At 44.3% G+C, this 71,082-nt stretch overlaps 2 protein-coding genes across 6 annotated transcripts in view; both read left to right on the top strand.

The window, feature by feature from the left end:
* The window catches only part of LRRC8B (leucine rich repeat containing 8 VRAC subunit B), a 22,200-nt gene extending 9,244 nt beyond the window's left edge, over window positions 1-12,956 (top strand). The window contains exons 1-5 of one of the 2 annotated variants that reach the window (XM_074599505.1): window positions 1-85; window positions 6,119-6,170; window positions 7,540-7,639; window positions 8,323-10,481; window positions 11,525-12,956. The exon at window positions 1-85 is cut by the window's left edge and continues 34 nt beyond it. In XM_074599505.1, coding sequence (XP_074455606.1) covers window positions 8,349-10,481; window positions 11,525-11,797 — 2,406 coding nt within the window. In that variant the 5' untranslated portion in view covers window positions 1-85; window positions 6,119-6,170; window positions 7,540-7,639; window positions 8,323-8,348 and the 3' untranslated portion in view covers window positions 11,798-12,956. The remainder of the gene's footprint in view (window positions 86-6,118; window positions 6,171-7,539; window positions 7,640-8,322; window positions 10,482-11,524) is intronic. The other variant, XM_074599503.1, reaches the window with a different exon arrangement.
* A 15,977-nt stretch (window positions 12,957-28,933) lies between these two features.
* On the top strand, window positions 28,934-55,850 carry LRRC8C (leucine rich repeat containing 8 VRAC subunit C). 4 transcript variants are annotated; one of them, XM_074599502.1, is made up of 5 exons: window positions 28,936-29,176; window positions 30,831-32,657; window positions 35,876-36,163; window positions 45,937-46,078; window positions 48,246-55,850. In XM_074599502.1, the coding sequence occupies exons 4-5, from the start codon at window positions 45,941-45,943 to the stop codon at window positions 50,514-50,516; spliced, it is 2,409 nt and encodes an 802-aa protein (XP_074455603.1). In that variant the 5' UTR covers window positions 28,936-29,176; window positions 30,831-32,657; window positions 35,876-36,163; window positions 45,937-45,940; the 3' UTR covers window positions 50,517-55,850. The 4 variants fall into 4 exon arrangements, with proteins under 4 accessions (XP_074455602.1, XP_074455603.1, XP_074455601.1 ...); XM_074599501.1 differs by lacking the exon at window positions 35,876-36,163 and having other exon boundaries at window positions 28,934-29,064; XM_074599500.1 differs by lacking the exon at window positions 35,876-36,163 and having other exon boundaries at window positions 28,937-29,106.
* Window positions 55,851-71,082: the final 15,232 nt, after the last annotated feature.

Below are 71,082 nucleotides of genomic sequence, written 5' to 3'. Positions count from 1 at the left end.
ATAGCAGAAGCAACCTTCTGGAAGACTGTATCGTTTGTGGTTTGCACCAAGAGGTGCTAGTCCATGATGATCTCAGTAAAAAAAGGTACTCGAACTCTGTACAGTATCATTTAAAATGCTTTTTATTGGATTTGATGCTATATAAAGAAAGAGAATAGTATAGGTAATCTTGCATCCCTTTAGAAGCTGGAAACACGAGTTGTGTGTGCAGCACCAAATGAGCCTTCAATCCTTGTGCAGCACACCACGCAGACCCTGCCTGTAGAACGGGTTACCTCATTTTGATCATTTGAGCTAATATAAAATTTTCTTATAAGAAAACAACTCTCTGCATCACTTCTGCTGTCAACCAGGAAGGATGTTCACAGGAGAACTGCTTGCTGTGCTTCTTGATAAAGACAAGGACGTGCAGGTGGTTTAATCGCTGGTACCAAGTGGGAGCTGCCTGCAGACTCCTCTGCTGTGAGCTGCCTGAGTTTATCTTGTGGCCAAGAGATCTGCACTGCACAAGCCTGGGCTTGTTAACTAGCCAGAGGGGATCACCAACACCTCAATGTGCCACTACAGTTTTACACTCTTATTTTTTTTAAAAGTCTTATGGAACTCTCTAGTTTTTTTTTTTTACTCTGTTAATGGGTTTTGCTATATTTCCTTAGGAATTGCCAAGCAGACTCGTGATAGCAGAGCAGTTTTTTAGTGGGTAATACCAATGTGGAGTTTTGGCAGCCTTTTTCTGTTAATATTTTCCTTTTTAAGGAGGAATATGTGAGATGTACAACCGTTTGAAGAAACGTAAATTAATGTACCAAATAAAAAATCTGTCTAAAAAGAGTGCTAGAGTCTCTGTTGAGAATACAAATTAAATAAGTTCAATTATTAGTTAAATATTAGAGTGAAACAAAAAATTTCTCTAAGTGAACTTACTCTTTGGATTCTTTGTATAACCAATACAAAGTACTCTCTTCTAAACATATGCTTGTTTTGATATTTATTGTAATCAGTATTTTAGATGCTAATACTGCTCTTAAGTTTATATTTGTAGTTAAAAAGAATTAAAGGGATGAAGGCACAAGGTGAAAATATATCTATGGTCTGCCAAAGTTACTACAGCTTGGCTGTAGTTTTATCTTAATGTGTCCTCAAGGAAAGAGGAGACCATAGCACTGGAATACTTGTCTGTGTAGTTAAAGTCCTTCTTCTGTCATACTTCTGTCTTCACCTGATATAACCTTAACTTCTTTTTTTCTTTTTTTTTTTAAATGCATCTCTGAGTTTGAAAATAGTGCTAGGACACTAAAGCTGTACAAACTATTGCTTACTAGAAATGTTCAGGTTTGATTCAGAGTCTGGATTCTGCTTGGTTTGGTAGGGGTCTTAGAAAGCCCCTTGACTATGAATGAAGTGGTATTTGCTCAGAATGTAGACAGCTTTCTTTCAAAGAGCTCAGTTGCGTTGATGCAATTATATGCAAAACAAATCTGGTCTACCTTTCATTTTACTTTAGTTTCTTTACCATTAGATTGCTTGCCTGTTTAACTCAGAAACATGCTTGTTCAGAAACCTAGGTTTCCTAAGTTTCCTAGGTACCTACTTATCAGGTTTTTTTCTTTTGTTTTGCAGTGGGGGTTTTTTTGTGTAAACTCCTTGTCTCACCTACTGTCTGTTTGGTCTTAAACTTGGGTTTAAACTGAGTATTTGTCTTGCTAGTACAGGCCTTTCTAGGAGCATAGGTTGTGACCTGTTATAGCTAGAATACAGTCTTTAGCACCTTGAACTTGAGGAGAGGGCTGGGGAAGGGGCTTTTACCAGTCAAAGTATGTATATCTGAATATGAATTTGTATTTAAAATAGCTCTCCAGGCTGGACTAGTATTAAACAAAAAGCACATTTAACAACCTTTTAAATTCATATCTTGTAATACAACTTCATTACAGACTTCAACCCTCAAAATAATTGACTTGGTTTCTCCCTCTCATCCACTATTGAGAGTTAGGCTCAAGTAACTTCATGGACTTTTGCAGACCTTGCTGATGTGATTTGTTATCCTGTGGCCTACAGGTATGTAATTCTAACTACCTGTGGAATCACAATGTCTGAAGATGATCCATCTCCTCCCTAGTGAGTGTTTGACCAGTGACATATTTTTCTATCAAAGATTAATTCTTTACTGGTCATCTTGAATAGAGAAAAGACTTAATACTTGCATATTGATGGCATTTAATGAGAAGTTAACTTTAATATATCTCAAGGAAGGCAATGGTCTCTTCTGGAGTGCTGCAGGCATAGGTTGGAAATGCATAATGTAGTGTATCTAATTCTGCACAGCCAGATTTGAAGAGTAAGTCTTGTGCTTGTAAAGCAAATCAAATTGGAGTAAAGCTTATTTTCCATTTAGATTAGACTGCAAGATAAAGTATTCTTCTTGCATTAAAGAGAAAGGAAGTAACAGAATAAAGACAGATATTCTGAGTTTAGGGGAAGCTGCCTTTAAGGTGTTTCTTTTTCAGGTGCTTTAAGGCCTTTTGTGTTCAACCTTGGAATGCCGAAGCTTTTGGGTAGCTGAGGAAACGATTTAAAATACACTCGCTATGTTGTACTCTCTTTCTCAGCTTGCTGAAGGTATGGTAGTGGTAGAGCTGGGTAGTAGTTGCTTAATTTTGCAAGACTTTTTCAGCTTATGTGCTATGCAGTTAACACTGAAGCAGTAGTAGAGGAAAAGTAACCCATGTAAAGTGAAAATGTCAGTGCAGCCTAACTTACTAAATTTTAAACTAAAAACATGTTTACAGTAGTCCACACACACACACCGGAAACTATTGGGCTACATAGTTTTATGTAAACAGCCTTCTCCAGAGAGCAAGGATTGCTTCTTAAACAGCCTAAGACTTTGCTATTGCTGTTCCACGTCTTATGTTCAGCAGTATTGTGTTGAGAGCAGGAGTATTTAAGAAAGGCAAGGCATCTAGTTAATCCAGATGCAGATGGTGAGATTGTCTGTAGTTTTAATTACAGTCTTTGATTGTTTGAAAGGTTCATATGGAAAACTTGAACAATGTTAGTGTAGTCTTGAACATCCTGTGCTTGAGGAATATGCTGGTTATTGTAGAATGTGGGAATGTCTTCGGGTTTATTTTAAACACAAAAGGATAATCACTTATACGTGTTTAATTATCACCTGTGACCTTCTTCAGAAGGAACTGGAAAGAAGCTTTCTCTAATCTTGTTTGCATGTTGTTCTGCATTCAGTGGAACAGATCCAAAAATACAAACCCCACTGAAAAGATTCTGTAACTGAATCCGCTGCGTGTGCACACAAGTGGTCAAAGTACAGATTCGGAAAGACCACACATCAAATGTAGTGCTTGAATTGAGTAGTCTATTACTTATTAACAGGAGGCTTAAAAAAGGCAGAGGTGGTCATCTGAATACATCTGTTAAGAGTATGTATGGCAGTATCATTCTTTATGAAGTCGGGCTTCCCTGGGAACTCTTGCAGTACCCAGTTTTTTGTTGTTTAGGGAACACTTGGAAAAGGAAATAGTAGTATGCTAATAGCAGGGGAAGTTTTAGCCAGGAAGGATGTGTTTCAGGTGAGAGAGAAAAAGTGATACACTAGCTAGAAGCTAAGTTGGTACTGTAGTTCAGGAATCACTTTTGATAGAAAATTGGTAAAACAGACACATTTACTTTGTATGTCAGCATCTCCCTATCTCAGTTAAGAAGCGCATCGTGTTGTTGGGATAACATCATGACCCTAAAAAGATTGGCTGAAAACTTGATGGCTGCATTTCTCTGAGGCAGAGGGGAAAAAGGCAAGATAGAGGGGCCACTGGAATACCTGTCAGGTGTGCTTTAGCTGTATAAATCTATTTTGATTAACTTAGTGTGTCAGAAACACTAGGTGAATACTTAATCAACAAAAACAGTGCAGCCTTAAAAATAAAACAAAGCCTCCTGTCAGGTACGGGCTTTTTGTAGCCCATTATCCTTTGGGGAGGACAATCGGGCACTTATCTTGCTGCAGAGCCATCCCCTACTAAATGTGCCTAAAATTATGTGAGCAGTGACCAAATGACGCGGTAATACAATGTTAAGTAACCTTTTGGCAGCAGGGGAGGGTGAGGCAGGATATCTGGTGCTTATAGATAATATTTTTCAAAATGATAGGCTTTTATTCGTATTCTGGATATGTTTCTATTGATCAGATTTATAAGTCTTGAAGTAACTAAAAATTGCCTAGATGTTAGTGATCTTTATTACTTTATTTTTCTGGCCTGCGTCCCAGTACTGCTCTGGGGTAACTCTCCTGAAGTCATCATTTAGCCTGGGGCTAAACTTCTGTCTCATCTTCTAAGAAAGATTGCCAATTAAATTAGGCCACTTTGAAAAGCTTTTATGGCTTTGATATGGGTTGAAAGCTGCTGGAGATGAAATTTATCAAACCCATTACAGTTCAGCATTATTCCATTTGATTAGTCACTCTTGGCGTACAGATAGGATTTGAAAGAAAACTGTCTTTAGCAAAATGATCATTAATAATTCACATGTTTATATTACACTTGTATGTACTGTGTACTTCTCTAATAGGAAACTTTATTTCATATACATAGAATTGTAATAAATATGCATACTTCATTGGCAGGTTTCAAAAAGTAGTCATTAGCAAGACCAGAGTTCAAGTATTTAAATACTTAATATTGCGACGCTCACTTTCTGCTAGAAAGTGTTCTAAAACCGGAGCAAGAATGTAGCCTTTTTTTCCTGAAATATGTAGTAGCAACTAACAACTTTCCACTTCAAGGCAGCGAGGTGAGAAAGCGTTTTATAGAAACAGACCTTACAAGATTACATGGGTCAGTCTCACTTTGAGTTCTCAACCTGTATAATGTTTGAGCATTGTGGCATTGCTTGAAGAAGGTGTATTCGGTTATGCATATTCTCAAGTGTACCGATATTTTTTTAATAGAATTGGCTTGCGTTCCATTTTCTGTTTTTCTTTAAGTGACTTAGAGAAAATACTTTATCAAACACTGTTAACTGTTTTATTGTACTCTGAATTCTGTCCCTTATACCCAACAAGAGCCTTGCTTATTCCCCCAAATAGGTCTGTTACCCGCCGAGTGGTGTTCTTTATATAAAAGTGCAAAGTACGTATGTGCGTTATTAAATTATGTTACTTGTAACTTTCTCTAATAAGCATTTAGTTATATAAAGCATCTTCTTAAAATGTTAATATCTGCCTAACTCCCTGATGATGTTTGTCATAAAAGGATTTCTTCCATCCTCATGCTAATTGGCCTTTTCACACTATTTTAAACTCTCAGCCAGTTCAGTGATCGTTTTGACTTTTCAAATGTTTTTCTTTGTTAAAAATATATTATTTTTACCTTTTGGTCTTACTTTGTTGAATCATTCAACATATTTATCTCTTAGCAAGTTCTTTACAACTTTAACCAGGATCTCAAGTCTTTCATTTCTGTAACAAAGTTCAAGTAAGAAGAATTGACTGGGTTTAATTCTAGATCAGAAATGAAAAGAATACTTTTGATTTTTCTGTCTATGTTCAAACCAAGCATGTTTGGCTTGAGTCGAGACACGATCCAGATATTCTTTGCAGAATGAAAGCTTTAGTTTGAATGGATTTAGTACCCTTTTGTACTTTACTTTTATATTCACACCTCAAAGAATTAAACCAAAAGAACTCATTTTAAAGGTATTTACAGATGTGTTTTTTGCAAGTTGAGCCGGAAGGATTGAAGAAATTGCTATTTCTTAGCTGTGGTTAGAGCATCTCAGCTGCAGGACTAGTAATTTTACTTAAATGCAAAAGCTGTTGAGCTTAAATGGCTTTCAGTGCTTGGAGAGGGGACAATAATAAGGGTCATTACCTTATCTCTACTTTAGGAAAAGCAACTTTTAGATGGTGACCAAGTAAATAATTTGATGGGAGTGGCATCTTAAATTATTCTAACTAGATCTCTAGTTAGATCTTTTTCTCATTAAATGTTGAACCTTTAAAACACTGCTGCAGAAAGAGTAATGAGCTGTTGTTCTTATACTCACAGTTATTGGAGTTCAAATATTTCATGATCTGATGGATAATTTATTTTCTCTCCAGGAGTGTTTTGTAACCATCCTGTCCTACAGCTGCTTTCCCTTGAGTGGGCCTGGTAAGTTTATACATTCTATTAAAAGTAGCCTTGTCAATGCAAGAAAGGTTAACTTATTTTCAGCCATTCTTCCTTCAAATGTGAATGTGGAGTAAGAATAAGGTTTTGCCTTAGTTCAGCTGTTCTTTGTCTCTTTGTAACACCTTGTCAGCTCTGCTTGGAATTGAAACGTCCAGTACCAATATATTATAAATATGAGCCAGCAGTGGGCCCAGGTGGCCAAGAAGGCCAGTAGCATCCTGGCTTGTATCAGAAATAGTGTGGCTAGCAGGACTAGGGAATTGATTGTCCCCCTGTACTCAGCACCGGTAAGGCCCCGCCTTGAATATTGTGTTCAGTTTTGGACCCCTCACTACAGGAAAGACATTGAGATTCTGGAGCGAGTCCGGAGAAGGGCAACAAAGCTGGTGAGGGGTCTAGAACACAAATCTTGTGAGGAGCAGCTGAGGGAACTGGGGTTGTTTAGCCTGGAGAAAAGGAGCCTGAGGGGAGACCTTACCACTCTCTTAGAACTACCTGAAAGGAGGTTGTAGTGAGGTGAGGGTCAGTCTCTTCTCCCAAGTAACAGGCGATAGGATCTGAGGAAACAACCCCAAGTTGCACCAGGGGAGGTTTAGATTGGATATTAGGAAAAGTTTCTTCACTGAAAAGGTTGTCAAGCATTGGGACAGGCTGCCCAGGGAAGTGGTTGAGTCACCATCCCTGGAGGTATTTAAAAGATGTGTAGATGTGGTGCTTAGGAACATCATTTAGTGGTGGACTCGGCAGTGCTAGGTTAATGGTTGGACTTAATGATCTTGAAGGTCTTTTCCAACCTAAATGATTCTGTGAATAAGAAAAGTACAGAACATTCCTGTTGCTTCGTATCTGTACTGCTTAAACTTTACAGTAAGTTTTCTCTAAAGCTGGTAGTGTCTGTGGTATTGCCATGGACACTGGATAGTTCATTGATTATTTTTTTCAGGATGCAAATTATGGGCTTCTGTTTTTGAGAAACTTGAATTTCTGCTAAACTTTGGTATATCAAATTTATGATTGAATTCTACTTCTTGAAGTCTTGCATGTTGCATATTTTATTTTCACATAGTTATTTGGCAAAAAAAGTCATTACTTCCCAGTTGAAACGGGGCTAGCTGTAGGTGGTTTCCTGTTTTTTGTGTTGATGTGACTGTGCAAAACTTTGACTTCATATTCTACATGATTGTGTCTGAGTATGTTGTGTTCCATTTCATGTAGCTGTAGCAATGCAAAGATTAATGGATTCTGATGTCCCTAATAAGGCAGCAGTTCTAGTGAAAGCTGAAATGTTTGCTCTTTATTTAGGTGAAGCCATTAAAAATAAAGTATATTCAATGTTTTTTCCATCCAGAATGAAGACAGATGTAAAGATGGCATGTCCAAGGAATTTTAAAAGGTGTAGACCTCCTGACTGAGCAGTGCTGTGAATTTTACTCTCTTTAATTAGTAAAGTAAGTATGAATCAAACCTGTGCTGCTGGGAGTTAAGCATGCTACTTTTATATATATGACAATATTGGACTATAACAAGTTATGTTAGCTTCATTTGCATTCTGTCAGTAAGCTTAATTCTCTTGATGGGAGAACATGGGAAATTATATATAGGAATATGTAATGCAAAACTGCTCTTTTGAGAATTTTTGTGTATTCTTTATTCTTTAATTGGGTAGAATGATTTAATCTAGTAGAAAATACTAAATTACAGGACACATCGTTAATACAGCGCTCTGATTCTTGTAATTCTTCATACACAAGAAATCACTTTTGCTATGCAAGTTTAGGACAGTGGTGAAGGACTGCTAGTAATATCACATGTGTCTTTAACCTATACCTGCTTGTTGCTTCTACTTGAACAGTACCCAAATGTTTGGTCAAAATATACTGTCTCCTGATCTGTGATGCTAGTTTCGCTCTTCATTTAAATTTTTATATCCCAAGTAACTTTGCTTAAAATAAATATGATGCTTAGAGTTAGGTGCCAGGAGTTCTTGGATCCTTCTTCTATGCTCTGGATGCTAGGCCAAATGTTACACAGCTAAAACTGTGAAAATAGTAATAAGCTTAAAGTGTTTAACGGTGAGATAAATTGTTTGTAACAATTCTCTAAGGATGTCTTTTCTTTTTTCCTCTACCAGCTGCTGTTCTCTCACAGGTGAAAGTCATGATCACGCTAACAGAACTCAAACTCTTAGCAGATGCCCAGTCATCATACCACATCCTAAAACCATGGTGGGATGTCTTCTGGTATTACCTCACCATGATAATGCTGCTAGTTGCTGTGCTCGCTGGGGCCCTCCAGCTTACTCAAACCAGAGTATTGTGTTGTCTTCCTTGCAAGCTAGAATTTGACAATCATTGTGCCGTGCCTTGGGATTTAGTTAAAGCCAACCTTAACATGTCGGCTAGCTCTACAGCACAGATAATCATCCCGCTTAAAATCCAGAATGATCTCCATCGGCAGCAGTATTCCTATATTGATGCAGTATGTTATGAGAGACAGCTTCACTGGTTTGCCAAATTTTTTCCATACCTAGTGCTTCTGCATACCTTTATTTTTGCAGCTTGCAGTAATTTCTGGCTTTACTATCCTAGTACAAGTTCCAGGCTTGAGCACTTTGTAGCCATTCTTCAGAAGTGTTTTGATTCTCCATGGACAACGCGTGCCCTCTCAGAAACAGTTGCCGAGCAGTCTGTGAGGAAGTTGCCAATAGCCAAATCAAAAGCAGTGATTTCATCACCTGGGAGTTCAGTAGATATAGGGGCCAGCAGGCAGTCCCTACCATACTCGCAACCTGGCTTGGAAACAACTGGAAGAGAAAATTCTTCAAGTGTTCTTGACAAAAAAGAAGGGGAACAAGCTAAAGCTATATTTGAAAAAGTGAAGAAATTCAGAGTACATGTGGAAGAGAAGGATGTCATATATACAGTGTACATGAAACAGATTATAGTGAAAGTCATTGTATTTGTAATAATAATAACTTATGTCCCCTACTATTTATCATTTATTACACTTGAAATTGATTGTGTAGTTAATGTTCAAGCCTTTACGGGCTACAAAAGGTACCAGTGTGTTTATTCGCTAGCAGAAATTTTTAAAGTTTTGGCTTCTTTTTATGTTGTTTTAGTGATCTTCTATGGCTTAACTTGTACTTACAGTTTGTGGTGGATGTTAAGAAGTTCACTTAAGCAATATTCTTTTGAGAAGTTGAGAGAGAAAAGTAATTACAGTGATATACCTGATGTAAAGAATGACTTTGCGTTTATTCTCCACTTGGCAGATCAGTATGATCCTCTTTATTCCCAACGATTCTCAATATTCCTATCTGATTTGAGTGAAAACAAACTGAAACAGATAAATCTTAACAACGAATGGTCAGTGGAAAAACTGAAAAATAAACTAGTAAGAAATTCCCAAGACAAGATTGAACTTCACCTTTTCATGTTAAGTGGTCTTCCGGACAGTGTTTTTGAACTAACAGAAATAGAAGTCCTAAGCCTGGAACTTATTCCTGAAGCCAAACTTCCTTCAGCTGTGACCCAGCTAATCAATCTCAAAGAACTCAATGTTTATCATTCATCAGTAACTATGGATTATCCAGCAGTCAGCTTTTTAGAAGAAAATCTGAAAACATTGCGCCTGAAATCTAGTGAGATGGGAAGAATTCCATTTTGGGTCTTTCATCTAAAAAACCTACAAGAATTGTGCTTAACAGGATATTTCATGCTAGATCATCACAACTCCATATACAATGAAAGCTTTCAGGGGCTAAAAAATCTGAGATCAATTTGCTTAAAAAACAACCTCTCCCGTATACCTCAAGTGGTTACAGATCTGCCTTCTTTACAACACTTGTCTATCAACAATGAGGGAAATAAACTGATAGTGCTAAATAACCTGAAGAAGCTGGTAAACCTGAGAACCTTGGAATTAATCTGCTGTGATTTAGAGCGCATTCCCCATTCCATTTTTACCCTAAACAATTTGCATGAAATCGACTTAAAAGAAAATAATCTCAGAACAGTGGAAGAAATAATTAGTTTTCAACATCTTAAGAACCTTTCTTGCTTAAAATTGTGGCACAACAGTATTTCATATGTCCCAGTGCAGATTGGTGCGTTATCAAATCTGGAACAATTGTATCTAAATTATAATAATATTAAAAATGTTCCATTGCAGCTATTTCTTTGTAAAAAATTACATTATTTGGATCTTAGCTACAATAAGCTAACCTCCATCCCTGAAGAAATCGGTTACCTCACCAATCTGCAGTACTTGGCTTTGACAAAAAACCATGTAAGTAGAAGTTTGAATTACTACTTAAAATAATAATAATCATAATCAAATATTGACTTAATCTGCCATTTTTTCTGGAACAGCCTCTGGTTCAAAATGCTTTTGTGGTGTTCATGATTAAAGTAAACCCAATCAAGCTGAAAAAAGGGATGGTGCTTGTTTAATTACTAAAACTTTGGTGTCATCAAAACTTGCATAATAGAGAGTAAGTACTATGCTGGTCTGTAGCAGCTTAAGGGCTCTGATCCAGAGATAGTATAGCTTAGAATGGCTGCAGAAATGTAGCTTCTCTTTCCCTGCAGCTGTCTATCCTATGTAATATTTTAATGGAAGTGAACAGTGTTAAATTTTTGCATTAAAATGACAGACTGAAAGCTGTAGTGAATCAACAGCTAGCTGATGAGCAGCTCAGCTGTCTGATTGGGAAGAGGGAAATAATTATAGCTGGTAACCTCGTTAGCCATGCTAAACTGTCTGGCTTGTTACCGTGGGGTCGAGGCTTGTGACTTAAGACATCTTTTGGGGTTTATAATTGTTTTCACTGGTGATGCTGGTTTTGGATGTTACATGTCAGTAGCGTGGACCAGGGCTACTGTACTGCACAGAAAACTGTTTGTACAGGTTTCACAACACAGGAACTCTAACGTCTCTCCACACAATCTGTGTTTGTTTTTCATTAAGTGATTCTTAGGAGACAGTAGCCTATTTATCTCCCCTGCCACCTGCACATGCACACATTTGTACGCACTTCTGCGCATGCATGCATGTATACGCTCCCCCCACCACGCTTATGTCTTGACTTCTGCCAGTAGCTGAGCATCTTCACAACAAAACAAGTATATAAAACCATTGTGGTGTTCTCAAGCACTTTTTTGCATAATGATAGAAGCATTACATTTTCCCTTTCCTTATCCTTCCGTAAATTAAGAGGTTGGGTTTTTTTTATCCTAAAATAAAACCGAGAGATGTCAAAACATGCAGCTGCATGTAGGCTAACAAGTTCTAATGTACATAATTTTTGTTCTTTTCTTTCCTTTTTCTAGATTGAAATGCTGCCTGATGGATTATTTCAGTGCAAAAAGCTGCAATTTCTTCTTCTGGGAAATAACAGTCTAATGAATTTATCCCCTTGTGTGGGTCAGCTACTGAATCTTGTTCAATTAGAGCTCATTGGAAACTATCTTGAATCACTTCCTGCTGAACTGGAAGAATGTCAGTTCCTAAAGCGGAATAGTCTAATCGTAGAAGAAAGGTTGTTAAAAACACTTCCACCTCGCGTAAGAGAGCGTTTGCAGACGTGCTCAGATAAGTGCTAAGTTTAAAATGAAACTCTGCATCACTGCGTTTTACAAGCCTTTTGCTTAATATCTCTCTAAAGATCTGTATAGGTGTAGAGAAGTGAGGGAGAGATAACCGTTTACAAATCAGTCTTAAACTTAAATGCATTGAACTGGATTGTGTTGGAAAAGAAAAATTTATTTTGATTTGAATAAAAGATCAGCCTTTAAGAGGTAATCATATGATTGAAAAATCTGAAATACCAATTGTTGGTTGGGTTCTACCGGTTAATTCGGTTAAATGTTTATGATAGTATTGAAATGGAAGAGTTGATTGCCTTGCTATAGTGAGAGTGTATATACTTTCTTCCTATGGGAATTTTTTCTGTTGATAGTTATGATTTTAAAAAGTTTCATCTCCTGTCGTATAAGATCTAAGAACCGTCTGGAATTAGTTTCTAAATATGAACTCTTCACTAACTTGGAGTATATTAAATTCAGAATTTAAACTATTGAGCAGTTCAATTGCATGGGGTATACTGAAAGTAATTTTTCAAGATACCTTAATTTTTAAAGCTTTTGAGAAATACTGAGCATTAATTCTCTAATTTTTGGAAGATGCCATTTGAATCTTGCTATTAAAACCAGCTGGACAATAATACCTGAAACCAGTTTTAGTATTTTACCTTAAAAATAGTAAATACAAAATGAATTGCTGTCTAGAAGTTGGGAGGAATCAGAAGAATCTGGAGTAACTGTTGTGTGCATGTACTAAACAATAAATCTTACAGTACCGATCTTCATAGGTAACAATGGCCAATGGAACATGATATTGTTGCAAAGTTGTCTTCTGTATGTTGTGAGCATCCCGGGTGTTAGTGTAGTGTATGTGGCTGTTTAACATTTTTATAACTTCTCATTACTGACTGCCTCAGTGCTTCTTCTCCACACCCAGTTACTGTATTTTGATGGCTGGGGAGAGGATGAAGGAGGTTTGTATTAGATAGGGACAGAAAGACACAATTAAAACAAACCAAATAATCACACAGTTTGTAAGCACTTGGGAGGGAAAGAAACAGGAAACATTATAAGCTTTGCCTCTTCTAGGGATGTAATAATTTTATAGTGGTGGAATGAGCTCTTATGCCATCCTTAATACTTGCAAAACTGGATGGAAATAAAATGGTTTCTGGCTTCATTCTTCTGCTGTGCGCTGTTTTATTGTATTTGAAGTCTTAACTCTCATGATGATTATCATGTTCACTAAAAATGTAAGTTGTACCCCTGGGATAAAAAAGCATCCTTTCTAAAACATATTTGAAAAATTTTTGTATTATATTAAAGTTTTCAAACCCAATCTTAATTATGGGTTAAATAGATGAGGTAAACTGTGCTCTTAATGACTTTTTGTTCATCAAGTGTGCTAACTATACGTTCCAATGTGTAATAACAAATCATCACAGATGAACCAGATTTTAATGCTAGCCTACTTCTAGTCATCTCTCGCTCCTGTTTCAGTGCCACTCTTGTGGAGAGTAAGGTTTGTTTTGAATGAAAATGCCAAAACCAAGTCTGATCAAGATGGAAGTAGGAGATATCTCTGCAGTAGCCGTGCAAGAGGTGCATCTTTATTCACTGTACTGATGACATTCCAAAGACCTCTGTAGTTAGAGCACTTTTCTTCTCAGGGAACCAAGATGTGGTATAACTATTACTTTTTATGTAGTTCTAGAAATGTTTAGTGTAAATTGATTATTTGTGTTTATGTGCAGACCGGTGCTGCTGGAACAGTCTTTCATAGTGTCCGTATATAGCTCTTACAATCTCTACTTTCAACTAATTTTGAGTTGTATAATAGTTCCGTAGGAATTGACATGGTTCACAAACAGAGCTAGCTGTGGTTAAACCAGAGTACATTGCTTTGCACCCCTGTGGCAAGAGTTTTGTTAATAATTGCAATAGGTCTGTGTCAGGGCTTTATAACTTAACATTGAAGAACACTTCATGCCAGAATTTGACATGCAAGACTTGCAGTCTAGTAATTTTTAAAAGATTAAGCAAGCATTTTCTTTAAAGCTTTTTTCTAAATTGGAAAGCTGTATTGAAAAAGTTAAATAAGCAAGTAGCTGGCTTGGCCAATAACTTCAACTTTTTAGCAGTGCATCTGTCCTTTTCCATAATCAACAAAACTGATGGAGGCAAACAATGGTCTTTAATGGGCATTTTTATGCTAGTTCTGTCAGAGTGAAATAACAGAAATAGCTTGGAGAAAGGTACTTCATTTCTAAAATGTGTAACCTCAAATGAGTTGGGGAAACACTAAAAAATGCATAAGAATATAAATACTGTTTTATAGGTAAAATTTTTTTCAGGCTTTAATATTTTTTTCATTCTGCACCCCCTCAAGAGGGTTGGATTTTTTCACTGTATATCTGAATGTTCATAAAACACCCAGACAAAAGCCAGAAAGTTTAAAGGCTAGCATGTCTAGCCTTGTTTTCAAACCACAGTGTGCCTTTGCTATCTATTTTATACCATGAAACCCAATCCTAGTACTTAGAATTGAGGGTGGAGACAAATATAACTCTGAATTTCTTGAATTCACTTCATCCATGACCTTAATATTCAATATTTCTTCAAAATGTGGGGATTTTCAGGGAATCAATATATGAATCCAGTGTCATAAACTTTGTACAATAAGTATTGTTGGCATCTATTCTTTGTATTAATCGCTTCCAATCAAAAAAGGCTTTTCAACTTGTTTGTGTTGTATTGTGTTTAAGAACTTTGTATTGTGACCTTCCATATCGTGACCATTTTTTTGAAAAATTAAATTTTTTTTTTTGCATTACAATTCTATGAACTGTTCTTTGTTTTCCATATGAGATGTTGCACTTAATGCAAAGCTCAGAAGTCTGCTTCCAGCTGTCTGTGCTTATGTGCTAGCAGGTATATCTTCCACAGGAAAGCGTGAAGATAATGAACAGCAGTGGGAAATGAACACTATGCTCTGTATCAAAGCAGTTCTTATGTTCTGGGCTAGGAGAGAAACTCCTGTGTTGATTAGAACTAAGCTTCCATCTTAATCATTGTTACAGAACCTTTTTCCAAGTCTCCTACTTGAATTTTTGTGAGCTGGTTGAATATCGAATGCAGCCTGGAATTGTACTGGAAGAAGTGAGAAGGCAATGATTCGCTTCCCAGCTTGGCACATACAGCTGTCATGCGGCTAAACTGCCAAAAATAATACTGCTTGTGGTAAATCATGAATGTGTTTCAAGTATTGCTCATTGTGTTAGCTCAAAGATCTCATTTCTCTTGAAATGCGAGATGATACCTGATGGCTTTTTGTGGCAACCTGGGTTTGGCTCTGTGTTTTGACGTTAAGGAAAAAAACCAAACATGCAAGTAATGTTATGTATTCCAGTGCTAGCTTCTTATCTTTCAAAATAAGGACCTTTCTAGGAAGTTTTACAGAACTGTGGCCCTTTCTTCTTGGAGATGAAATGAAATAACTAATTAAAAATGACTTGCGGTTTACCTGTTATGAGGTGGCAGTGTTAGTAAAATAAGGCAGAAGATTCTTCTTAAAGCTGTTGTTCCGTGCTCCTACAGATTCACGTATTTTGTTTTCATGGCAAATTATTGTAGTTTTAATGATTTTTTTTAAACCAGTAGATTTACATCATGCTAACAAACTTCCTTGGTATGTAGACTTCCCATCTTGAAGAAAGTGACCTGAAGTTCATTCTGTAATCACTTTCTAATAAGTGACTCTTTCCCTCTTTTCGTTTCCACCACAATAAATGCCAGGATTATAGGGAACAATATAGGAGCAACTGAAGAATTCTACTAGGAATACATGGCTGCAAATCCTGAAAGCAGAAGGCAGCGTATGTCTTCCTATGGATTGTTTATATCAAGAATTTTACAGAACTTTAGGTATTCCTGGAGATCAGGAATTGATCATGCTTTATTTGGCCTTGCTGGGTGGGCGAGTCCCTCAAATGTGGAAGCTTGGTAATGCATTTCCCAGGGAGAATGCAGAGGCTGTGCAGTTTACTTGCTGTTGTGATGGAATGGATGGCTAACATAGGCTGTGGCAACAGAGAAGGAGTTGTAGTTAGTTGATAGGAAAAAGCACGCAGTGATACTGCAGTCCTGTATGCTTGTAGGATACAGCAATATCTCAGGAATTCTGTGTCTGGAGAAGTCCCCACCCTGGTGTTACATTAAGAGTTTATCCCAGTCTTTCATTGCCAGGACGCACAGGTGGCAGAGGGGGCAGTAGCAACCACTCAGGGGCTGGACTGGCATCTGAAAGGGTTTAGGCATTAACCCAGTCTAGTGTATTTAGTAAATGAACCGTTACATCTTTATCTTGTTGCCTCCTTATGTTTCTCCATTTATGTGAATAACTGTTTTCTTTCTCTGGCCTCTAATAGCTTACAGTCTATCGTTTTGTACAATTGTGCTCTCTGCTTGGCAGGAGCTGGCTACAAGACTTTCAGGTGGTATGGATATGCAAGCCATATGCATTTAACACTTGGAGAGATAGAGAAGGGAGGATGAAAATTGGTCTACCTGCAGAGAGAGAGGAAAGGAATAATTGCTCAAAGTAACGGGGGAGATGTCTGAGAGAGCATTATTACTACTTAACTACTTAGCTCAGCAAGGCAATTGGGAAATGTTACTTGGTAGTAGGCAGTTATGACAGTATGGTGCTTAACACAGTGAGGTATTTGTCTATAGTGCTTGTGGGCATGCTGTTAAACAGGTGAATTTATTACTTGCTGTTGCTTTTTTCCTCTTAAAAAAATGCTCTTTATAAATCTACTGCTACTATTTATAGAATTTACTTATAAAACTCTGAATAAAACTTCTTTTCTTTTCTTTCCCCTCCCTCATCCTTGCATATCTGGGTATTGCAGACCCAACACTCTTTGCAAAGCAACTAACACGATTAGTATTTGGAAAGTGTGCAAGGATGAAAACTGTAATGGAGCTACGTAGAAATGCCAGTCACTGCAATCTCACTGGCAATGCATCTTGAAAATCTCTTAGGGTTAAGGTTTAGTATATGGATGGTAAGGTAGTAAGGGAAAAAGGAGGAACATAGCTCATTACTCTTCGTTGAAAACATAGCTAACCTGCAAGTAAATAGTGAATTGACTGATCACTTTAAAACTGCCTTGCCCAGTAGCAGAACTGCATAAAATTGTGTACAAAACAGTTTGGTATGGCATTTTTTTCTTTTTTCAAGTGAAGTTGCTCAATCATAGCTAAAGGTGTTCAACCCCTCGGCATCAGCATAGGGGAGGTCCCGATGCTCTGGCCCCTGTGCTTTGGCTCCATAGTCTGACTTCACCATTGGTTTGACTTTTGATGGACCTTATGCTGACTTGATTCAATCCAAAAGCCTTGCAAAGATGCTACTTGTACTAGTTTTATGCTGGTTTAACAAGCTGGATCAGTTTGGTACAGTCTGACAAGTACCAAAGTCAGTAGAAAGGGACAAAGATCAGTACCTCCTCTTATGATGATTACTTAGGGTGTGACTTTGCCTTTGCTTGCAAAGTAAGTATCTCTGCCTGCCTCTTTTTATAGTACATTGTTATAACCAAAAGGTCATGATTTCTTCACAGGGGTGTAATATATATATCACTACATAGATGCACATATATAGGTATTGAGTTTGGATCTGGTATTAAATGGGTCTAGGACACAGTAATATACTAATTATTTTTATCTAAAGGTATTAATGAAGTGGAAAGTGCAAGAATAGAAAGATTAAAAAAAAAACACAACAAACCAAAACAAAAAACACTTCAAGAGTTCATAAATAGCATGTCTTGAACTGATCTTATTGGATAACAGATATGCTCAGTTACCTTAGTTGCAATGGTTGCCTGAAAATTTAGGAGTAGGAGTGAAACTAATCGGACTTTCAAGGTGTGTAACCCATGATAACTGGTGACAATGTGGGCTCATTGATCCCTAACACTTTTGGCTTTCCTCAGTTTGCCTATGTTTTATCTAGATTAGTGCTCCGATTATGGAGCAGTGATAGTGGCTTCTGTGCTCCTTTGAGAGTTTTCTGCTACTTAAAGATAATTCAGATTCTCCAGCAGCAGCTGCTGAACTGTTGTATTTTAGTCTGGGTTATTAAGGTAACCCAAAGTTGGCATTGCTTTTTGTGAGGTAGACAAAACTTAAGCAGCTACGTCAAAGCAACATGAGCCACTCTTGTAGTGGAGATGGAAAACGGAAGAGGGGAGAGAAGCTAGGGCAGGACTTAGTTCAACTGTTGTAGACCAAGCTGTTTTCACTCCTGAATCAGTTCCTTAATCTTGCTCATGAGAGATACTACTAGTTTTTCTTTAAAGCAGTCTGTCTCATTATAGGAAACTCAGGAAGTAACTTGAGGGCTGTGCAGGGACTGATTCTGTAAGGTGCTGAGTTTTTGAGTAACTGCTTAGTGAATGTGCTTGACTCCCACCCAAAGCCAGTGGGAGTTCAGGGTATGCATAGCATTCCAAATAACCCTTTTTATTCTTAAAGATGTCTTGATAAAAGGAGCTTGTAAAACAATGATTTGTTTTCTTTCTGTTCTGTGGGTATAAATTATAACATATGCATGAAAAGGAAATGGATAACAGTTTTTTCTGTTTTAAAAAATGGCTAGAAACAAGCAACAATGTCAAAGGCAAGGACATATGAATCTTATTTGATTTAAATCTGTTCTTATGCCAATTATGTGTGGTTTTGCTAGCTTGAGAAATAAATCCGCTGAATGGTCTTAACTGGTAACATATTCTTTCCTGCATTAGTTCAGAGAAAACTGATAAACTTTAGGTACAAAGTTTTAAATGTACTGAGTCTTGCTTTTAGCTATAGCTGCCTGTTTTTCTGGATTTAATAACACTAGCAGCTTATAAAGGATTGGTTTTCATTGCCGTAGACTTACACAGATCCATCAAAAGTATAAACAAAGCCTCATATTCCATAGCAAAGGAGTCTAAAATTTTACATAAAGCTTCTAGTTGCAGTAGGCTACTATACATAGTTACATTATTTATTATGTTAAAATGGAGGCTTTTAATAAGTTAAGCTCACAAATAAAGATTAATAGTCAATAGAGTAGTACTTCTGATACTTTGATGAAAAGCTCTGCATGTTTTACGCTGCCCCGCACTTACTTCTTAATATATCAAAGATGTTTCTGCTGGAAATGCGCAACTGAGAAGCTGAAGCGGTGGGCAGATGGGAAAATGGAATATGCACACGAGCTGAATGTTCTTGAGTCAGCAGTGAAGTAGCAAATAGTGCATGACAAGCTGTCTTTTAAGACTTCAGGCTTAATCAGTTCAGATCTCAGTCATTTGCCTCCCTTGGAGTATTGCTCCAGGACCTTGCTGACTCAAGGAAACAGAACTGGAGCAGAGAACAAATTGAGGTTTGGGGATTTTTCTTCCCTGAAAAAAAGCAACTGTTTGTTTTTTTTAAAGGAAAATAACAAAGCCATGCTACAAAAGTCTAGTATGGTTAATAAGGCTTTGAGCTCCTTTAAGTTGCAATATCCTTCTTGCATTTTTTGGATTTTTCTCTTTAAGGAAGGCCTGTATGCCAGTTGATGTCAACTCTGCCTTTTCTCATTAACGGCCTACTCTTAAGTGAGTTTTAATTATAGTAATAATTGCAGAGGGCAGAGGCTTCTAGATGACAGTGAAAGGTCTCTCTTGTGTCCAGGTAAACATGCCTTTGGTTTCTGTATTGAGGGCAGGGAGATGTGAAATCACTGTGGTTGCCGCCTCCCCCTTAGAGTCCAGCTGTTGATAAAATTACAGCCTGGTATGTAGGAGAATTGCTGCTTGTGCTGGCATGAGAGAATGAGCTGGGAGGGACACGATGGGGCTGGTTATTTTGGTGGCTGTGCCAGTTTACCCGAGTGTTGATCTTTCGTAGGTAGAAATGTGACCTAAATAGTGACCATATCCAAGTGTAGAACATGGAGTAAGAAACATGCCTATTGGGAGGCAAACTCAGTAATTCTTTCGAGGCTGTCCCTAACATATGTTGAAAGAACTGAGCTGGCAAAAAGTACTGGAAAAAATACTGTTTGGAGGGGCAAGCTTTGGTTGCAGCATTTCTGTTTGCATGCTCGGCGTTCACGGAATCACGGAATCTTCAGAGTTGGAAGGGACCTCTAGAGATCATCTAGTTGAACTCCCCTGCTAGAGCAGGATTGCCTAAAGCACATCCCTCAGGGCTGCATCCAGGCGGGTCTTGAAAATCTCCAGAGAAGGGGACTCCACAACCTCCCTGGGCAGCCTGTTCCAGTGCTCTGTCACCCTCACCGTAAAGAAGTTTTTCCGTGTATTTGAACGGAACTTCCTATGTTCTAGCTTGTGCCCATTGCCCCTCGTCCTGTCACTGGGAACCATTGAAAAGAGCCTGGCTCTGTCCTCCTTAAACCCACCCTTTAGGTACTTGTAAACATTAATCAGGTCTCCCCTCAGCCTTCTCTTCTCCAGGCTAAAGAGTCCCAGCTCTTTCAGCCTTTCCTTATAAGGGAGATGCTCCAGTCCCATCGTTTAGCTAATAGCTGTATCTTTGCCATCTTCATAGGGTTATGCCAGTGGCTTCTTCGACAGTTACATAAGTCCATAGGTCAGTGGGGAGGGAGTAGCCTTTACCTTAATTCTTTCTCAGCCAAAGTAATATGCTAAAAAAATCAGAGAGCTTTTTTGGTGTAAGCTGTACATGCTGGTAATTGAATCAGATTGCCAGTGAGGCATGGGAAATGCATCCTGTGCAGCTAGGGACCTGACACGTTTGGATATGCCAAATAATGTCTTTGCCTTTCCCTCCCAAAATGATACATGTCCTGAGAACATCTCCAGTTGAGAGAGAGAATATATGCTGAGTTACACAAATGTGTAAGGTATGGGTGTGATTGTTAAAGATTCAAAAATTAAACTACAAGGTAAGTGTTCAGAAATATACTTATTAGTTAAGTGTTCAGCTATACCAAGAAAACTAAAACAAGCATTTGTAGAGAAGATTTACTGTGTGCTCTTGTTCCTTAGTATTTTGGTTTTCATTTGTTCTATTTTTTTTAGATCTCCTATTTAAATGCAAGTTTATTTCTGCTTTTAAATGCTCCAAGACCCCTGCATAAGGCATTTCAACTGTGAAATTTGTCTGTTACCCATGCTTTATGCAGCTTTAGGCATATTTTACTCTTCATCTCCCCCTGCCGGCGCTATTGCATGACTAAATAGGTACTGTAACATGATTTCAGGTATGGATAATTTCTTTGAAAAGACAGTTTTAAAAATATTTTCATGAATTAAATACAAATCACTATTTAAGCTCTCTGAGGCTTGACTGTAAACACCCCCTCATTTTCCAGTCACTGCAGTATGGAGCAATGCCCTGGAAACCAGGAATGGAACTCTTATGGGGGCCAGCAGCACCAGTTGATCTTCACACTGCCAGTGTGAAGTTTGCACTGTCTGCAAAGCCTAAGGAAAAAAAAAAAACTAAGGGAATTCCTTATTTTAATTTATGTATTTGTCAAAATGTGTATTTTCAATTTACTTTTTTGCTGCCAGGGGGTCTTTGAACAGTTTTGATGCTAATCAGTCCAAGCTGAGAAGTACGCAGTGATATTAAGATGGTTGTTAAGTTCTATTAGAAGCATTGTATTAAATGGAAAAAGTTCCAAAAAAATGGGAAAAGTCCTTTTCTATTGAGAAACAGCTACCATTACTTAGTTCTGGAGGGACTAGAAATTATGTTCATTTTCTCCCCACTTCAAATCCAGGTCAGAATAGTTACCTGGGAGCATGCTCTGCTCACCTTATTTCCCTTTTGCTGGTATCTCTCTCTGCACAGGGCAGTATAGTCACTACATCTCTTGGGCTGCATCACTAGTTTGGAACCTACTCTCCTTCTCAATCCTTGACTCGTTTTCATTCTTTAACCTTTTTGCTGAATATCTGTTATTTTCTTTATATGTCTTGAGGGGCTCTGCTGGAAAGAGTTTTTTCTTCGTTTCTTTTGAATAAGTGGGAAAATGAAATACTTGTTATTTTGAATCTGTGGATAAGATCTGTGTAACTTCCTAAGGCATCATGTATTGTCTTCTGTTTTTATTCTATGAATGTGCAACATAACATGCTCTACATGATTTTCAAACATAATTGAATAAATAGTTTCATTATGTAGAATGGATGAGATTTAAAAATCCAATATATAACTCACTGATGGCCTGTGTTTAAATGTCTAACAATATTTTCCATTACTAATAATCTGGCAAAATGTTGTGTCTAATGGGTTAGGTCAGCTAAGAACTAGACAGTGGCTCGGGGTGTTCCTCTGCTCTTTTGCTTATTGACAATGAATCACAATTGTCTCCTCATGTTTCATTTCTGTGTTTTGAGAAATTGATTTAGGTCGTTGCTTCCAGCTCACGTCCTTTCCTAACTGACTCTTCACCGTCTGGTCTTCTCCTGGAATTACACCACGATGTCTGCCTCCATGGGCTGCTTTGTCCAGTCCTTTCACTCAGTCTGGGTGCGCTTTCTCTCTTGAGGTTGCAGCCACTGTACAGCTCAAGGCATCCATGTAATATCGTCCTCTATTTAAATCTCTCTGCATGCATAATTTAGGTTGTATAGCAGCTTTTTGGGGTCTTTTTTTCAGCTGTGGGTTTCGGTTCTATGAAAGGGATATGACGAGGGTGACTGTTCTCATGTGCCAGCTTCAGTGAAATTTTTGGCTAGCTGTTCACAGAAACGTTTCACTGTGATCATGCCACCAGGTATCCCCAGACTAGTCACTAGAGGTCAACATCATCATCTTCTAATAGAGCACTAAATACCACGTAATTAAAGGACAGTCTCTTGCTTGTAGCAGTTGCTTTCTCTAAATGCTTTAAATGTTCATGGTGGGATGTTACTGATTCTGCCACTGTACAAGGCTAGGAAGACAGAAGATGTAAAACAGGAGTTAATAGCTGCTCACAGTGCTGGCTTTTTAAAAGTGCCAGGAGCAAGAAAAAAATAAATCTGAAGGCCTCTGCCTTTCTGTGCCTGAGGCTGCTTTTGGTGAGTGCCTTGGGTAACAGTGGCAAAGCCAACGGGGTAGAGCAATAAAGAAAACTTTTCCGGAGCCAGTGCTGTGTGTCAGAGTTGTAGGTCTTCCAGCTAATGTGTGTGTAGCCAGGGACACCTGTCAGTACAACATGCACTTCATCAGCACTATTAACTCTTGGGGATACCTAGGATTTTCCAGATGCAGAAGTATTATCTTTACATTACTACTTGGAGATGCTTTTTACTGTTTCTAGCTTGGAGAAGCACATAGTCTATCTGAAGTCTCTGACAAACTGTTCCATAATTGGATGGAAGTTAAGAAAACTGAAGCCAGGGAGGAAGAGCCTAAGACTGCATCATTTCATGAGCAGCTGAAGGAACAAAGTCTGGCCTACAGATCAGTGTCCCTAAAGATTTCCTCATAGTTGGGGTATTTAAAAGTGACCTCCCTCTTACAGATTTTTCTGCTGTTTAACTTAATCTTGCAGGCTTCCTCTTGGCTGGAACACTTGCAGGATCTTCTTCCCCTAGGTAGCCAGTTGTCTATTTTCATGCAACTTGAAGGAACTTGGTTTACCTGAGACTTCTATTCTTTTGTTAAATTTGTTTGAAATCTACCAGAACATTCAGTATTTATTAGGGGTATGACACAGATTGCATCATTACTTTAATGTTTATTCCTTACCTAATTTCCTGTGGGAATATGACGTAAATAGTCTTTATCCTAAAAAATCTGCAGAAACCATATTTGTTACTATGACAGCAGTATCCTCCGGGCTAAATCATCCACTCTACATTTAGTGAACTTTGAAAGAGGTGAAGGAAGGAACACTTTTAGGGAGAACATGGATCAGAGTTTCAAGTGTGCAACTATATAGACCAAACCTCTTTCAGTTTATAACTTTATCTGCAAGGTCTGCATTGTTGCTTCTGTTGGAAAGTTGCTCGTAATTCCCTGTCTTTTTTTTTCATAAAAACATAGCATACATGTCAAATTTATAGAACTTGAGCCAATAACATGTTTTTATTTGTTAGACTGGATTAAAAGGAAACAGAAACAGTACTTCACAAACTTGCCCCCCGCCCCCCACCCCCGGAGTTGTCTTCTCACTTGCTGTCAAGAGACTCGCCAGGAGAGGGAATGCAGACTGCCCTCTGTTCTGGCTGGGCTGCTGTGCATTGCTGTTTCCCTTTTAGCAAATGCAGCTTGACTGCTGCTGGGCTATAAGCTAGGCCCACGGGCTGTGCCAGGCAGCTCTCCAGCTCCTCTGGGCTAGCTCAGGATCTCTGCACAGTGGTGCCTTGTGAGGGGGAGTCATACTGCCATGCGGAGACTAAAGGCCACACCACTGAGATGCTATGGAGGTAACAGCAAAATATAGGTGCAGTGTGAAAAAGTTCTGTTCTTGTTTTCTGTGCAGAGCTGGTGCATCACCTTTGGTAGACTGACACCACTGTGTGTTTTCACAGTGTAAGTCTGAAGGAGAGCTATCAATCTCTCCTATCAATCTGGCGTACAGTGCTGTTGTCAGGGCTAAGCTCAAATTCCATGAATAGTGTGAGCTGGCACAAACTGATGGTACTGCTGAGGGAGATGGCTCTGATGCCCTCTCCTCCCTCCTTCCCTCCCTGTGCGTGCAAATATTTCTGCAGCTGTGTGAACAATGTCCGCATGGGCAAGCTAAACAGGCCTGGGGCAGAGGCCCAAGCACTAGCATGCTCTCTGTTCATAGTGCACATTGTGGTATAGTCTATGGCACAGCTCTGGGATGGTCAGCACCTTTCCCAGCAATGCTCTGGGTGGCACAGGACAGTGACTGTTTCCAGCTGGCACTTGGGATGTAGTCCCATTGGTGGCAATAAGGGAGTTTAGCTGTATGGATGCAGGCTCTTCTTTGCAATAAGTAGGTATGAAAAGTAACTATAATATCGTGTCATTGTTCTTTAAACCTTGATAAGCTGACAGTGTTTGGTTATCGTTGGACTCATGTAAGTGAGGTTTTCATACTCCTGCCTCTCTCTCTCTGCTGAACCAAAAAGTAAATGAGTAACAGAAATACGAGAGCATTTGAAAACCGGTTTCATGAAATGCTGTACCTAGTTTTTGTGTTCCATCTGAGCATCTTTGTATATGATGGAAAGACCACCTAAAATTGGAAGTATGCGAATACTGAACAGTAACCATGATGTCACCTGGGTTTGATCCCAATGTCTTAAGAAATTGCAGTCTTTACTCACCAACAGCCAGTGTCAGGACCTGAGCCGTGCTTGATAAAGCTAAGAAGCAAACACTTCCAGGGTTGAAACCGTACTAGATTTTGCACCTCTAAGAGTCAATTTATTTAAAAGTAAATGCTCCAGCATGTTGGAGCAGAGGTTCCCTGAAGGAGGAGAGCAGAAGGCTCTACTGGAAGGATTGCTCTCATTATATCCAGAGGCCAAAGTTTTGCACATGCTGTGTGGTACTTTCCTTTGAAAGTGCTCTGCGTAACCACTGTTTCAGAGTAGGTTCCAGTCAGCAGAACTGATTTCTTAATGAACCTGAATGGGCAGGTTTTTTATTGCTCTTGAACCCCATATTGCACTGCTCTCCTTTCCCCTCAGAACTGCATAGTTCACCCATTTCTATATAATTATTGCCTTTTACTTAGTCATTCATTTATTATTGCTAGAAGGAAGCATGGTCATAGAGCTCTTAACATCTCCATTAGCACTGCATTCAAGCTAAAAGTGGATTTGGTTTTATAAGATAAAAACATGGAGAGATTACGTTTTATGTTCAGATAATTTTGTACTGCTTTGTTTCAAGGTTTGCTCTTGACATGTAGGCTTCCTGTCAGCCTAGTAAAGGTCTTCTAACATGTCTGTTTTCTTCATTCTTCTTTTCATAAACTAAAATATCCTAGTGGTGCAGAGACTGTCGCCATTACCTTTGTTCCCTCTTTATAGTTGTATTTTACACAATAATCTCCGGGAAACAATCCTATTCCTGGAAATTCATCGCATTCCACGCAGTTGTGTGGCCTCAATGATGGTGTTCTTCCACTGAATCACTTGAAGTAGCTGAACTTCCATTTGTGTTTGGGATTCCTGGAAGGTTTGTCATATACAGTGCTCTAAAAAAGCAATACAGCAGTTGAAGCCAGGCATAGAAAAATGCACAGTTCAGTCTCTTAAATTGTTATTAGCCAGTCTAAAGGGGAAGTTGTCTACTGCGTAGCCTGAGTCTTAAAGGTCTCAAGTGTAAATATATACTCTTTAGCCTCTTGCTGAACAAAGAGTCATTGCACCATGTACAGTCCAACCAACAGCTAGACCAAAACAGCTTGCATGGATGTTGCATCCCCCTATGTTTGTGCTATAGTAAACAATCTTACCTCTCAACTCAGCTGCGTGCAGGCTTGTTTTAGTATGTAAGCATGTGTACGTATATGCAAATACATACAGCCTTGATTCTAAACACTTTAGTGTGATGGTTATTCATATAGATAGAAACTTCTGGCAATGCAGCCTGGGCTCCTTGGGCAATGTTGTAAATCACGTCCACCAGAAAAACACCTATGGCTGTGAGGAGGGAAGAACGAAGCCCTCAGATTATGATCTTTCAACTATATGAATGGCTCACAGGCAGAGCTCAGAGGATACAAATGCACTTCTAGAAGTAACAACAAAGAGACTTTTAAATATGGAGTCACTGACCTAGCTGAATTGGGTATAGAGCCAGTGGAGAGTCAACATTTGACAACCTAGGAAAGGGGAAAGTAAAAATGAGAGAGTCAAGTGCATGCTCTGTGTATGATGCCTGAATAGTTGGAATAACAATTAGTGTAGGCCACAGATTGCTGTTATTTATGCCCTCTCACCACAAAAGACTGTTCCCAAACACTGCTCACTCTCCTGTGAGGTTCCCTGCTTCAGAAGCTGTGCTCACCATGGCCTTTGTACCAAAGGGGTCCCGGAGCAGTGAAGTACATTGTCTTTTGGGTTGTTCTCCTACTGAAGTAGTGTGAAGTAGCCAGAGTTGAAATTGTAAACTACCCCTACGTTTTTTGGTGGTTTGTTTGTTTTTTTCCAATAGTTGGATTCAAATTGTTTCCTACTGAAGTGTAAGGCTCAGACTGAAAAACAACAGAGGAAAAAAAAACCTTTTAACCGTGTGTTGAAATGGAGGCAAGTCTGAACATAGCAGGCATAATTGCAGTGGGGTCAGATGCGTTCCACGTAAGCGACTGTCGGCTGGTGAATAAGCACGAAGCACAGCGCAGGATGTGTGCCGGCTTCCGCCATCGGAAGTAGTGTTGGCCCAGACTGTTGTCATGTATAAGCAGCAAAAGGTGTATCCATTCATCCTCTGCGTGGGCCTAGCCTAATGACACAGGAGAATATTGGGAAGCTGCCTTCTGCCATTACACTTGTGATTTAAAGAATCATACTGGTACCAAACCAGAATGATGATGTGGACATTTTCGTTCTAACGTACCTCCATTGATGGCAGCATATGTATGGCCCGTGAGCTGCGCTTACACACTGGGCATGAAAGCTTACACCAGAACGTACTTTTACAGCATAATAGCTCAGTGATGCTTAGCACTATAAATCCAAAAATATGATTACTTTTATCTGACCGGACTCTTCTGCATTAGGAACCCCACAACTCTTAAGCTACTGAGCTCACACAGAAGCCACCAAACAGCACCGTACATTTTGCTCCTTACCAGCTATGTCTGCCTCAGGTAATCCCCGTTGCAGGTAAATTACTGACTTAACTCATCCCCAGTCCCCTGAGACTTTCTCTCTCCTGCCAGGCACCGTATTTCAGAGAATCATTTAGACGTGCGGGTTTTTTCAGTGTTGATCTGTTCCAGCAATTAACACAAAACATGATTTATTTTCAGTTTAGGCAGCCGAGACTTCTGCTATATTTTAGTGCTTTCTAATTTTGAGAATCTATTCTAATCCTGACCCTTTCCCACCTAACAAGCATACCATGTGTCTGATTACTCAGGTTCCCATGCAAAGTAGGAAATTCAAAATTCCAGATGATTAACAAAGATTTCTTTTTGTTTATTTTGAGATGACTGTTTTAAAATACCATAAAAAAATTAGGGACCTGTTTCTCAAACATTTACTTTATCATTTAAATGTGTAAAAGGATATTTTCATTCAGAATGCGCTGTGTTTTTTAAATTATGATTTATTGACTCAGGTTTGCTAGCAGTACAAGATCTGCAAGTAAGTGTTTAAGACAGTGGTCAAAAAGGCGAGTGATTCAATGGTGGAATTTCATGGTGGGGGGGTGGTACTAGGGAAAAACAATCCAAGCTGAGGTGTAATGACAGTGAAAGACCTGAATCCTCTTTGAAGCATCCAAGCCCAAAGGATGATGCAAAGTGGACCACTACCACCAGTCTGTTATCCCTTAGCAGGATGTCAGCCAAGGAACACGCCACGTAACCAGTGACTCAGTCTGAGCCAGGGTACCGGTCAGGATAGGTCACCGCTCTGGCAAACAGAGACTTACCTAAAAGTAGAGCTGCTTTGTATTAATTTGTAAATTCTGTGCATAAATTTAGTTATGAGCAGACAGGCTCTGCGAGTATCACGGTCTGATTTGTGTGAGGGGCAGAAGGCTCTTGAGAAAACCCAGCACCTGAACTAAGCTATCTCTCTGTGAGCATTTGAATGAGGGTAGGAGATGGTGCCCATACAGAAAAAGCCTGTATGCGTGTCAGACCAAGTACAGCAGTGCAGCAGAGAACATCAGATGGTGCAGAGTTGGGGGGGGGAAAGGCTGGGCGATAGGACCTGGAGCAGCCTCAGTTACCACCCAAGGTAGAGACTGACTCTTGTCCTAAAATCCTCTGCCAGAAGGTCTGTCTTTGCTACTGCTTGTTTATTCAGTCACACCCATAAAGGTGCACTGGTAGTAATAAAAGCCTCTATTATTTTGAAAGTAGCATTTAATAAAGTGCTTGTTCTGAGCTCCAGCTGCTGGGCCCCATCCCTCCTGCCTCATGTGAGCTACCCCCACTCATTGCATCACATCTAAAATTAGTCTAGATGCTGCATCCCGTGAAGCACACGGCTCAGTGGCTCGGAGCTGTGAGAGCCGTACCAAGCATAGGTGCATAGCTCCCCAGTTAGGAAGATGTTTTCAGACGGATCACTGAAGAAAACCTAATGATGATCAGAAATGTAACAGAGGTAAAGCATCGTTCAAACCCAGGAGCTCCAGTTCAGCCAAAGGTCAGAAAATGGGAGGTAGTCCTATTTCTTTTGGCATGCGTTTGGCGCTCTGTTTTCTCAACAATACGAGGTACGTGGGGACAGCTGTCAATAGCTTCTCTACAGAGAACTAGTTGGGCCAAATTCTTCCCTGATGTAATTGCACTGCTTCCATTGTAATCATACCGGTGATGAATGCGGCTCCTCTTTACTTAGGAACAACAAAAGAGCTCATGAGATTAAACATCCTTTCAGTGTTTTCCTTCTGATTAAAGCAGGTTTTAGTACATAGAACATGCTGCAGGTTTAAGAAATGATAGCGTATTCTTCACCTTGCTCTGAAGCTTTGCTGCTTCTGCCCAGACTCAGCCCATAGCATCTGTGCAATTTACTTTAAAAGTCTGTATTTCCAGTGTGCTGCTGCTATTTAAACATCTGGTGCACTTAAAATTCATATTTCACAAGCACTAGTCTGGGGGGAGAGGGGTTAAAATGTAAAACTAGAGAAAAGCAAACTAGGGGAAAAGATAAACTTTGTCAGAAACTTCAAGCAGCTGAGAAGCACTAGAGCTGTCAAATACTGCATTTTGGATTTGAGCTGAACTAAATCACAGAAGCAGTTTTTCAGTACTTCGTCTGAAAGCAATTTAGCTTTTCTGTGTTAGCAGATTATGCGTTTTCAACAGTTGTTGGAAAGATGACTTATGAAAAGCATTTTCATTGTGGGTGTGTGTCCAAGTACAGACAAAGCTCTCACACTGAAACCCCTGCTTACTTGCCCAGATCTCTCCTGAAGCTGAGAGGGGACATGGTCTGTCAAGCTCTGCGCAGCACCATCCCCTCAGCCCCAGCTGTGCTTGGGACCCCAGATTTTTGGGTATGGGATGGCTCTGATTTTTTTTTTTAAGGGTGCATCCTTGCATTATCAGGGGATTGGAGAGAAAAAAAAGAAAGGAAAAACAAAACCCTCAGCAGGAATCGGTAGAAGGTGGGGGCAGATGCTATGTTGGTGCCAAGCAAGGACTTCAGGGCTGAGCATCCTGAACCTGGATCATACCAGGAAATCAGCCCACGGGTACATGAACGGGGGATAACTGTCACGTAAGCACTGATGGTGCATCTGTCCCTGTGTCCAGCTGGGTTTGGAGGCTGGTTTTAACTCGGGTGCAAACCAGCACTGCTCTTGGTTCTGTTGTAGTGTAAGTAACAGAACGCAGCACTCAGTAGCAGCAACAGCACTACTGGAGTTTGTAAATGACAAATGACAGAACACGTCAATCGACAGTAGAGGCAAACGTGCTAAGTTTGCAGTAATGGCATTTCTTATGTGACCTCTGGAGTCCATGAAAAACAGAGAGGCAACCTGAAATCAAGGGATGGCAAAAACATGCAGTCATACAGATGGTCGAATCCTGTTTCTGTTGCCTATCCTTTTGGTAGAAACAATACTTTTGTAAAACAAATACCCCCAAATTACTTCAGACTTCACCTGCCTAGATGGTCTTAAAGAAAATAATGCAGGAATTCACAAATAAATTAGTTTTCCCCAGGCAGCAAAGTCTTTCCAGTGGAGCGAAAGTTTGTGTGTTTAATATTAAATGTTAATTTTTGTGCCTTCTTCCACAAGAAACTTGCATACCAGAATTGCACTAAGCCTTCATCCCCAAACCCATCAGCTATAATTATCCATGGACCATGTTTTCTATTGCAGTATCAGTGACCTTGCCTGTAATTATTCTTCACAGGGGAAGCTTCGCTCAATCCTCCAAGTACTGCAGCAACTCTGAACAAAAATAACCCGAAAGTCCACAACAGGAAACGTTAACAATGGCAGGATTACTGGCTACCATGTCACCGTAAAATAAACGAGCAACTGAAAGGGAGTTCAGGGAAAAGCAGCACCATGATTAGGTAATGGGAGGGACTGACTTATGAGAAAAGATTAAATGATCTAAGTGATGACGAAAGGGTGAACAGAATAACAGCCTGCAAATGTCTGAAAGAAGAAACCATCCAGGACAGGGAGGGATCCTCTAAGCTGCTGCCAGGAGTTAAGAGTAATGGAAAGAAACCAATAAAAAGAAAATGAACGCAGCAGTCGCCATAACCATTTCTTTAGCTCAAAAAAGAAATCCGGTACTGTTGTCCATATGGAAACCTTGCTCATTTCTCCTGTTATTTATTCCTCAGCCATATCCTCCAAAGTGTGGGGCTAATGCTTAAAATTACATAATGGTCCAATATTGCTGAAATCTTTTAGACTGGCGGCTCCAAAGGACTGTGAGGGAGCCACGCCAACAACCTCTTCCAGCTCCTGCCAGATTCAGACCCTCGTGTCTCGGGGTGCCTCAGAAAGCCTCGAGGCTTCAGCTGAGGAAAGCAGCTCTGCAGGGCAGAGCACTTAAGCAAACACTTCAGTCAAACGATGAGCTGAACTCCCACATTTATAAATCATATCAGTGATTCCCAAATGAGGAACCTGAGTCGCACGGGTCAGAAAGTATGCGAAGCCAGAATTACCCGCAGCTATCCATGGCAGACCTTTGGTCCACATCCCAATCCAGTTAATATTTTTGCAGCAAAACAGCTGTCATGCCTTGTGTTGTATTTGTTTCCATTAACTCCCCCCCAGTGGGCTTATATATTTGTATTTCTTTGTTTACATATTTGTAAGTCCCCGAGGGGATACACACGCTATCCCTAAGGTTAGGGGCCAGCCGTAGTCATTGGAGGGCAAGTACCTCCCTCTGATGCAGAATTTGTCCCATCTCTCTGTTCTGCCAGAGATGTAAATCTTTCTTGGAAACGTTGGACAAAAGTCCCTTCAAATATGTGGTTTCTTTCAGCAGCAGTTTTCAGTCTGTGCTTTTTCAATTGCTGGGCCAGAAGTTTGTGTTTCCAATTGTCGCTCTCCGAGACGCTTTTCTATTGTTAATGCGATCCCAGGCGCTCTACAGCCTGCTCTCTTCAGAGTCTTTCCACGGCCCTGTGCGCTGAGGATGGATCTCTCCATAACCATCTCTGCCGCCAGCCTCCAGACACGGACCGCAGCCGCCCCCCCTCCACCCGCAACGACACCCCACGGCACCGACCGCCCTTCGCGGAGGAGAACCAGCCCCCAGCCGCAGCCTGTTGATGCCGCGTTTATCCAGCCAGCCCCCACCTCGCAGCTCCCTCCGGGCGCCGCCGCCGCCCGCTCCCGCCGGGGACGGATGCCGCCGGCCCTCCCGGAGGCCTCGGGTCCCCGTTAGCGGGCTCCCCGCGGGGACGGGCGCAGCGCGGCCGCCCCGCCCGCCAAGGCCGGCCCTGCGGGGCGGCACTCCCGCTGCCAGCGGGGGCTGACCGCAACGCCCCGGCGCCCCCCGCCCGCCGCCGCCTGCGTCAGGCCGGAGACGTGGCCCCGCGGCGGCGGGAGGGCGGAGCGGCGGCGGGCGGAGCGCGGCTGCGGGCGGCCTCCCCGCCCCGCCCGGCCCGGCCCGGCCCGGCCCTGCCCCGCACCGCGCCGCGGCATGATCGCGCTCCCGCCCGGCTGCCGCCCGTGACCCCGCGCCCCCCGCCCGGACGCCTATCAGGTAGGCGCCGCCGCTACCGCGCCCGGCCTGCCGCCCCCCGGGCCCTCCGCTGCCCGGGCCGCGCCGGGGCCGGGGCATCTCCGCGGGGAGGGGGCCCCGGGGCGGGGGGGGAGGGCGCCGCGCCGGGACGGAGCCGCCGCGGGGGGCGGCGCTGCACCCCCGCGGGGAGAAGGGACCCGGCCCGGCCCCAGGCTGCGGCTGCGGCGCTGCCGCTCTGCCCGCCGGCGGCATCCCCGGGGCCGCCCACGGCCCTGGGCAGCGCTGGGGGAGCCAAACTTTGTCCGGGATCGCCGCCGTCCGGCGCCCCTCCGGCTCCCGCCCCATCCCCCCCATCCCACCCCATCCCCTGCCGGGCGGGGCCCCCCCTCGCCGGCCGCGGCGCTCGGGCGGCCCCGGGGGTGCCCCGCTGGGCGGCGGCCCGGAGCCAAGCGGGGCTTCCCGGGGGTCGGCGGGGCGGTGGAACAGTCGCCGTGGAGACGGGTGGCTCGGGGGAAGCCCTCGACGGTGTTTTCCCCGCAAAAGAAAACACACCCCAAAACCCCAGCCCAGCCCGCTGTGCGGGGAGGCTGCGCGCAGGACGGGGAGCGCGGTCCCTCCGTGCCCCGGCGGGTTCCTGCCGCCCGGCCCGGGGGGGAGCGCAGCCCCCGGCGGCACCGCGAGCCGCCGGCGTTCGTGGTTCTGTTTTCGAGGAGATTTTAGGGGGGAAAAAAAAACCCAAACAAACGACCAATCCCGATTTCAGATGGGTTTAGCAACAACTCTGCCTTGTCGCAGTGTGATGGGCGGTTTTGTTCATTATTCACGAAATGCAGCTTGTCCAGTTCACGGGAAAGAGTTGATCAAGCAAAATGAGAGGTTTGTGAAAGACTGCTGAATGCATCCTGCTAGAATTTCATTAGGATGAAGATGTTTGAAAGTGAGGAATTTTATTGTACAGATGTGAGTTATGGCTTGCCTTTTTAAATTTTTTTACTTTTGGAATAAGTACTTTCTGCGAGGAAAGACTGTGTGTTATGAGCAGCACTGTTTGAAGACACACATGTATGTGTTTGCTCCTGCTCCTATTAGAGCCCTATAAGCTTGAGTGATGCTGTAAAAAACCGGACAGGCAGAAAGGTGTTGGACTTCTTTGCAAGATAGTGAAGAAAAAGATGGCAATGCTGGAAGTAATTTTTTTAAAAAATCTCCCTTCTCAATTCAACGAAGACCGCATGTTCCCCCGGTATATTAGGCCTGCTTTTACTTTTATTTTTGGCATGCTGAAAAGTGGTCAGGAGGGTAGCACTCGCTCCCCTGGGCTCACTCTTTTCCTGGAAACCCCTGTTTGCCCCTGTGGTGCAGGTCAGCATCGAGAGCCGGGCTGAGCACACCACCGAGCTGATCCCTCATTTTAACCTGGCCTTGGATTCCTGCTGCCCGGCGAGTGCCGGTGCCCAGGAGCTGGCAGCGAGGCGCAGCAGCCCGGTGATGAGCACCTGTGGTTTCTGAATCATTTCCTTTTCCAGTTGTATTCTGAGTTTGCTAAATGTGTGGCAACTGTGATGCTGTTTTCTTCCAGTCTGAATACTAACGGGCCCTGCTGGAGGTTTTACTGGAATATAACTTTCTGTGGGGTTTTTGTTATTATTTACTCTTGTAAGCAGTTCTGGAAAGCAACTTTCTGATGGAAAGCCTAAAAATCTAGTTAGTTTGTATGCCCTGTGTTGGAAATGGACGGCACTGGTTGTCAGTGAAGAGCAAAATCAGAGACTCCTGAATTAATTCTTCCCACAATTCTTCCCACAATCCCCCCTCCTTGCTTCAGTGCCTGGCGCTGTCTTGCAATCCGTTTCTGTACCAGTTTGAGTTGATTTCCCGAAATAGCCGCATCCCACCCCAGCATCTGGTTTTTGAAGCCCCCCATAAGGGCCTCTGACTGGGAGGGGGGCGGCATCGGGGCTGGGCCATCGAGAGGGTTAAACAATATTCAGGTGGCCTTAGCAGTAGAGCGAGGACATGGCAAGACCCAAAATAACGAATTGGGTCAGAGTGTGCTGGGAGGAGCAGTTCCCCTGATTGTCTGTTGACCTCAGTTGCAACTGGTTGCGGTGGCCCCTATTCACCACCAGAAAAGGCACTTCCCAGCCCAAGCCTTATTGAATGCTGCGGGAAGTAAAAAAAAATTTCTATTACCGTCCAAACAGTTCACAATAACAGGAGCTGGATTTTAATTTTACAGGATTTCTTTCCTCTTCAAGAAAATTTGGTGAAAAGGTATTGTCCTCATTGTCACAGGGTTGTGAAGGGCAGGGGAGGGGCTGTGTATTAAAGAAAACCCTGAAAATGAAACGTTTGACATCAGGAAAAAAAAAAGAGAACCTCCAAGTATTTCCCTAAAACCCTTTCTTAGTAAAGCAAAGAAGCTATTCTCCTTCCGAAATGATTTGTCAGAAGAACATTGACAGGCATTGGATTTCACATGCTCAACCTAACGGAAACTTCACTCTCTTCTCTATCCTTGAGCTGTTTGCCCAGGGATTTGGTGCAACAAATTTCTGATGCGAATTCAAGCTGTAGTGCCACGACTTTTGTTGCGGTTTGTGTTTCTGAGATCTCTGTCCCACTAGGAAGACACTAGGTTTGATTCACCACCTTGGGCGTGCGCGAGTATGCCGTTTGCTCCCTTGCTTTCATTCATTACCCAGGGCAGGCGTCGCTCTCGTCCCGTCCCCAGGCAGACAAAGTGTCTTAGAGCTGCCTTTAAACATGACGGACCCTGGGTCACCTCTCCTGCTCCGTATTCCTTGTACATTTTGGTGCCTGACACAAGCAGCTAGTCAGACACAGCACGAACTTTACAACTCATTCAGAGCGTCACGGGCTTGGACCGGGATGATTTTTTTTGGCATTTTTTCCAGGTATTTGATCAGGTCAGGTTTTTAAAAGGTAGGATATTGCAATGTACATGCTTTCCATGTTTTCCATTTGTTTGGGAGAATCCTGCCTTGAGATACAGGGCATGTTTTTTCTTGGTTTAAAAGTAAAACAAATGCCTCCCCTGAAGCACAGAATGGCACCGTTCTCCATGGAAAGTAGCTAATGCTGCTGTTGTCGGGAGCGTACAAAGTTCCACTGCGTTTGAACCAGCACGTGTGAAAACATCTGGTCCTGTAGAGTAGCACTAAAAATCCATTTCTCTCTCTGTCAAAGTAAACTTTAACTTTTCCATTGACTTTCAGGCGAGCAGCGTCCAGCCTTTTATACCAACCTCAAGTCCTGGGCTAAACGGTGATCTGCTGAAAACGGAGATGCTAGCTCACGTCTCCCTTCGGCGGCAATTAGCACATAGCGGTTTTGTATTGATGGGAATCCAAAATTCAACAAGCCAGCAATAAGACTGCTGAAGTGCCAAGAACATTTTCTGTTTTCTTTACTGAAAGCAAGGTGGGAGCTTGGATTAATTGCTTGCTCTGGAGCACACGGTGAAGCAGAACACAGGTCAAGCCCTGCCCTGCGCGTGCAGCGGGGTAAGGTCCTGATTTATGTGTGACTTAGAGCAGAATGCAGCAGCTCAGAAGTGCAGGCTGCTGTCAGAGAGCGGGTTTGGTGTTCTGAGCGAGCACCATGAGAGATGTCATTTTCCAGCTGATGTGAATGCCTGGTGAGCCGTCTCAAGGGCAGACAGTTTTCACGCAAGCTTAGAGAGCAAGATTGGTGTTCACAGGCAATATTGCCGGAAAAGCTCTTTGTTAAATGTAATGTTATTAAAAAGAGTATTTGCTCCTTGCCATCATTTACCCATGACAACATAATTTCAAAGACCCGCACACCTGCAGTAGTGTGGTCAGAACCTCCCCCCCCCAGCAACTCCTTTGATCTCACAAAGTTTAGGCTTGATGGAAACAGCCTTTCTTTCTGTTTTATTGATGCAGCCACAGACTGCCACAGGTGGAAGAAGCTTAGAGCTAATCCCTCTTCAGTGGGCCACAGGCTAGGTGCTGCGCTGAGAAAGTCCAGTAGAGAATTTAGGCAGATAGCTCTGGTTTGCCACATCTCTGAAGTTTATGATCTTTAAAAGTTGTGTTATGCGAATAGCAATTCTGATTCTGTAACTGTTTGTGTTTATCTAGAGTATGCGTACATCACATCCATTTTATGTGCTTGAACTTATCTATAGTCTTTCTTATTCTTTCAGGAGTATGGATGAGACTATGAGCTTTATTTTTATGGTCGGGTATTTTTGTCACAAAGGATGGTTTGGAGGGAGGAAAATACATCAGCTGTGTTTCAGACTGAGAATACCTGTATGTTTATCCAGGTGTTTTGGGATCCATGTTTTATGAGACTATTGCAAAGTTTAGAAAGCTTTCTTGCGTAGCATGCAAGTGGGAGCAGAAAAGATCCTTTATATGAAATAAAGTCTCAAAAGTCTTGAAAACAGAATTTTTTTTAATGTTTTTGGCTCAATCACTGCATAAAAAGTTTTTAACTAACTTTTCAGATGGTTGAGCTGCTTAAGACTCAGAATGGACCCTTTGTGCTTCCTGTCCCAATTAGGAATTAATTTTTAATTATATCGACTGAACATTTTTTATTGTGAGCACTTGTATTAGCCTGAGGCCCCACGCTATTCCTTGGACACTGAATGGCCCTGGCTTGTGTAATATTGTCTGTCCTGCGACATTCTACGGCATTAGTTCTGTCTTCATTATCTGAGCGTGCTAAATACGCGTTTGTGGAAAACCTGCTGTAACTTTGATTAAAACTTGCTGTGACTTTACTTTTCTCAATCATTATAGACATATTTCAGGAGTACTAAAATACCACTTACTGGCTAGTTTCTTGCTGGGTGCTTTGGTTTGCTGTTAAAGGTTTTCACTCGCATTAAGAACATTTTGCAGCTCTGGAAAGAGGGCTGGCAGCTTGAGTGATAGCCCCGATAAACTAAGAATGTTAACTCCCAGAGCTGAAAAATGGTAAGTACTGCCTTTGAAGTAGTCTTTGACATGGAACTGCGTAGAGTATACTTTTCTTTAGATTTGGGCAAATAGCTCAGCAAAGACAAATCTCCGCACAGGCCCGCGTGCGTGGTACAGAAAGAACAACTATTGATTTCGCTGAGACTTTATCTGGCAGAATCTGTCCCTGAGCAGCTTTTTGTCTTCAGTCCAACCAAGTCGAAGTCAAAGAGCTGCTGACAATAGGAAGTCTTTTTGGTGTGTGATACATGAAAAAGTAATATGACTCAGTTAAAACAAACAGCAAGGTTATTGTCTGGGATCCGACGCCAAAGCGTGTGTAGGTGGAAATTGCAGCATATATTTTGACATGCAGTTTATTAAAGTTGCTTCCTCTTTACGTCCTTTGTGTCTCTTCTTTACATTCCTTATGTCTCCTCTGAGTTCTGGATTCAGCCATTTGAGCTTCCACTGCCGCAGCAGATGGTACCCACGGCCCCGAGCAGGGGATTCACTGGGTGCTGGGCAGAGGGGCAGCCGAAACCTAAATGCGCTCTGGATGCTTGCGGTGTGGGCCTCGGTAACTGAGAGGGAAAAGAATGGGAAAGGTCTAGGTGTTCAGCAAGTTTCTGGAAGTTATACCCGTTCCAGTTTTCTCAGGCAACCAAATCCCTGGTGATTTGTTGGAGCCTTGCCCACGGTTGCGGACTTGCTCGGTTGTGGCAGCTTGGGGGAATGGAGGGCAGTTTTCCAGTAGCTGGGTTGTGACTGTGCTGGAGCTGAGGTGGCACAGCCTGGCCTTCTCCAAGCCTTCTCCAGTCAGTGCATCTGGAAATGAAACCCCGTTTCTAGGCTGAACAGCTGTCACGCAGGGACAATCCCGTGGTGGCCAGCCTGCTTTCATCCGCATCCCTGCTGCTGTCGCCCCTCTGAAAACCGCACCGGTTGCACACGTTTTGTAGGACCACCAAACTGGGGTTGCTGGAATAATATCCTTGATCAGCTGATCTTTGTCGGCTCCCCAGATTGAAGAGTAATACCCCCTGTGACACATAATTTTGGTAATGAGTAGTGTGAAACGAGATTAACTCCAGTGGCTTTGCCGGGAAGGTTTGGCATGCTATCAGTCCAGAAAACTGGACAAAGTAGTGTGTTACGGTTTTGTGCTACTATTCATTCATATTTCCCAACAAAGGTAGCAAAGAAAGTAGGTACCTTTCTGTTTTGCAGCTGGAGAAGCGGCGATGTGGCGTGCCCAGAGCAGGAGCACGGGGAGCCCACGGCCAGGTCCCAGCGGGGAGTCACTGACTCATGCTCTGTTGTTCCCTCGGGCCATGTTTCATCACCAGCCTCAGCCCCAGGAAGACGAATTTCAAGTAGTTTGTTTGAAAATACAGTAAACACATGGACTTGTAAAAATAATTGTTTGGATGCAAATGGTTTGTTTTTAATAGCTTTCCAATTCCTTAACGTGGGATCTATGCTTAAGTAACAGACAGCATCATTTGTTTGTATCTCCCACTTCGGAATGATGATATTTCTTCCTATGAAAATCTCTGTTACAATCAACAAGAAAAAGCAGCCCATCACGTTTGAAAAAGTGGCAGTATGTGATACTTCTTTGCCATACTCCCACATAGCCGACATTCAGAGTGGTTCTTCCAACCCAAAAAATGTTGACAGTTTGTTTGGTTTTGGTTTTAATTTTATATTACAGGAAACACCAATGGCTGTAAAGGCTAGCAGGGAAACTGGTCCCCCTGAAATGCCTCCAATACAGGGAGAAGTTAGTAGCAGAGGTATTATCTATCGTATGTTACACGGGAACTGACCGAGCACCTGCACTTACCAAAATGCTGGACATTTTGGTCAGTGCAAACATATGGCAAGATAATGACCAAAACTGAATGTCAGGATAGTTCAGACATTATGTCACTGCACGTACAACGTGTGTGAGAATACACAGATAAGGATGGAACATCAGCCTCTTGGGAATTAGGAGTTACTAATTCCAGCTCTTATCATCTTATTTCCCCGTTAGTTCTAATCGCAGTTTTCCAGACTTGGTGCCTCGTCCCTGGGTCCGCTTTCAGTCCTCTCCTGGTTAGGTGATGAAGCGAAGCAGGTTCACTATCTGTGATCTGTGGTGCCAGCACGGGCAGTGCCAGGAACTGCGAGGGGCTCCTGGACGGGCGCTGAAGATGAAACGTTCAACTGCTGAGATCAAAGGACACACACAAAACCTCACTTTCCAAAGGTTTATAAATTAGCCAGCTGCGGGCAGCTGTTCACGCTGCAGTAAAAAGCGTGCCCCCCCCCACCCCCCAGGCCAAATTTTGGGGCATGGGGGTCAGGAGAGCTTAAAATAAAAAGACCACAAGTTTTGAAGTGTTCACAATTCAATGCTGTTCCCCTGAGCTGGGTTCTAGAGGTGGTTTGAGCAGTTGCTGGCTAGATCTTAATTTAAATTTTGTTTTAAAGTAGGCGGGGTTTTCCTTATGGTCATTTCAGGGGCCCCACCCCACCAACAAATACAAATTTGGCAAAGTTATAATCAACAGAAACTATGACTGATGATGTTAGTACCCAGCCATTTCAGTGCCAGGCTGTGCTTACCATCCATGGCTAGGGGAGACTGTGGCCCTAAGCCCTGGGGCTCTGCGTAGACCCATAGTTTTAAATTGGGTATTTAAGAATACGTCACTGTGGACCTGGCTGAGAAACGCCCTTATCCCTGCTTATTTAACTGGCTCGCTGTGTAGTTCCCAGTCAGGCAAAATAAGAATGCAAAATTCTGCTTTTTGTTGCGGCCTCAGGCCCTGTGCTGAGAAGGGCTTTAGCTTAACTTCAGCTCTTGGCCCAAGGCGGCCGAGGCCAGACAGCACGGAACCACCTGAAAAGCGACTTTGTGGTATTTTTGCAGAGTGACAAATGTTCACAACCAAGGACAGTGGGCTGCAGTGTCCAGGGTGTACAGTGCCATGTCCCGTGCAAAGCAAAACCCACTGGAGTGCAGCCCCTGCGCAGGCGTCCCCTGGCACTCGGGCTCTGCTCTTGGGTTATTGACTCAGGCTCTTTGTTGGGGTTTTCAGCTTGGAGGAGAGAGGGCTCCGGGGAGACCTTGTAGCAGCCTTCCAGTACCCAAAAGGGGCCTACAGGGAAGATGGGAAGGGACTCTGTCAGGGAGTGGAGTGATAGGACGAGGGGTAACGGTTTTAAACGGAAAGAGAGGAGATTTAGATTAGATATTAGGAAGAAATTCTCACCACTGTGAGCATGGTGAAGCACTGGAATGGGTTGCCCAGGGAGGTTGTGGATGCTCTTTAAGGTCCCTTCCAGCCTGAACCATTCTGTGATTCTATGAGTCCCTGCTGCCGGGTCCCAGGCTCCTTGTGTCTTAAATAAGTGCTGTGCTCCGTTCCGTTAATGAAGATGAATATGCAATAAATCATGTATGGCAGCCAGCTCACAGACCTGCTTGCAGCACTATTCCCAAAAGGCATTTCATAATTTATCCTAACGCATGCAGTGTGTTTAAAACAGCCAGGAGGGCGGGTTTTGCCTAGCTGGGCACTTTCTCCTTCCAGTCCATCTCTGATGCGGCTGCGCTGTGACAGCTGGCACGGCCGAAGAGCCCCGGCAGCCAGCGGTGCCAGCCTGGGCACGCTGCGCCGTGGCTGGGGAGGGCTGGTGCCTTGGGTTGCCATTGTGGGTGGAGGTGGGGGCGCTGTGGATGCAGATGGAAACTGCGCCCGTCAGCATCCCTGCGACCCTTCGCGCCGAGGCCCTGCTGACACAGCGCTGGTTCGGCCCCTGTGCGCCGGGGCCACCAGGGCTGCCAAGGCGGTCCCTGCCCAGGAACCCCCCACAGCGTCCTCTGGGCCGCCAGTAGGCAGGAAGCTCTTTAATTAATTTCCTTTGTATTCTGCAGCGTACATCACGTGGATTGCCTGGTTTGTAAAGCGCGCTCGTTTTTCTCTTGAGGCGCACTGGCAAGAGCCGCCATTACTTCCGAACTGTCCCCAGCACTTTCCTTTATTCCCTCTGATGAAGGCCAATTGCTGAGAACATGGTTTGCTCCACGGTGCGGCCGTTTCACAATCAGTCTGTGATTCAATCTCTTGATTTATTAAGTCTAATTTGTTTCCGATACTTTTCTCTCTCACTTGGATCTATTTGTTCTCCTTAGCTGTATTAGGTGACATTAAGTCGTTGTGTCTCGCTCCTAATCACCGATGCATTAGCTGATTCCTGTAGTTAGTTTTTCTGATGGAGTAAACGTCATACTTTCATTGTACCTGGGTTCCAGTATTGCATTTTATTATCACATATTCATTTTCACTCATCAAGTTTCCTATATTTCCTAGAAATTTTAAAATAATAATGAAAAACCCTACTGTTTTCTCTCCCCTCAGTTTTTTTTTTGTTTGGTTTTTTTTGTCATTGTTTTTTATTTAATCTGGCAAACCCTCAGCTCTTTTCTGCAGCACTGCTTAACAGCCAGTACAACTTTTTTTAATCCAAGTTCCTTTTTTATTTGCTTCTGGTAGCTGGATACCAGATGATTTATCTCATGTACTGTTTTCTTTTCTCTAGAGACTGAGGATTATTAGAAATTCAAGAGAGAAAAAAGAGAACGAGTTCTGATTTTAATTGAAAAAAATTATCCAATATTTAGAATTCAATATTTCCTAAAGTAGGTTAGCATAGTATTTAACATAAGTCAGACTCCACATTTCAGCTATGAGGTATTGTGCCATTAAATAGCGTTTTGAATGCGAGTGGACTGAAATTAGTAATAGTTTTCACCAGCTGAAATGCTCAACTCCTTTTCTTCCATCTCCTTGTTACGAGAAGAGATCAGACTCCACAGCGGGTGGTGTGCTGTCCCAGAGGTGGCTGGGGCTGGGGCTGCAGTGTGGCTTTTTAGCATCCCTGTTTTGATTTGTTTAAATTCGTGATTGACTGAGTCACTTTCTCTTGTACAGACCTGGTTTGTGCACGTGGTTGTCAGTGAATCTGGCAGTGGTGCGGCTCTGGGCACACTGGTGGGGACAAGCTGGACTCTGGCCATGGCCAGGGGGTTTTCCCGATTGCTCTGAGCCACGTGGACCTGCTGTGACTTTTCTGAGGCCTCAGGGCCACTGCTCGTAGTGTCCTTTCGGTCACTGGATGGGCCAGAACGGAAAAGAAGCTTGAGGGAAGAGGGAAACAAATACAAAGCGATTTGGTGTCGCTCTGTTCTGCGTGCAGATACCAGCAGCGCTGGTACGCCTGGGCTTCTCTGCACTTCTTTCCAGTATTTTCTCTTTATTGCCAGTGCAGCGAGGGGAGAAGCAATAGGGTTTCTCCAGAGAATGTTGGAAAACGGTTATCCCGCTTCTTCACGTCCATTCTTCATTTAGAGCTTCTTGTGAATGTCTTTTTTCCTGAAGTTAAAAAATATTGTCTGGCATTGGAACTAGATGATCTTTAAGGTCCGTTCCAAGGCGAACCGTTCCATGATTCTATGATTAGACATCGTTGCTTTATTTACCATTATTATGTGCAGTACCATTGCCATCATTCAGTAACATTTGTGGGTTTTTTTAATGATAAAGAAAAAAATAAGTGGCAGGCAGATTTGGATGCCTGGTGTTGGGCTACAAACCTCCCAGCCTCACAGATGGGTTTTCCAGCAGGGCTCAGAGAGGCTTTCCCTGTGCAGGTCTCCCTCTGCTTGGCCCATTAACCAGGGTAACAGTAAGTGCGCTCTACTAATGAGGAGTCACGCTATGCAAACAGCAGCCTCTAAAGGGAAGGAGGGATCAGAGCAGTGTGTATTTGTGGTGCCAGGAACTATCTGCCTTCATCTAAATTCCCCACACATCACTTTTAGAAGAAATAAAGCAAATCTATAATACAACAAAGGCCCCTAAAAATACAGAGTGAAACCTATCAAATGCAACAGCCAAATTAATTTTTAGTCTTGAAAGCTGTCCCTGCACAGTGATTTGCAAGATAGTTTCTCATCCCATCTGCTGTCAGGTGCTGCCCCTGTTTCAGTACTGCCGGCTTTCTTAATGCCATGGCTCAGATCCACGGAGTTGCTCAGACATCCCACCAGCCAGATCTGCGTCTCCCCAGGTTTTGGTGCATGTGAGTGAGCACTCGTGTTTTCTCAAGAGGCTCCACTGTAGGAAACGTGATTGTGTCTTATCTGACACTTGAGCTGTCTATGCTTCTGGAAAAACCTTACAAATAGGACCCCTGGAGGCTGTGTCATCAGAAGATGAAAAAGAACCCATCAGCCATTATTAAAGAGGAGAAAAAAAAATAATGTCAAAACCTCATGATTTTAAAGCAATGTGTAGATACATATTCTTGGGTGTACTGGTGGCATTCCAGTCAGCTAACTGGCCTCAAATCCTGAGCGGACGGTGGTATATGTGTTGCAAAGCTTTGAGCAGGACCGTTGCATGGCAACTGATTAGCTAACATTGGTATTAGTGTATTCCTTTAAGAATTTTTTGATGTTTTTCAGTGCTTGATAGAAAAATTATTTTTTAAAGCTTACAAGCAGCTATTGCCAGTACATCTACATTTTATGCGGAAATAAAAAAGAGGGTAATTCCTTACCGATGGCAGTGAAATGCATGCGGGTATGGAAGAGAGATCGGGGCGTGATGTTCTTCACCTCAAAAACATCAGAATTGCGGCTCCTGGCTGCGTGTAATTTAATCAGGAATACTGCATTCCTTCGCCACCACTGCAGCAATTCCGGCCTGTTGGCATGGACACTGCTGAGCCTCCGACCTGGCTGTGTGAACTCAGGCTTGCGTTGCTGTCGTTTTCACTGGTGGTCTATTAATTTGCAAGCGCTGGGGAGGACAGCCTGCCTTCCTCCTGGGGATCGCCAGCCGCGCCAGAGATGTGCATGATTTCATCTGGCATTGTAGCGTGCATCCTAGGGACAGCTTTTAGAAGGACAAGAGGCTGAGAAGAGATTCTCATGCCTGGCCAAGTAGCACTTAAAGCAGCACGGAAGGGTTGCAAGAAGAGAGAGGAGCAGGGAGCAAGAGGTAAGATTTTATGCTACCCACTCAGAAAGCTGCAAAGCCCCAGCCCAGCTACTAACCCAAGCTCATTTACGGACGTCACCTTGTGCTTTTGGGGACCGTGGTACCTCCCGAGGGTCTGCTGGGCAAGCAGGGGCACAGCAGTCCCTGAGAGGGTGTCAAACTGAGCATCTTTCTGCTCAAGTATGGCCAGTGTAGTGGGAGTCAGTTCTAAATTCTTGGGATGGCTGTATGCCTGTGATGAATTGCAGCCGTTAGTGCCTGAATCCTTCTCTGCCAGATCGCTGGCTCTGAATGGACTGAATCCCTTAAGTCCCTGGGCAGTGTATCAGCAAGTGTGCGCTTAGCGCTAAGCCTGCGCACAGCTGGATGGCTCCAAACCCACACTAATGGGTCCCAGTGCTCAGCTGAATCAGGATTATAGGCTCTTCAAATATTTCTGTCATATGAAGTGATTGTGGTGAGCATTTACAATATTAGTTAAAGAGCAAATTTTGTAAATTGCTCTTGGGAGTATTTTTGTTCTCTTCCCATGCAAATTTATCTTTCCATCGTAACTTACTGGGGAGTTTCAGTGCTGGTTTGATCTCAGGGATTCGGTTACGCAATATGCTGTAGGATTTAAGATCAGTTGCTTTGCCTGTACATGCTCATGCGTTAGCTGATTTTTCAGAGGAGGTGCTGATGTAAGCCTCGACATCTGAGGTGAAGATAAAGCCCTTGATCTGCTTGTACTTTTGGTTAGCTAAAGCACTTTAGCAACTTGTGCTTAAAACATAGTAGATTTAAAACTGCAGTGAGTATGCACGCAAATATTCCAAAGCATCCCTAAAACCACTATGAATAAAATGGAAGTGAATGAAAACACGATAGCTAAAAGGGCATGTGAAATTTGAGCGCAGGACAAGAATTTTAGCCAGACCTTTGAGATAAAGGCTAATGTGTATACAGCTGAATGTCTTGAGTATCTACAGAATGGGCTGATTTTCAGGGATTCAGAAGGCCTCATTGACCCATCAGATATGGTGGGAGTGGGACTGCATGGACGGGACCCTGGTCTTGCTCTGTCTTCCTCGCAGGAGCTGCCGGGGGGCAGGACAAGCATCCCTCTGCCGAGGCGGGGTGTCCAAGGGACCACTTGGGTGGTAGCCGGGAACTTTTGTGCCACATCCCGGGCTTCTCATTTCCAGACCAGATTTTTTGAAGCCCCACAGAAATACTTTCTTGCACTGACTGAGGGGTACGGGCTGCGGGAGGCTGAGCGCTGGCCTTACTCTTTTGCAGGACGATGATTCCCGTGACCGAGTTTCGCCAGTTCTCGGAGCAGCAGCCGGCATTCAGGGTGCTGAAGCCCTGGTGGGATGTGTTCACCGACTATCTCTCCGTCGCCATGCTGATGATCGGTGTGTTTGGGTGCACGTTACAGGTAAATCAAACAGGACAGAGGTGAGGCAGGGGCTCTCAGGGGTGTGGAAAGAACACCACAAACAAGGAAGATCCTTGGAAAGATGGTGTCACATCTTGTTTTATCTCTTGGGTTCACCAAGAACAATGCAAAAATGTGCTGGTCCCAGGATTAAAGCTGTTTAGGTAGCAACATCAATAACACAGACCAGACTTCAGCAGCTGTAAATCAGCAGAGTTGCACCAGAGTTGATGGAGCGGTGCCAGCGAAAATAAGAGCTGTTGGTTTGGCTTGTGCCTGGATACCTCTTTTCCCCACAATTTGACATAACAAAACTGATGATCGACTTAAGTTCATATTTGTTACCATTTTTTATGCTTATAAGTTTGAAAAATGTAATTTTGCAATTTCTGTTTTTCTTTATTTGGCAAATGTTAAAATTCTTTCTGCCTCTGTGCTTCAAAGAGATTTGAAATGAATGTGGTTATTTTATCAGTGCCACCCACAACTAATATTATGCCTCTTCCATTCCAAAGCATCTCTGAGGATGCTTACGCATTAACAGTTGACATTACTGTCAATCACTGTTACATTTTGCTAAAGAGCCAAAAGCTGAAAAGAAATGGGAGCTACTGTTTGGGACCCCACAAAAATAGAAAGTTATAGTCCTAGTTCAAACATGGATCTCACATTTCTTGGCATGATCTAGAAATGGAGCTAAAGGGACACATTGACAGAGCTCTTATTTCCGGGGAATTAGTTTACTTACATGGACCAAGATTTTCACATGTCCCAAATTTCACGTGAAATCAACTGTAGCTTTGCCTGTATTCTCTGCTTTCAGGTGAAAAGATACAATGTCCATGTTTAAAAATCTAGGGCTGAATTTTACCTTAGTAGCTACCTGCTTAAGCACACAAAGTAGAACCTCTGTTATTTTTACGATTGCCTGTGTGATTGGATGAAGCACACTTGAAAATAATGTGTGGGAACACCGCAAATAACAGGCAATATTTTTTTTAGTCCAACTTATTACCAGAGGCATGAATCCAGGGTGTAAGTAACGGTGTATATCAGAATAGCATTCACAGACAAAGATTAACTGCAGGAGTTTTTGACGTGTCAACAGTTACGGCACTGATATTGTTCAAAACACACGTGGCCTCATCTCAGCATCTCCCTGCACCAGGCTGGATCATCAAGGAGGATCTGATTTTGGTAGCTCATGTTGCCTACCCTATATTTAGTGCTTTCAACATGTCGAAGGATACGTCTGCACTACACACACATTCTTAGTTTGGGATAATCCCAGTTAGTTATTCAGTGCAAATAACAGAGCTCCCTGGTTTATCACATGGATTGGTATTTTAAATTCAGACCCATAGGGAGCCTTGCACTGAACTCAGACTGTTCTCCCAAGTTAAACTAAAGGTGACTGATCCCTAAAAGCGCTCTGCTCTCATTTTGCCAACATGGATGTCTAGCCCAAGTTAAGAAAGTTGGGTTTTTTTGCATTATAGACAGACTCAAGGACAGAAAGACAGAGCTACTTTTTTTTACCACAGCTGTGTGGTATGAGAACTCTATGTATATGTATAAGAAACTGAATAAAAATTATGTCCATGCGCACATGCACCCAAATGTTGTCAATTCTCCATTACCCCTATCAGTTGTTTTATTAAGACTGAAGATTAATAATGTCCCGGCATAGATATGCCCACGTTAGCTCTTTGTCAGCCATTTTCGGTGTGATAAGACATCACAGTGTGAGCGTACAGCCACATGAATGCAGTTGTGCTGCTTTCAAGCCTAAGCTATCTCTGAACATTGTGTAGCCGGAGTGAATACACCTGGCAAGAACATTCCTTCTCTGGTGAGAGCAATGTAGGACATCCCGGGTCTTTTCTAGAAGCATGACCCACACTTTTCCTTTTTCTGGATTAGCTCAATGCCCTCTTTATTCAAATTATGGAAAACTAACCATAGATGAAAAGGGGTGACCTAATTCTTGGCATGTGGAACAAGTGTCTTGTTGGGAATAGTAATAATAATAGCACAGCCTGTGGGGCCAAGTGCCAGGCTGTGGGGAGGAATGCCTGGCAGCTGGAGGAACTCCAAGGACAGCTTCCCATTGGTACTGCCACCATTGTTTGTACATCAGTAAAAGATACCTTTTTGTGTGTTTCAGGTCATGCAAGACAAGATAATATGCCTTCCAAAGCGCGTACAGCCTTGCCAGAACCAGTCAAATAGTTCAAATGTGTTTAACACCATCCCAGATACAACCCCCCTTCCTCCACCCAAGCCATCCACCCCTCCAGCTACAGTTGAAATGAAAGGACTGAAGACGGATTTGGACCTTCAGCAGTACAGCTTTATAAATCAGGTGTGCTATGAACGTGCCCTGCACTGGTATGCCAAGTACTTCCCTTACCTTGTCCTCATACACACCCTGGTCTTCATGCTGTGTAGTAACTTTTGGTTCAAATTCCCCGGATCGAGCTCCAAAATTGAACACTTCATTTCAATCCTCGGGAAATGTTTTGATTCTCCCTGGACAACAAGAGCCTTATCCGAAGTGTCAGGGGAAGACTCTGAAGAGAAGGATAACAGGAAGAACAACATAAACAAGTCTAATACTACCCAGCCAAACACTGAAGGCACTTTGGTCAAAACACAGTCTTTGAAATCAATCCCTGAGAAGTTAGTTGTGGATAAAGGAACACCTGGGGCATTAGATAAGAAAGAAGGTGAACAGGCCAAAGCACTGTTTGAAAAGGTGAAGAAATTCAGACTGCACGTTGAGGAGGGTGATATACTCTATGTCATGTACGTTCGCCAAACTGTGCTTAAGGTAATTAAGTTCCTTATTATTATTGCTTACAACACGGCACTGGTCTCAGAAGTTAATTTTACAGTAGTCTGTAACGTTGATATAGAAGACATGACAGGATATAAGAATTTTTGCTGTAATCACACAATGGCACATCTATTCTCCAAACTTTCCTACTGCTACCTGTGCTTTGTAAGCATCTATGGCCTCACATGCCTTTACACACTATACTGGTTATTCTATCGTTCACTGAAAGAATATTCTTTTGAATATGTTCGACAAGAGACGGGAATTGATGATATCCCGGACGTCAAGAATGACTTTGCTTTTATGCTTCATATGATCGATCAATATGATCCTCTGTATTCCAAGAGATTTGCTGTCTTCCTGTCTGAAGTCAGTGAAAATAAGCTGAAACAGCTGAACCTAAACAATGAGTGGACCGCAGATAAACTGCGACAGAGGCTACAGACGAACTCCCATAACCATTTGGAGCTACAGCTTTTCATGCTGTCTGGACTACCAGACACAGTTTTTGAAATCACTGAGCTGCAATCTTTAAAACTTGAAATAATTAATAATGTAATGATACCAGCAACCATTGCACAGTTGGACAATCTCCAGGAGCTCTCGTTGCACCAGTGCTCTGTGAAGATCCACAGTGCCGCCTTGGCATTTCTGAAGGAGAATCTCAAGATCTTGAGTGTCAAGTTTGATGACATCAGAGAACTTCCACACTGGATGTATGGCCTCAGAAATTTGGAAGAGCTCTATTTAATTGGCTCCCTAAGTCACGATATTTCCAAAAACATTACACTGGAGTCTTTTCGGGAACTTAAAAGCCTTAAAGTTCTTTACATAAAAAGTAATTTGTCCAAAATCCCACAATCTGCAGTCGATGTTTCAAGTCACCTGCAAAAATTGTGCATCTATAATGATGGCACTAAGTTAGTGATGCTCAACAACCTGAAGAAGATGGTCAACCTGACACAGCTGGAGTTGGTTCATTGTGACTTAGAGCGCATTCCTCATGCAGTCTTCAGCCTTCTCAGTCTTCAGGAATTGGATTTAAAAGAAAATAACCTCAAATCCATTGAAGAAATAGTAAGTTTTCAACATCTGCGAAAACTGACAATCCTAAAGCTGTGGTACAACAGTATAACATATATCCCAGAGCATATAAAGAAACTCACGAGTCTCGAGCGGCTTTCCTTCAGCCATAACAAAATAGAGGTTCTTCCATCCCACCTATTCCTATGCAACAAAATCAGATATTTGGATTTGTCTTACAATGACATTCGCTTCATCCCACCCGAAATAGGAGTTCTGCAGAGTTTACAGTACTTTTCCATTACTTGCAACAAAGTGGAGAGCGTGCCAGATGAACTATACTTTTGCAAAAAACTTAAGACTCTGAAAATTGGGAAAAATAACTTGTCGGTCCTTTCACCTAAAATTGGTAATTTGGTATTCCTCTCCTACTTGGATATTAAAGGCAATCACTTTGAAATCCTCCCACCTGAGCTCGGTGAATGTAGAGCTCTGAAGCAGGCTGCTTTCATTGTAGAGGACACCTTGTTTGAAACGTTGCCTTCTGATGTCAGGGAACAAATGAAAGCTGAATAACTAACTTCCTGTTGCACAGTTTTACAGGAATAACTCTTCTACCAAATACGCTGTAGAAAGTGCGTACTCTGAATATGCATTTAGTTTGTCGTTATTTTTTTTTCTTTTTCAAACCAATCCTTTCTGTACAAACAAATTTGGAATAAGGAGTACATATATTTTTAAATAAAATTTTCCCGTATTTTTTCACTGTTTTAAGATATTTTTAAGTTTGTTTTGCCCTGAGAACAAGGGTGTCTGTAACTTTATTTTTACCGGTAAAAGTAAATGGTTTTATCTGCTGATTTTTTTTTTTCCCCTTTGTCTAAACCCAACAGGGGAACTGTGTTTAAGCTCTGTGCTTTGGGTTGCGTAGTTTGTAACAGGTGATTGATTATATTGTCTTCCTAGTTATTGTTAATCCCTTAGGATGTGGTCTTCAACGGGTGGTGCTGCAGGTGTTGAATGCCCTGTTTCCTCCTTTCTTCAGTGGCAGTAGGTGGTCTTCAACATCTAACAAGATCAAACCGGGGTTGACCATCCTTTTTTATTTATGACATGGTTTTCTCAGATGGTTAAAGCAAGTAGAAAAGGTTCTTTCTGTATTTTGATGGGTCTGAGGGGACATGCAGAACTCCTTCAGCACCTTTTGGCAAGTTTAGTCTAGCTCTCCGTTCACACACCACGCCAAGCAGGAGGCACTGACTGCGATTTCCTCTCTGGTGCAGGAAGAGTAAGGTCACAGTTCACAGAGGAGTCAGGACCAAAGTGAGTCACGTCGAAGATTTTCCAAACAGTGCAAAGGGATGCGGCTGCCCATTTCCTGCTAACTTGAATGGAAGGGGTGCAATGAACTCACGGTGTTGGAAATGTCAACCCAGCGAGATGAAACACTACCTTGAAAAATCCCCTACCCGTCCTCTACTAAATACCCTGTCCTGCAAGGGGGCAAGTGCCCTCTGCCCCCCTCACTTCACTTGCTCACCGGGATACTTGGCACCTTGCAGGAATGGGATCCAGAAAAAGTGCAATCCTGTTTAGTTTGTAAAGCATCTGACAAGGAAATAGCATCTAATACTCTCCTTAATTGACCTTGGGTACCATATGACCAACCTCAGCATAGGAACAGTTGCAGATTTGCAAAAATGAGATTAAATGAATACATTAACTTCTCAAAAGTCTCAACCTGTCAGAGGACAGTGATGAAGGCGGTTTTTGTCTCCCAGCTAGTAATTAAGTTGGAAATCATACAGTTGGAAGTCTGCCGCTTTTCAAAACAATGTAATAATCTGTAATGATTACGCATCAGGTTGGGAACTTTATCCTCTGAAGCCATATTCAGTTGTTTATTTAATCCAGCTGTTTGCTTTCTTTTAGGCAAGTTTGGCAGGTATATGATAACTCATGTGCTCCTCATAAGCTAATTTAAGCTAATCAAAAATAACCATGTCACAGAATCACAGAACTGTAGGGGTTGGAAGGGACCTCTGGAGATCATCTAGTCCAACCTCCCTGCGAGAGCAGGGTCACCTAGAGGAGGCTGGACAGGAACGCATCCAGGCGGGTTTTGAATATCTCCAGAGTTGGAGACTCCACCACCTCTCTGGGCAGCCTGTTGCAGTGCTCTGTCACCCTCAAAGTATAGAAGTTTTTCCTCATGTTGAGATGGAATTTCCTGTGTTCCAGCTCGTGTCAGTTGCCCCTTGTCCTGTTACCAGGCGCCACTGAAAAGAGTCTGGCCCCATCCTCTTGACACTTGCCCTTTAGATATTTATAAGCATTGAAAAGATCCCCTCTCAGTCTTCTCCAGGCTAAACAGACCCAGGCCTCTCAGCCTTTCCTCATAAGAGAGATGCTGCAGTCCCTTGATCATCTTTCTTTGTAGCCCTCCGCTGGACTCTCTCCAGCAGTTCCCTGTCCTTCTTGAACTGGGGAGTGCAGAACTGGACACAGTGTTCCAGGTGCGGCCTGACGAGGACAGAGTAGAGGGGGAGGATGACCTCCCCCGACCTGCTGGCCACACTCTTTTTAATGCACCCCAGGAGACCATTGGCCTTCTTGGCCACGGGCACATTGCTGCCACATGTGCAACTTCTCGTCCACCGGGATTCCCAGGTCCCTCTCTGCAGAGCTGCTCTCCAGCAGGTCAGCCCCCAACCTTTACCAGTGTATGGGGTTGTTCCTCCCCAGATGCAGGACCCTACACTTGCCCTTGTTGAATTTCATTAGGTTCCTCTTCACCCAACTCTCCAGCCTGTCCAGGTCTCTCTGTATGGCAGCACAGCCTTTTGGTGTGTCAGCCATTCCTCCCAGCTTTGTGTCATCGGCAAACTTGCTGAGGGTACACTCTATCCCTTCATCCAAGTCATTGATTGAACAAGAGCGGACCCAGTACTGAACCCTGGGGAACACCACTAGTTACAGGCCTCCAGCTGGACTCTGTGCCACTGATCACAGCACTCTGAGCTCTGCCATTCAGCCAGTTCTTCATCCACCTCTCTGTCCACTCATCTAACCCACACTTCCTAAGCTTACCTTTGAGGATGTTATGGGAGACAGTGTCAAAAGCCTTGCTGAAGTCAAGGTAAATAACATCCACTGCTCTCCCCTCATCCACCCAGCCAGTCATTCCATCGTAGAAGGCGATCAGATTGGTCAAGCATGATTTCCCCTTGGTGAATCCATGCTGACCGCTCCCGATGACCTTTTTTTCTTCTGTATTCTTAGAGATGATATCCAGGATGAGCTGTTCCATCACCTTGCGAGGGATGGAGGTGAGGCTGACCAGCCTGTAGTTTCCTGGGTCCTCCTTGCCATTTTTGGAGACTGGCATTAGCTTTCCTCCAGTCCTCAGGCACCTCTGAGGTGCCATATGATAGTAGAATATTTTGCCGGGAGATCTCTTCATCCTGTCCAACAACACACTTGAATCAGATGCAGCCACTGGGTAAATGCTTTGCAAGAATATCTAGGAATAAGTACTTCTTTCTCCAGGAGGCAGTGCTGTTTATAAATTGCAGAGGATGAGTTGCTCATTGTTTAAAGTTACATAAAATAATTGTCTGATGGTTGTCAGGTTGGTTGCTCTTAAATGTTTTCAAACTGCCGTTGCGTGTCTTGAGTTAATCTGAGTTCTTGAGCTTGGTACAAAAGCATACTGTTGTTTTAAGAGTTTGACTTAGTAACTGAGTTTGACGAACTAAAATGAGTTTCCTCATGAATCCAGGGTGTGCTGTGCAATCTGGTATGTGGGCTTGCCACAGTACCAAGTCAGACTTATTTTTTGCGCTTGGCTGTGTTCTGGAGAAGATCCATGTGATTAATCAAAAATGGGTCAGGCATGAAGGAATCAAAGCAAGCTTTTTTAAAGGGGTCTTAGTTATATTAAAGACCTATAACTTATGTAGCTATTGTGAGAGCTACTCTTGTGTATGGAATGCACTTATTGGAACAACTTGGCAGTATATATATTCTAAATGTATTTCACTTTGATGTAACGTGAGGGAGAGAAATGTTTCATTGCTCATTTTAGCCTAATTATATAAACCAAAGTGCTGTTGTCCCTGATGAATGTAAACTGTTTAAAATGTCGGTGTAATCGGTGGAGCTGTATAGTTCTCTTACTTAGATTTGAAATATGGGATTACATTTAAAGTTTTTTAAAAAAATCTTTATATTCCTAGATGTAGCATTTTAAATCCCTAATTTATTTTGTGTCTAATGTTGTTTTTCATGTGTAGTTTGTGGTCTGTTTTCTGAATGGAAGTTATGCACACCTCGTAACTGAAGGTTGGAGACTTGTTCTAGGCCATTTTTGTAAATACATCACTTAGGGGATGTGGGGTTTTTGTTTGTTACTGATTATACTTATACCAGTGCAACCCCTCATGTGGACACAGTTACATGAGTATAAAGTGCCTTGTGCTGGTATATCTTTATTCACCTTCTAGATAGGAATAAACTATACCGGTCTAAGCACTTTCGCACTAATAACTGTATCTTCTCCAAGGGTTTGTTCTGCTGAGACAGCTTAGTCAATCCAACAGCTCACTGCCACCAAAAAGGGGCAGTTACCTCCTCCTCCCGTGCTCCCTATTCCTGCCGACATATTCCAGCTGCTGCTTCGTTTGTACCTTTACTGGTCTGGTGCTGGTCTGATCCCTCCAGAGGACAAATCAACTTTTTAAGCCGGCAGAAAACTAAGCCAGTTAAAAAAAGGGGCTAATTTCCTGCTGGATGAGCTCTCCAAAGGATCGGACGAGCACTAGGGTGGGAGTGGCAAGGGGACAGGACTCTGCAGCCAGGGTCTGGGCAAGGAGAAGGTGGGACAAGTCACTTTGGAGGTGCTGAGCTGCTCGGTCAGTTCATCACCTTGCTGAGCCATGTGCTTGGAGAGCTGTGCTGTTTTATCTATAGCAGGGTTAGGCAGCATGGCTTCTGTGGGTAGGCAACCCTCAGGCTCGCAGTGAATGATAAAGTATCGCATTACTGTTAATTGCTTAAACTTAATGAAACAAACTCAGGTAGCTGCACTGTTGACTTTTCTAAACTTCTTACTGTCTGGTCTATGGGGTGTATTTTCCAAAACCATATTACAGTATTTTAGAAACGCGTCAGCTAAGAGAAGGTTGTTTCCTAATTCTGTATGACATCCAGGAAAATATGTAAAAGTGCCATATTTACTCAGTGATTCATGTACTGCTCATATGTATATTCACATGCAATGCATACTAGACTTTTCCGTGACCTATAGTATTTGACTTACAATGGATGGGCATTTTGTGGATAATACTTTAGGCATGGTTTGTATGAGTTTATATAACTACTTACATTAAACAGGTGCCTAACAAGCAAGACAATTCCAGAATATAAGCAAGGCATTTTACATTATCGCTCAAAAATAATACAAATCTTCCTTGGTAACAGAAGCAGAGATGACAAAGAGGGCGTTAAAAATAAGAAGACAACGTTAATAGTACCTTAAGCCTGAAAAGCAAATCTGCTTTGTGATGAAAATCCGGAGATGTGCATCTCCCCCTTTGTCAAAATTAGGACGGATATTTGTGCTGACCTCGTGCATCTAGCCAGACCAGCAACTTTTGCAAATTCTGATTGGAAAGCGCCCGCTCCAAGTCTCATATCACATTTCTGGCATTTCCACTAATTCATGTGCTTAAGTGGTGACGAGTCCTATAAGGAAAGATACCAAGGAAAAACTTTGAAATTTGACCAAATGGACAAACTTCTTAATTCTGTAGCAAGAATCTTAATATGATAATAGACCTGCATAGTGTTACGTTGCAATATAGTACACCCAGAAAAAATGGAAATAAAATGTTCTTTTGTAATAATGAACATTGTCAGACTGCAATGTGATTATTTGTTTGGGAAATGTTTTGTTTCTGGGTTACCTAAAGATCAGACATAACCATCTTTTGGGTTTGATCCCTTGGGAGGGAAGTCAGGAAAATATGCTTGAAAAAACATCGTTAGACTTGAGAGGATTTATAGGCACATGGTCTCGCTTCCTGTACACCTCCTTCCATCCCCTCGCTCGGGCAGCCAGCTCAATGCCTGCAAAGAAGCCATCCCGGTGGGAGCAGCTCCCCCGCTCCGGTCCCGGAGCTCTGCCAGGGTGTGTGGGGGATGCCGGGGGCCCTGCCAGCCCAGGCTCCCACACCGGCCCCCGGGCACGAGGGCTCCAGCCTCCCCCACATCGCAAAGGGAAATGATGCTGTCAGCCTTTGCATCTGACGTAACCCCTTATAAATCTCCCAACCAAAGGCGATGGGCTCATGCTGCCTGTGTTTGACTTGGTACATTTTTCTCATTTCTCTGGATCTTTAAGTTGGAAGCCATAATGTCTTTCAGGTTTGGTTTTTTTACCAAGACAACACTGTCCAGCCAAGATGGAGCAAAAAATGCTCCTCTCTGGTCCTTGTGGTCCCAGGGAGAGGAGGGAAATGGCAAGCACTGCACCCCAAGTCAGTTTTGCCTCCTGATGAGCCCCGGTGGGGAGCTGGCACCAGGGATGCATCACCCCTGGGGCACGGCAGACCTCCTGAAACAGGAGGAAGCCTTGCTGATGGTGCCTGCTATTAACCTCCGGGCTGTTCCCTGCGAGGATGCGGAGGGCTGGGAAAGCTGGCCCGCTCCTCACAGGCCTGCTCCTTCCCACCAGCCCTGCAGGAGATACCATCTCGGGGCCGCACCCGGCGAGATGGGAATGACGGCGCAGAAGAAGCCGCTGCAGGGATCCCTGGAGTGATGAGATCATGCTACCAGAGCAGATGTCGCCCTGTTTATTAAGCGTGCTGGCGGCAGGAGAAGTTCACAGCCTGAGTTAGCTGAGCACAGACAAACCCCGTCTTTCAGCAGTTTCCTGAATACGCGTGCTGGGGAGTGGGAGTTCATCGGAGCAGATACCATGCCCTGAGGAACCCCGGCCCCACAGCCGGGGGGGCTCCCAGGGCACAACCCCACCAGCAGCTATCTCTTCTGCTCAGCAGCAAGCAGCAATGCCGGGGCCAGTTTGTCTTTCACATCATGCCAAATAGCTACTGGGAATTCCCAATACCCATGACAGTTTGCTTGTATGTCTTCATATATTGCATTCAGTAGTGTGGGTGAGGGTAAGAAAATTGCATGTCTGTCCTCTTTTCTCCTTTGGAGCATACATGATGCCCTGGAGATTCAGATGAAGAAGATATTTCCATTTCTCTTTTTTTTTGGTGACTGCCTCACAAACACCCCTCTGCCAAGGGTGCAGGTCTTCCCCATTGCCGCCTCGGTCCCAGTGAGCAGCAGGCGCGTGGGAGCCATGTTCCACAGCCAAAGGCCAGGGCCACCCCGGGAGCGCTGGGAGGGCGAGGATGAGCCCCTCGGTCTCCTCCCTGACGGGGCAGCGCCAGGACAGGGCCGGGCAGGCGGTATCCCTCCGGCGGGGCCGCTCGGCAGGGCAGGCCTCTGCAGGTTCACCTCCACCCATGGGCGCTCGCGTGCCCCAGGCTCAGCTCCCAATTTCCCACCACACATCCTGCTCCTGTCTGTAGCACGGGCTGCAGAGGACAAATCGGGGCCGGTCCTGCCCCGTCCCCACTGGGATCAGAGAGGGCTGGTGCGCTGCAGGAGGATATGGGGTTTGGCAGACGTGCGATGGATGGCAATGGCCCCAGAGCTTCCACATAAGGAAGCCCAGACCAGCGTGAGCACCTCGCTTGAGTCCTCTGGCTCCAGGCACATGTTTGCAGGAGCTTGTGCTGGCAGAGATGTTGCGTTTTTTATCGCTGTCTCGATACTAAATAGACCATGTTGTGACTGGGCTGTGGCTGACGGCTTTGGCTCTGGGAAGTAAACTGTGAGTCTGCTCATGGCGGTTGGCAGGGCCGTGCCGGCTCCTCACACGTGGGCTGTCTGCAGGTGGACAGGCCCAAAATGGAGCTGTCTTTCAGAGCAGGGCTTCCTCCACCTGTCCTGGGCCAGGGAGGGCCCAAGTGTGCCCAGAGGTTGTGCTTCCAATGAGAAAAAAAATGCAATAACCTCAAGGAGTGTGACCGTCATGGCCAGTGGGGTTTGGTGGCTCTTGGCCAGGGCCAAATTCCCAGGTACTGCAGCGGGCAGCACTGGCAAGGTGTGCAATCCCAGGGCGTGGAGGAAAACACCTACAGTGCAGGCAAGCTTGAACCGTTCTGTTATCAAGCATGATTTTATCAGACCATCCTCTCCTCTGTTGCCAAGGCTTATGAAGTTGCACCTGAACTGAGGGCGTCTGGGCAGCACATCCAGCAGAATCCTTGGCGCGGGCGTTGGGAACGGTAATGGCAAGATGGTGCTTCCTTCAAACCCATTCGGATACCAACAGGCCAAATAGGACGTGGGTGTCTGTATCCCTTTACAGTCCTGCAGTGTGTAGCTTACACTAAAGGTGGACCCTTAGCTACTTCAGGCTTCTGGAAGTTCCCCCAGGAACAAGACAGGACTGCCAGATGGGAGCCCCAGAGCACGCAGGGATTTCAGCGAGGAGTCACTTGCTGGTGCATGTGCTGCTGCCAGCCTGGTGTGATACTGCAGAACATGTGCTGACTTGATTTGTTGTGCTTTTACATTTCTGGAGTAAGAGGGCTACTAATCTGTCTGTCGGAGGTATTTTGTCACATGAATTTTATGGACTGTGGTAAATAAGTGTTGATGTTTTGCTGAATTAAAATTGAATTTAAATGTAACCCTTGTCTCTTGCCAGTTGGGGTTATGTGGCACTGTGAGACTGGCTTGTGGAGACTGCCTGCAGTTCTATTTATTTTGTAAAATATTTTGGCAAAGCTGTGGCATCCTGTTTCCTTGCTGTGAGCAGAGAGAAGAAAGTAGTTAAAGAAGCACAGAACTTCAGTACAGTCACAAGGTTACCCTTAGGAATAAGCCGCTGCTACAGCTTGAAGCTAAATGAGATTTTTACAAGTCCAGAACAAGTTGCAAATAAAACCACAGAGCAAAGTAATCCCCTTGGCAAAGAGTAACTTTAAGAAACTGAAGCGCTAGGAGCGAATGCAGGCAGGATCGGTGCTGGTGAGATCTGCAACCTCGTTTAGCCCATGTTGTCCCCCCGTTTGTCCCTCTGCCGAGGCACGCGATGCTCTGCAGTGCAGGGGTGGAGGGTGAGAGGGACGGGCTCACCGGGGGCGGGGTGCAGGACAGCTAGAACAAGCAGAGCTGCACCTCTCTCCTACGTTTTGAAGGTGATGCCACCCAGGAGGCAGTTTCTTTGTCCGTTTGGCTGCAGCCTCTCTGTGCTGGGTGTGCTGAGCAGGAGGCTGCTGGGCTCAAAGGGACTGAAGTTATTATTTTCTTTAAATATAAGAAATCCATTGCTACAGCCTCACTACAAGATCCAAGTGTGCAACCTGTGGCATTTTGGGAGCACTGTCCCTTCTCACTGTGACATCAGCACGTCAGTACCCATACGTGGACCCTGAGCAGGGTAAGGCACGGTAAATAAACATCATTACAGCTGGCTCCTTGAAACCACAGCCAAATCTTTGGGTGATTTTACCCCTGTTACTTCAATGAGCTGAAAAGCTTCTATGAAGCCAAGGACCTGGGCGTTTGTTTCAAACCAGACAGCTTATCAGGGGCATGAATTGATTGAATAGAAAAGTAACTTTCTGAGCTGGTGGAAATGGTTTTGCAAAGCCTGGCACTTGCCCAGCGGAAGAGCAACCAAGTGGTCCTGCCAGTTCAGGGGTGGTGGCGGCTCCTCCTGCCCGAGCAGCCCTTCCTGGGAGCTCGGTGGGGATCCCCTGATAAGCTGCCGGAGGAACTGCCAAGCGTATGCTGTGCTTTCGCTGACAATTATTGCTGCAGAAGTTGTGAAAGCAGAGAGGAACTGCTTCCAAACTGCTGATGATGCCAGACGTCAGAAACCAGCTGCACAAGGGGTTTGCCCCGGTCGGCGCCGGCAACCAGGCACCTTGGGCATCAATGGTCCTGCTCTGCTGCAAGAGCTGTGCTGTTCGCAACCCCTGTGGTTGGTGGGTCCCTGTGCGACCCCTTAGCACCATAACCCACACTCTCCTGTGAGCACCCAAGTACTCATGGGTGTCTTCTCTGGGGAAGTGAAGCTGGGATGTGGTGAGTAAGCAACTGCTGCGTCAACAAGATCTTGAGCTTGCACCAACTCATCAGTGGAGGTTTGCCATAAATCTCCCAAAGCAAAAGATCTTTCATGGGAAACCTGTAAAAAGGACCTGAAAGGAAAACTTGTGTTTCATCAAGCCTCTGAGATGGGCAAATGTAACCTTGCAGGCCTGGAAAAAAGTGAGGTGATGTGGCAGGGTGCTGCTTCCCATGGGACATGACGATACCCATGATGGGGAAGGGTGCTGCTGGCCCTGAGGCTGCAAGGGTGCCTGAGAGCTCGGGGGCTACGCGGCGTTTCCGTGAGCAGGGCAGCAGCCAGCAAGGCAAACTCTTTGCAGGAGTGTAAATGTTTTTGCAGTCATTGAAGAGAGGACTGCGGCCCGGCGAGCGAAGGACGGGTGAAAAGGTGTTTTGTTAGGACTTGGACTTCTCCTGGGCTCGTGTTGACGCCGATGGGGCTGGAGCTCTCCCTTGGCAGGGAGCGGGGAAATGGAGGAAGCAGATGTGTTGCCATGGCAATGCAGGGAGCAGCCGCCATCAGCACAAGCTGCCTTTTTTTCCGCTTTTCAGCCCAAGCTGGGAGCCAGTGTCAGGGACTGTCTGCCTCAGGTGCCCTGGAAGGCCCACGGCCACCCATGGCCAGGTGGGCACCACTCACCCTGGGCGAGGTGGTGGGATAGAGGGACTGTAGCACCCATGGCAATGGCCAGACTGCAGCCTGGGGCTCCCACTGCCACCCCCCCGGCACCAGGTTTACCACTAGGACACATGGGGCTTTCATTTAAAAAAAAAAAAAAAAAAAAGCCTGTGTTTACTTAAGTTTCTTTTTTTTCCCCACTAGGTAGGCTTCAAGAGCCCTCATTCATAAGGGCACAGGAGGCTAAGTCACACTCTGTGAGGCAAGTTCAAGTTATACTTAAATATGAAAAAATACAGCTGCCCCAAACTTGCAGATTTCAGATCTGATTGTTTCTGTGTCCTGGGTCTTGCAAAATATTTACTGGTTGGGGTTTTGTTTTGTTTTGGCTTTTTTTCAGAAAAAAATCAGGTTCCTCTACCAGTCCAGTAGACCACCAAATTGGCGAGTTTCCCAAAGCCCATCTCCCCCTCGTCCTCCTGCACCCCAAGGCTGGAACACAGGGCACTGTGGGGTCCCCGTGTATCATCTCACCAGAGAAGGCAACAAGCCTTAAAGCAGGAGGAACGAGGGCCGTGTGGCAGAGGGCAGGTGAGGTGCTCCCAGTGTCACTGACAGCTCTTCTCTTCACTGCTGCAGGTGTGCTCAGTCCTGCCAAGAGCCGGTCCTGTCTGTCTTGGTCTTTGGCGCAGGATATTTTAAATGGGGATTAGAGGACGAGGAATAATTGCGGACCGAACTAATCAGTAGGCTCCAGGGGTAGGATGTTCAGTGGTGCGATTGGGTCACCCCTCGGGAGGCTTCCTCCTCCTTCAGCTCCTTTCTGCGTCCTTCGGCTGGAGGTGGAAGGTGAGCAGAAACTACAATGTGATGGTCAATCCCGAGCAGCCGAAAGAAGGTGAGAAGAGTCCTACCCAAATGACTTACAGTTGGATAACACCATCCCTGGGTGTTCAAGGGTGCTCGATCCCCTCTATACAGCACAGGCCAGCTGAAAAATTGTAGCCAGGATTTTGGTATGGGCTGAGACACTATCCAAACACAAGTGAGCAATGTGGCCCCAAGTCAATCATTAATAATGTGTGTGAGGATGTTTTCCCTTGACAACAGCACAGATGAGCCTTAGCCTTATCTAAATCTCATTTAACCAGCTTTCCAAGAAAGCTTTAAAAAGTGACTGGAAACTGCATTGAAATCCATCCATTTAAGCTGTAATTTCATCCAGTACTTATTTAGAAGAAGTTATGCCTCAGAGATCTGCCTAATGTACGAGCGTGTTTTCCTTACACGTTGCCTGCCTTGACGTTATTCCATCAGAGATCACTCAGCTGTTGGGGATCTGTGATAATGATGATTTAGAGACAAGGCCAGCAAGGAATTCAGATGGAGTACAAACAAATGGCCCAAAGCCACATCCACCCCAAGCATATTTCCATTTTTCACACCCTTTTTCTCTACCGCGTAGAAGGCTCATAGCACTCCGTAAGTACATGTTTACAGTCACTTCAGGCCTTCAAGGGCATCCTGCATTAAACCATCTCTCATTATACAAGAAATGTTTCCAGTTTTAGGAGCCTTTAAAGTGAATTCCATTGATGTTGCGCTTCTACTAGTCCTGCAGCTCTCTCACTGGGTTTTGATCCCATTTTCATGTGTGCCTTGGACGCTTTGGTTGCCTTCCAAGATAGTGAGACTGATTCCCTGGTTTTTAATAACATGGTGTCCCCGAGCACTTTCTTTTCAGGTCTTTAATGTATTATTTGCCATGGGTGCACAGACAACGCAATAGATGCCAGATTTATTACGCCTTATGAAGCATTCTGTGAATTTTTTCCCCATTGCAGCCCACATGAAGAAGTCTGTTTATTCTGCAAAACTTCAAAGCGTTCAAATTTAAACATTTTCCTTTCCCTTTTAGGGCTGTGGAAAAGAGAGGTGAGGCCTCGGGGTGTGAGCTTCTTCCACAGTGTCGCTGACGGGCAGCAGATATTAGGGGGGCCAGGGGAAACCGGGGACACACCAAGCACCATGGTGTAAGGGTGCAGGGCAGGGGCGGAGGTGAGGAGCAGCTGAGCAGCCCTGCCGACAGACACAGCAGGAGCTGAGAGGCCTCAGCCCTCGCACAGTGCTGGTGTGCGCCGCAGGGGACAGGTGATGGTCCCTCTCCAAATTATGACCCTTTCTGGGGTGAAAAAAGCAGAATTCACTAACAACGCTGCTGGGGGCAGGGTTGGAGAAGCCTCTCTCCTTCCCTTCCTAATTAACTCACTGGGCACACACTGAGCATGATTCTGGCCATTGCCCCGGGAGGGGGGTTGTGTCTGGTCCCATGTGTGGGACGTGCATGCCAGGGGGGCTCCCTGAGACAGCCCCTGCCAGGGCTCGAGCTACGCATGGAGGTCAGAGACAGGTAGCCGGCATCTCACTCGTTGCCCTGCGAACAGCCACCCTGTGACTCCTTGCCATCTCCAACCCCACCTTTGGCATGGGGGAGCATTTAAAGGAGTTTGTCAAGCTGACAAAAGGTGATGTAAAATTCTCCGAGATCCTCAGGTGAGAGCTCTGCGTCTCAGCAGACTTTCCTGAAAATCTCTTTCACGACTCTGTGCGCGGTCATGCAGGGTGTGTGCGGCCAGCAGCGTTGGGGGTCTTTGCAGTTTCCATGTGAAGCAGAGCCTGATTCGATCCAGGCAACAGTTGCATATACACCAGATAATAATTAACCTGACGTGTCATGGTAGGAAATGTAGTTCCACCTCTGGTGTAAAGATAATCTCTGCTTCTTCCCTACTGCTTTAAACAGTACCACCAACACACATCCCCAGGTGCGGCCACTCACCCAGTGGTGTGAGATAGGCTCCCCCCAGCTCCCCAGGCTAGGCAGGGGCTGGATTCACCCACCAAGTCCTCCCAAGGGGTTTGCAGCTGAGCGAAGTTTCTGAGCAGCCGGGGTGCAAGAGGGGCTGGCAGAGGCCGAGTAAAGCTGGTCGGTGACACAGCATCACAGGAGTCCTTGGCAGTGTAGATGCACCCTGTGTCAGCAACGCTCCGGTTGGGTTTGCTTGCTCTTGGGCTTACCTCCTCTTCCCTCAGCTTCTGCCCGACGAGATCCCGGCCGTGACCATGCCCTGGCCTCTCTGCCCACCGCTCTGCACTGCCCCGCTGAGCCGTGGGCTTGTGGCTGGGTCCCGCTGGGTGGGAGGGCAGCAGCCGGTGGGGCCATGGAAGCCAGAGCAGGGCGCTGGATGGGGACCAGGGCAGCAGGGCTGTGTGGTTTTTTGGGGGCAGGGAGCCTGGGCTCCCATCCCTTAGGGAGTCCCTGGCTGGCTGTGGGGAGCACAGCAGCCCCGGTCCCGGGGTGTGCCAGGGAGGGCTACAGGGACCCAGCTGCAAATGGCAGTGCTGAGCGCCTGGGTGGAAGAGGAAAGAGGCTTTCCTGCTGTTCTTGGTTTCTGTTCTTCCTTCATAATTAAAATCTGATAGGTATCTACGGGAAACTCTTATCCTTGATATCATTTCTCTTAAATCCTTCTCTTTTTCCCCTCCATTTGCTTTGAAAGTTTTTTTTTATTCCCTTGCCTGTTTCCCAAAACTTCTCCCTTTCCTCGTTCCCCTATCATTGAGGGGAAAAAAAAGAAAGTCCTTAAACCAAAAACAACAACAACGAATTCAATAAATAACCCAGACTTACAGGAAAAGCTCAGTTATTTTTGAACTTCCTCTCCCTAACTTTATTTCTGGCTCCTTCGATCCCTGGTGTCTCCTGCCACCCACCTCCGGGCTCTGGCGTGTTCATAGGCGAAGCTGGAGGGATGTAGAGCCGGGGCAGGCCGGGGCCTTCCTGGGGCACGCTAGCCTGGCTACCTCCTCGGCTGGTCAAGGTACTTCCCCAGGGAGTGGGGAAAGGGAGATTTTTGCTGCTGTTAAAAAGCAAAGGAAGTGCCTCAGCTAGCCAGGAAACTCTCGTATGAGCGGGGTACGTCAGCAGGAGCTCAAATGCTCACAAAATCAGAGCACCCAAAAAACTATGCCATAAAAGCAGCCCTATATCGCATCACCTTAACGGGTGCGCTGGATGCACAGGCTGATAACGTAAGAATGAGCAACTATCCAGTCAGATGAGGAAATACAGTATTTCTCTGACTGTTTCTCAGTGCTTGCCTACATGGTTCTTTTTCCTGCTTTCGGCTTCTTTTTCCTGCAAAACCAGTTTTTTAAGCAGGGTTATTATGGCTTGTTCAGTGAATGTCTCACTCCTATTTGCTTTCTGCAGCTCTTTTGCATTTGGATCCTCTGTTAATAAACAGTCACTTCCTTTTACCTCCCTGTGGGACTATGAGAGAGCCTGCGGGCAAAGGGAATTGAAAGCATCATCTTTCCTCTGGCATTGAGCTGGAAAGAAAAGCCTCCTGCAAAGCCCACGGGGCACAGTGCTTGTAGGAAACTCACCTGAGCTGAGGCTGGGGATAACACAGAGATGAAATGATGCACAGAGGGACCAGGGACACAGGTGGCTGCTGGAGGAGGTGTTGGCCAAAAGATGCTGGAGACATCTCGTGCAACTCTCCCCCTTCATGCACAGAGAGGAAGAAATCTCTATCAGCTGCCAGAAGTGACCCACATAGAAGGAAGAAGGTAGGTCTAAAAAGCAAACTACAAATCAGGACTAAAAGGTTGTACCTTCCTCCTCCTTTACTATGCAGGAAGAACATTAGAATTGAAAGCCAGCTTATTTTTTGTGAAACAAATTGCAAATAACTGGAGGGCTTCAAGTGCCTGATCTATTTATAATAAAACCAGCGGGAGGTTTAATTTGCTTATTTTCCTAGCACTTAATAAAATATCTGGCAAACAGAAGTGAGAAAACCACTTATGTTAAAAATTTTGTGTTTTCACTTCTTCAACAAGTCTTTAACTGAAGGCTCTGCTCATCCTGGGAGACCATCAACGGAGGCTGGAAATTTGGAGAGTTGAAAAATAAACACACAAGCAAAAACTCTGTGAATAAATTTTTCATGCCTTAATTTTTGTCAACAAAAGGCAACACCCCCAGTTCTTCCAAGATAATTTCCCATCACTTTAACAAAGAGCCAAAGAAAAAAAGAAAGGGAGAGGTCTTAAAAAGTGCAAATCCCCTTCCACGTGAGTCAGCTGAGCCGCGGCCAGCAGAACCGTTCACTGGGGGAGTGTCTGTGAGGAAGCTCTGAAATATGCCTAAACTCTGCTTGGAGAAGGAGATATTTTTGATGAACCTCTACATTCACAGAAGCCTATGAACCATTTCACAGTGTCTTTGAACAAGGCTGGGAAGAGCAAGATGCAGAGAATGTGGCAGGGGTGGCATGCTCCTCTCGACCTTTGCTCTCCAATGTCTTCTGTAATATTTTAAAAACACAGTTGAGGGTATCTGAGAGGTCCAGCCACGCTGGTGGCCTGGCAGTGCAAGACCCAAAGGACACGGGCTTGCTTTGCAGGCAGCAGGTAGGCAGTGGGATGGCTGCCACCACTCACTTGTCCTTTGGCATCCCCAGGTCCCACCTGAGAGCTTGCTGCAGTACACAGCTCAGGTAAAATGGGACCTGGGAGAAAAAGACGTGCATTTATTTATTCGCATATTTATTTATAGCCGAAATGTATGTGGGACTTATGTATGCCTTAGAAGCAAGAAGGAGGATGAGAAGGATTTGAAAAGCTATGTTTCCACCACACCTGTGAGTTGTGTACACCTTTTCCTTCCCATATACTGTACCATACGACCTATAACAAATGAGGGATGTTGCACCAAAGGTGCTGAGGGCCATGGTATTTTTTACCCTGCACTGCAGTGAGCTGTAGGATCAGCTGTGCTGATGCAGGTTAAATTAGAAAGTCGAAGTGGCAGGTGTAGGGCATTGGCCAAGGATCGGTGCTGGGCTCAAATGAGTTCACTGCAGCTGCGTACTAAGCTCCCTGCCTTGCATGGCATGGTGCAGCCCATGCGAATGGGGCCCTTTGTGCCTGGTGAGTGCCTTTGTGGAGAAGGTAGCTGTGCTCTCAGGATGAGCTCTGGGTCTCCATCCTGCTCTGGAGTTGGGCATCTCTGCTGCTGGACACCCTCTTCCCCCAGGTGTGGAGCCCACCTCCCACTCACAGGCTCCTTCCCCCAGCCTTGCATCGCTCCCTGCACCTCCTGAGTCCCTGTCACTGGCTGCCTTGAATGTAAAGGCTTTGACCTTAATTTGATTTTCTGTTGGAAGCCAGAGCAGAAAATGGAGGATACAGTTACGAGCTTGTGGTGCTGTTGATGGGGAGGGCTGATGTCTCCTGGGCACTGAATGCTTTGTGCGTGTAATGTGCCGACAGGCAGCAATTAATGAAGGTGCCTATAACTGAGAGGGAGCAGTCTCAAAGGTGGGCAGAGTATCCTACTGAGGAGCTGACGGGAGACTAATTGTATGTGTGGGTTTTTTGGTTGTTTTTGTTGTTGTTGATGTGCTGTGCTCCCTTAGGATGGTCTTTTCTGCTGGTCTTTCTTCCACCCTTGGTTCCCACACTATTCAACATTTTTCTAATGCAAATGAGCTCCTTCTCAATGTCTGCACAATAGTTGGGAAGCTCAGAGAAATGTTGATGCCCTGAGGGCAGGGAATTTTCAAAACCCCTCTGTAAGTAGCTGATGATCAAATCCTGGCAAGTTGTTTGTCTATGTCCTGGTTTCTCTCATTTACCTGACATTTACCCACACTCTATTGGTGTTGCAGCGGCTGAGAGAGGCATCTGGTCTGTGTCAGCTTTTATCTGCCTTTTTTCTTCCTACTGTGGCTCATTACGTATGCTTGCTAATTCAATTCAGATTTGAAAGGAAATATATGAGAAATTAACTGGCAAGGCATCAGCAGCTGCAGGAACTCCATGGGAGAAGAAATCCGTGAACTAATGGAGTTAGTGGCAATGCAAAAGCTAGATGTGACTGCAAATTACTTCAGCACGTGGGAGTCTGAAAACTGAGAGAGGGTCCAAGAAACTGGAAAGGAGTCGGGAGAAAAATATCTGACTGTCAAGCGGCATTTTCCTTGCTCCTCTCAAGGCTGTAGGTAGACTCAGAGCAGAGTAAGGTATCTTGCAGAGCAGACGCCGGCAGGAGGACACAGAGGTTGCCATACTCGGTAATGCAATAGCAAAGCATGTCAGACTCGCTCACGGTGGGAGCGGTGCCAGCAATGTCCCCAGTCCCTAGGAGCACCTGGGGCTGCGTCCTGGGTGCCTGCACTCCCCAGGACCGCCTGCCTGTGCCGTGGAGTGGGAATATGGCTGTGAGGAGCCTGCCATGGCCATCCTCTGCTTGGGTCCTGTGGGACGGTCGGGTCCAAGTAATTGCACGCTTTGAGCAGCCTTACTACAGATATAGAGACAGCTCCAAAAGAGCACTTTGCCTAATTGCAGATTTGGGTGGTTGATGATGTCAGGATTAAAACCACAGCTGCTTCCCCTGGAAGATCTGTGAGGTGGCTGTGATGCTTCCCACAGTTTGTAAGAGTCCACCCCAGCCCTGGGACACCGGGGTGTTGGGGGCACGGCACATGTTGTATTGCAGCTGAGTGTTCCCACTGACTTTCTTCTTCTTTTTTTTTTTTTAATCTCTTTTGTTTGTTTGTTTTTGAGACAAGTGACATAAATATTCCCGGACACTGGGGAGCAACGTCTGTTTTTTAAGACTAGACATCTTTTACCTAAATGCTTAGGGCAGTTTCCTAAGAGAGCTATGCTTACACAGATCTCTTGTGGTAGCTGGTGCTACCAGCTGGGACCCCCAGGCTACCCTCAAGCCAGGGGATGGGCTGGTGACAAGCCACAGAGGGCTCCCAGGGAGGCGGATGTCAGGCACAGCCCAAGTGACAAGAGCCAGCACACAGAAAGGCCACAGCTTTATCAAGCGGCTCAGGGTTACAGCTTCTGTGCTGCAGCTCTGCACAGAATGGGGAGAGTGCTTTCAGCCAGGGGAAACGCCGCTCTCCTCAACTGAGGTTTGTGTTTGGCCCAAATGGAAAAACCAGGTACCCGCAGGCTATCAGGATGTGGTTATGCTGCCCAGAAGAACCACCATGCAAAGCCCTGGCAGCATGAGGTAAACAGAGTCTTTAAATAATTTGGCTGAACAGTAGCTCTAGATCAGCAGCTGTCTCAGGAGCCCTGCCCTGTAATGCCATTGCAAATTGGTTTTTTTTATCTTGCTGATCATAAAAGCAACAGCAAAGTTTTTCTTGGTGTGTTGTGTTTGGTTTTTTTTTCTTTCTTAGAAGAAACAAAGATGGACCAGTGCTCTGCAGGCACTGTGGAGATAAGCAGATGTCTTTGGCCACAAAATGAAATCTCTCTTGTTTTCTTTCTGGTCCCTTTTCCCAGGGCACTTGCCCAGCTCAGCGAGCGAGGCTCAGTGTGATGAGCGCCAGTACCACCTGTTAGACTTGCCGGGAGGGGAGGCAGCGAGGCTGAGTATGAGGAACCTTCTTTCCCGAGCAGCTCTTCCTGACCAATGTACTGGAACAGGGGTCCTGACATGGAAGCTATCACGGCGTGAGCCATGATTACATGATATCACGATTACAGGTCCTGGAAATCAGCTGGCCTCCAGAGCTGGGGTGTAAAGCCACCAGCCCCACAGCCCACAGGGTGTACCCATGGTGTAAGTGTGGTCCAGGACAGCCCTGCAGTTGCCTCCTCTCCAGCAGATTCGTGGCAAGTGCCTTGGAAATATGGCAAGTGCAGAGGCAGCCAGGGCTCAGCCAGGGGCTGTTTTATTGACCCAAGTGTCCCAGGCCGTCCCAGACCACGTCAGCTGCTCTGTCTCACACTGGGAACCAGAATAAAGGAAGCTGCAGAGTTTTTTAGACCTGTGTTGCCATCCTCACCCTTCCCTTCAGCCTGTGTACTGGATTTGCTCATGGTACAGTGAAGGGTGCCCAGGAACCCCCTCACCACAGCCCTGCGGTGGCTGCGTGCAGTAGCATCAGGGTTGGCTTAGGACTGCTCAGGGACAACATGCAACTCCATAGCCACAGGCTGGTCCCGGGACATCATAGGCTTTGGGCACTCATTGGGGAAGCAAAGATCATCAGGAATGACCTGGATCAAGGGGCTGGACTACTGCAGGCAGGAGTGAATCATAGAATAGAACCATAGAACATGTTGGGTTGGAAGGGACCTTTAAAGGTCATCTAGCCCAACCCCCCTGCAGAAAGCAGGGACATCTTTAACTAGATGAGGTTGCTCAGAGCCTCGTTAAGCCTGGCCTTGAATGTCTCCAGGGGTGGGGCCTCCCCCACCGCTCTGGGCAACCTGTTCCAGTGTCTCACCACCCTCATTGTAAAGAGCTTCTTCCTAATGTCTAATCTAAACCTGCCCAGCTCTAGTTTAAAACCATTGCCCCTCGTCCTATCACTGCATGCCCTTGCAAACAGCCCCTCCCCATCTTCTCTGTAGGCCCCCTTCAGGTACTGGTAGCCTGCTATAAGGTCTCCCCAGAGCCTTCTCTTCTCCAGGCTGAACAGCCCCAACTCGCTCAGCCTGTCTTCATAGCAGCGGTGCTCCAGCCCTCTGATCATCCTCATGGCCCTCCTCTGGACCTACTCCAACAGGTCCGTGTCTTTCCTGTGCTGAGGACTTCAGAGCTGGACACAGTACTCCAGGTGGGGTCTCATGAGAGCAGAGTAGAGGGGGAGAATCACCTCTCTTGATCTGCTGGCCACGGTTCTTTTGATGCAACCCAGAAACAGGTTTGGTGACAGGAGCCCAATCAAATTATTTCAGTAAGTTTCTCCATTTGTGGGTTCGTTTTGTTTTATGAATGTCAAATGTGGGTTTGGGCTTTTTTCCTTTGCCCTGTTGCTGTTGGACATTGCCTCTGGGAGTGACTTTGTTCAGACCTGTTGAGATGCCCAGCTGTAAGGACATCAAGCACAGAAAAGTCCTTATAATGAAATTTTCCAGGATACTAAAAGATTAATTTATTTTTGTTTGCAGAAAAAGACCAAGCAGAGGCATGTTCTTATATAAGTGGAAAAAAGAGGCTAATAGAAATTGTCTGTAAATGCCAGGGAATAAGGTCTAGTGGAGAGTGTTCTTTTTCAGGTGCACTACTGCAAATCTTTAGTAGACAAAGCATAGGGAAAAGGGGTTGCTAGGATTGCTAGCACTGTCCATTATCTACATCTATAAAAAAAGGTCAAATGCCTTTAATGTGATTAAAGACCAGATGTCAGACCTGTTTTAGAGTGACTTTGGACTATCCGAGAGAGAGAGAGACTCGGACTCCAGGCATCAGTAACAAATACAGATAAC

Source organism: Larus michahellis, chromosome 8, assembly GCF_964199755.1.
Source record: "Larus michahellis chromosome 8, bLarMic1.1, whole genome shotgun sequence".
NCBI classification, from domain to species: Eukaryota; Metazoa; Chordata; class Aves; order Charadriiformes; family Laridae; genus Larus; species Larus michahellis.
This window is presented reverse-complemented; position numbering and strand designations above follow the sequence as displayed.

Coding starts and splice junctions, on each gene's coding strand:
- LRRC8C (XM_074599501.1), top strand. CDS start 45,941: ATGATTCCCGTGACCGAGTTTCGCCAGTTCTCGGAGCAGCAGCCGGCA. Junction 46,079..48,245: donor TGTTTGGGTGCACGTTACAG/GTAAATCAAACA, acceptor TGTGTGTTTCAG/GTCATGCAAGACAAGATAAT.